At 41.3% G+C, this 71,477-nt stretch overlaps 4 protein-coding genes, 2 long non-coding RNA genes and 1 other non-coding gene across 10 annotated transcripts; 4 read left to right on the top strand and 3 right to left on the bottom strand.

Annotated features, from left to right (window-relative positions):
• Positions 1 to 439: 439 nt before the first annotated feature.
• Positions 440 to 7,074, top strand: LOC107275633 (uncharacterized). The gene is made up of 2 exons (XM_015779739.3): positions 440 to 2,456; positions 6,818 to 7,074. The coding sequence occupies exons 1-2, from the start codon at positions 440 to 442 to the stop codon at positions 7,072 to 7,074; spliced, it is 2,274 nt and encodes a 757-aa protein (XP_015635225.2).
• Positions 7,075 to 7,551: 477 nt separating this feature from the next.
• Positions 7,552 to 13,779, top strand: LOC4335026 (plant cysteine oxidase 4). 3 transcript variants are annotated; one of them, XM_066309958.1, is made up of 9 exons: positions 7,552 to 7,687; positions 8,253 to 8,404; positions 9,112 to 9,271; positions 10,170 to 10,260; positions 10,341 to 10,403; positions 11,973 to 12,136; positions 12,280 to 12,427; positions 12,949 to 13,161; positions 13,255 to 13,779. In XM_066309958.1, the coding sequence occupies exons 3-9, from the start codon at positions 9,215 to 9,217 to the stop codon at positions 13,377 to 13,379; spliced, it is 861 nt and encodes a 286-aa protein (XP_066166055.1). In that variant the 5' UTR covers positions 7,552 to 7,687; positions 8,253 to 8,404; positions 9,112 to 9,214; the 3' UTR covers positions 13,380 to 13,779. The 3 variants fall into 3 exon arrangements, with proteins under 3 accessions (XP_066166055.1, XP_015633582.1, XP_066166056.1); XM_015778096.3 differs by lacking the exon at positions 9,112 to 9,271 and having other exon boundaries at positions 7,553 to 7,687; positions 10,170 to 10,403; XM_066309959.1 differs by lacking the exons at positions 7,552 to 7,687; positions 8,253 to 8,404 and having other exon boundaries at positions 9,226 to 9,271; positions 10,170 to 10,403.
• A 12,460-nt stretch (positions 13,780 to 26,239) lies between these two features.
• Positions 26,240 to 33,937, top strand: LOC4335025 (protein argonaute 4B-like). Its single transcript, NM_001419070.1, has 23 exons — positions 26,240 to 26,364; positions 28,380 to 28,627; positions 28,737 to 28,942; positions 29,035 to 29,259; positions 29,399 to 29,535; positions 29,680 to 29,777; positions 29,874 to 29,971; positions 30,128 to 30,293; positions 30,389 to 30,505; positions 30,609 to 30,716; positions 30,806 to 30,868; positions 30,952 to 31,065; positions 31,137 to 31,302; positions 31,374 to 31,486; positions 31,571 to 31,708; positions 31,840 to 31,967; positions 32,070 to 32,135; positions 32,264 to 32,327; positions 32,565 to 32,676; positions 32,777 to 32,850; positions 32,950 to 33,044; positions 33,128 to 33,159; positions 33,257 to 33,937. Exons 2-23 carry the CDS (start codon positions 28,388 to 28,390, stop codon positions 33,430 to 33,432), a joined length of 2,736 nt encoding a protein of 911 aa, NP_001405999.1. The 5' UTR covers positions 26,240 to 26,364; positions 28,380 to 28,387; the 3' UTR covers positions 33,433 to 33,937.
• A 7,082-nt stretch (positions 33,938 to 41,019) lies between these two features.
• Positions 41,020 to 41,781, bottom strand: LOC9268817 (uncharacterized). The gene is made up of 2 exons (XR_010740597.1): positions 41,684 to 41,781; positions 41,020 to 41,591 (listed from the first exon to the last, which is right to left on the bottom strand). It is a non-coding gene; the product is annotated as an uncharacterized protein (transcript).
• Positions 41,782 to 44,465: 2,684 nt separating this feature from the next.
• On the bottom strand, positions 44,466 to 46,541 carry LOC136356331 (uncharacterized). Its single transcript, XR_010741063.1, has 2 exons — positions 45,119 to 46,541; positions 44,466 to 44,987 (listed from the first exon to the last, which is right to left on the bottom strand). It is a non-coding gene; the product is annotated as an uncharacterized lncRNA (long non-coding RNA).
• A 252-nt stretch (positions 46,542 to 46,793) lies between these two features.
• LOC9271234 (uncharacterized) lies at positions 46,794 to 48,897 on the bottom strand. Of its 2 annotated transcripts, XR_001545602.3 has the most exons (6): positions 48,752 to 48,897; positions 48,599 to 48,663; positions 48,255 to 48,312; positions 48,083 to 48,177; positions 47,810 to 47,975; positions 46,794 to 47,182 (listed from the first exon to the last, which is right to left on the bottom strand). It is a non-coding gene; the product is annotated as an uncharacterized lncRNA (long non-coding RNA). The 2 variants fall into 2 exon arrangements; XR_001545603.3 differs by lacking the exon at positions 48,255 to 48,312.
• Positions 48,898 to 56,917: 8,020 nt separating this feature from the next.
• On the top strand, positions 56,918 to 59,227 carry LOC107276485 (uncharacterized). The gene has a single exon (XM_026024749.2). It carries the CDS (start codon positions 56,918 to 56,920, stop codon positions 59,225 to 59,227), a length of 2,310 nt encoding a protein of 769 aa, XP_025880534.1.
• The last annotated feature ends 12,250 nt before the right edge of the window (positions 59,228 to 71,477 follow it).

Below are 71,477 nucleotides of genomic sequence, written 5' to 3'. Positions count from 1 at the left end.
GCACAAGGTATGGAACTATACTTAATTAACTACTTAATCGCCTGGTCCCAAAATTTAGAATAACCAAGATCTACCTAATGACGAGTTTGGTCAGAAAATTCATACATGTACCGTAACATGCATGACTAGTACGTCACTATCAAAACTTGTTTTGCTATACCTTCTGTTTGAAAGTGGAAATGAAGCTCCTACTCCTTGTTTGCTAGTAGTATACAGTGAACCTACTAGCTCCTTAGCTCCAACAAGTGTACTGCATGTCAGTGCTACCTAGCTTGCTCTCTATTATGCTCGAACTTTGTGACTAGTTCTCACTATTTGTTTCAAAGTATCACAGGTAATTTGCAGCTATCTTCCTTGATTTAACTCACATTGATTAGTTTACTATCGAGTTCGAGATTTGCGGTCTTGCAGGATTACGCGGGAGACTTCAAGCGCAACAATGGCACGAGGGCCCTTGGACCTGTGGAATGCATGGGCATCGCAGATTCTGGTGCTCCACAGCCTCACGCTTCAGGTCGTGCTCCTCGTCTTTGCTGGGATCCGCCGGCGTGAGGCCCCCGCCGTGCTGAAGTTTCTCCTCTGGCTGTCGTACCTGCTGGCTGACTCCACCGCGATATACGCCCTCGGCCACCTCTCCATTGGCAGTGCAGCCCGCGAGCACAAGCTGGTGGCCTTTTGGGCACCATTCCTGTTGCTTCACCTTGGTGGCCCGGACAACATCACCGCCTATGCCCTGCAGGACAATGAGCTCTGGCTGCGTCACCTACAGATTCTCGTCGTTCAGGTCCTCAGAGCTGGGTATGTCCTTTACAAGCATATCATCATCCGCAGCGAGAAGACTGTCCTCCTGCTGGCTACCATTTTGATGTTCATTGTCGGCCTTGTCAAGTACAGTGAGAGGACATGGGCGCTTAGGTGCAGCAACTTCGGTAGCATCCGGAACTCTCTTAAGGAGTTACCTGGTAATCAACTCCGTTGGTACAAAGGGTACCTACAAAGTGAGGATTATCAGAATTCCAGTGATGAATTCCTTTTGCAGCGAGCTCACTCCTTGTTCCACATATGCAAGCGTGGGATAGTAGACTCGGTGATCGATGTTGATGCAGATAAAGATGACACTGGAACTACAAAGATAATCAAGAAGCTCAGGAAAGAGCCCACACTGTGGAAGGTGATGGAGCTTGAGCTGTCCCTGATGTATGACATACTCTACACCAAGGCAGCCGTGATCCACACCTCGATTGGCTACACCATCCGAACCTTGTCGTCGATCGCCATAGCCACCTCCTTCCTGCTATTCCATTTCAGTGGCAGCAAAGACAACCATAGGGGAGTGGACATCATCGTCACTTATGTCTTGTTGGGTGGTGCCCTTGTGATGGAGACAACATCCCTTCTAAGCGCACTAGGTTCGAGCTGGGCGCTTGACTTCCTGTGTGCCATGCGATGGAGTTGGCTTCGGCATGCGGCCCTTTGCACTGGAAGGTGGCATCGACTTCGCAGGATGGTTCTATCTCTTCGCAGGCTTATCACTACCATGACGGCAGGCTACTTGAACAGATCAAGGGGGTGGTCAGGCACCATAGGGCAGCTCAACTTGCTTAGCTTCCGTGCTGCTCAGATCAATGCAACAGATCGCTGCCTTAGGAAGCTAGCCATGATGCTAGGGATCGACGAGTGGTGGGACAGCACATGTTACTCTTGGATTGAGGAAGTCCCAATGGAGGTGAAGGAGGGTGCGGTTGATATGGTCTCCAGGAATGATCTCAACACCATGGGCTTGCTCAGGCATAGGTGGGGAGAGGTGGCACTAGATAAGAAGCATCCTGGGCTGTTAGAAGAACTACAGGGATGGCGACATGGTGTCGACTTCCACGAGAGCATCATTACATGGCACATCGCAACTGACCTCATCCTCGCCGAGAGAGAGAACAAACAGCCTATGGATGTGATGGAAAGAACAGGAGGCAGCGACAGAGCCCAACGTGTACATTCGATCAGGGCACTATCCAACTACATGATGTTTCTCCTTGTCACTCGCCCTGACATGCTTCCTGGCCTTCCTCAGAACTGGTTGTACCAGCGGACTTGTGATAACCTCGATGAAATATTCAAAGAGCATCGTGGGCGCCTCATGTCTTCCAAAGGCAAGGTTAATAATAGGATCTTCACAGTGCTCAGTGCGTTGCTCCGAGGCCATAATAGAATCAGGCCATTTGGACTCAAGCAGACGAATGAATTTGCCAAAATCCTACTGATGGCACTCAAGCATATGTCCGGCAAATTTGACCCTTTGGTTCCTCGCCTCACATTTGCTCATCAGATTTCTCAAATAGTGTTAAATTGGAAGGAAGCTGACCCAGAGGATGTACTCTTTGATTTGTGGACGGATTTTCTTATCTACGCAGCCAACCGATGCAACAGGGAGTCCCATGCTAAGAAGCTCAATTCTGGCGGTGAGTTTATGACTCTCGTGTGGTTGATGGTAGAACACATACATAAAACAAAACCAAAAAAATGAGGCGTAGTCCAGCATATTTATGTATTTATCTATGTATGCAATAATAATTATGCATTTTGAGGAAATTTTCATATATGTCTTCAAAAAATTTAGTTATTGTTTAAAAAAAACACGGTACAAACATGCATGTGCTCAATGCGTGCGTCCCACCCTTATAAAGATACACATACACACCCTATCCCTATAAGCAGTTATGAAATACTAAACCGATACATCTTGAAATTGACAAGGTCACCATTGGTGTCTTGCTACCCCTATGATTGAAAGCGCTATATGTCACAGAAAAAAATAATTAGCCGTAAATAAAAGTAGTTATGTGAAGTGTAATACTTAAACCCGGATGAACGGATAAACCTTGAGCTATATTCAGTTGTTCACCTCGCACACTTCAACCTTGAAGGATTACCACATATGTCAAAATGACGCCAAGAATTTCAAACTGTGTCAACGTTTATCATTTCGAACACATGAACAAAGAACAATGTCCCGATTTCAATATGCGAACAAATTTGAAGGATGTAAAATACTCTCTTTCCACCAAAACTATAGTTTCATCCAGCTTTCTTTTTTTAGATAATGGAAATGGATTACATCTCCGGCTTCTGTCATGAGACACACAGCCATAAGTTTAATAGTAATAAAAAGGTAAGATAAAAGTAAGTCAAAATGAGAAATAAGGTGATGGGACAAATCCCCAACTCCCCTTTATTATTGACTAGCGTTAAACCACATAAAATATTTTAGCTAGCAATTCTTATGGAACTACGCCACCCATAGTGAAATAAGACACCCTTCTTGCATTAATAAACAAACAGTAAATCCTATACATATCACGAGAATGCTCCTTCTCGGTTGCGCGGGGGGAGGGGAAAAAAAATCGGTCGCTCCCCCCTCCCCCCATCACGTGCGCACCAGCAGCCCCTCTGGCCCCCACCACATGTCCCCTTTTCCCACCTATCACTTATCTACACACACAACTCCATTGCAACAAATCACCCACATATTTTGGAAACCCTCTATTAAGGAAATTTGGTTTATTTTTTGTTCCACCAAAAATGTTTCACCTAGTGTACTCACATTGTTTCACTATGTATAGATCTAATGTTGTAGTGAAATGACATATTCCATTGCAAAAAAAACCCACATATTTTGGAAACCTCCTATTAAGGGAATTCGTTTTATTTTTTGTTCCACCGAAAAATGTTTCACCTAATGTACTTATAATGTTTCACTATGTATGGATCAAATGTTGCAGTGAACTGAAACATTCTTTCGCTATTTGCTTAAACATTGTTTTTATATAAGGTGAAACAACACCCGATTTAAACGAGTGAAACATTTTCGACCTACTTAGTGAAACAATTCCGATATACCTGGTGGAACATCGTGCAACATTTAAAAATAATTCAATAATAAGCTAAAAATTTGTTTTTGTCGGAATATATGCATGTGTGGTCTTGTTTTGAAGATTTAATTGCAACGAATTTAATGGTGCAATCGGATCATGATTTGGATAAGTAATTTAAGAGAAAAATCAGTTTAAAATAATTTTGCACGTAAATCAGGCGTTGACGTCAGCGCCCGATTTTTCTCCAAACCGATCGGACGCCCAACCCATAGACTCATCCTACATATCAAATTAAATGCCGAGACCATGTATTTCTGCCAGCAGCTCAATACATCAACACAATAATTAAACAGGAAGGAGTTAGGATGCGTTCGGAACACTCCTTCCCCAACTTCTATTCTCTCGTTATTCACGCACACGCTCCCAACGGTAAGTTATTTGTATATTTTATGTATCAAAGTTGTTTTAAAAATTTCATATTAATCTATTTTTTATTTTTTTTAAGATAATTCTTAATTAATCATACTCTAATGAGTCACCCCATTTTTCGTGAGGGAAGTCTAACTCCCTCTTAAGCTACTCTGCTCGACCCATTGGGTATTAATTAAGAATAATTATTGTTGCTCTCTAATGATAGTATAATATTATAATACTACCAGTGGTATTAAGGGTAAATCAATAGTCATCTAATACAATGATTAGGGGTAACTTTGTCGTTTATGTTTTTTTCCGGCTAGATCAATATGTGATTATCCATTGTGTTGATATCGCTTATATTCCATCAAAAAAGAAAAAAAGGAAATAAATGTTTAGTCACAGCTAAATGACAATTATATCTCTCTGCGCCCTCTTTTACAATAATGCCCCTCCACATTTCTACTACCGCTAACTTGGATGGTAGTATAAATAGATCTAAACCTTTCGATCAAATAAGATCAACGGTTTAGATTGTTTTCTACTACAAATAGAGAGTACTGGAGCATCACTCATATTTTAGAGGTGGAAGTTGGGCAACTTAAACTTTTAAAGGAAGCTAGCGAGGCTAACCAATAGAGGAAAACATATAGAAAATCTAGTCTATTTGTGTCACACGGGTGGGCTGAAAAACTTAGTACTGTATATTGTATATGTCCCACATCAGAATTGTACTCCCTCCGTCCCAAATGAGTTGTCGCTTTAGAATTTCAATTTTGTTCCAAAATACTTGTCACATTAGAGTATTTTTTGTCACATCAATCATTTCCAATTTAAAACTTTCTTCATCCTACCCCAACTACCTTCTTACTCCCATTCATGCACCATTTAATAGGGGTATTATGGTCATTCTATTTAAACTTTAAATTTTGCTAAACAACCTAGCACGACAACAATTTAATAATAAGTTTTAAAAGAAGTTGCATTGTTTTAAGAAACATGTTTGTCTTGTAGATAATTTAAAAGAAGTAGCGTAAATAATTAAGCGTGACTGTTACGTGGCTTTTTATGTGAAACGTTATAATGTATCTTGTAATAGTCATGCATGCTAAAATTTAATGGGATAAATGATGCTATAAGTTAAATTTAAACTTATTTAAGGATATAGTTTAGAATTTTGCCTTGAAAACAGGCATGCGAGTCTTTTTCTCTATTTGTGTTACATAGTACAATTATAAATGATCGATGATAGGGGAGACAATAATGCAATGTATTGAGAAATCAAACTTTGCAAGGTGTTCAATGTAAATAAGTAAGAATTTATGGGTACTTTGGCCAATTCTCACTGATCATCCGAGTGCACTATCTTTCCCGAGACATCAGGAGAAACCTTGTAATTCTGGTTATTTCCAACAATCCTTCGTCCTACGGCTAAGATTCATTCTAGTGTACATTTTAGGACTGAAGTGAGTAAAAGGAAAAAGTTCTCTGTGCGTCCCTGACTATAGGTCAAGTTTAATTCACATCCCTCAACCGAAAAACTGGATATAGAGTAGTGCCCCAGCTTATAAAACCAGTGCAAGTCAACTCCCTTGATAGTATTGATGGTGGTTTCGGCCGACAATGCGACACGTGGCACATTATCCAACGTGACACCTACATGGCACTTATGTGCAATTACGGTTAGTGAAAAAAAGTAATTTGTGGAATGTATTCAACGCGGGCCAGGTCGTGTCCATGATGGCCCATCGATTCTCAGAATCATCGCCGCGGACTGGTCGGCCGATGGTTTGCAGGCGTTCCCACCCAACCCAGGTACCCAACAGGCCGCGACACATCGTCTCTTCCTGGGCCAACCGCCCACGGCCTTTCTTGCGGCTTGCCCCGTCGACGGAATAAGTTCACTTTAAGTCCTTCATCTTAACATCAGAGTTTGGATTATGTCCCTGAACCATATACCAGAAGTCTTACCCACCCCCCCCGGGTAAAACCAGGTTAAATTAGGTTCTCCGATAGTATGGATGACAGATTTTGTTGACATCGAAAGTTGACCCAACCCACTCATGCTAACTAGGCGTTTACATGGTAAAAAAAAAAGTGGGTCCATATGTCATCCTCGTTCTCTTTCTCTCTTTCTTTGTCCTGCTCTCGGCACCTTCAGAGGCTACTTCCGGCTCGACTACTCCCTGCGCCAGTCCCTGCCTCCGCCTAACAGGGCGGGAACACTGTAGGAGTCGGAGCAATGCTTGCGGAGCACACTGCGGCGGCAAGGCTGCTTCAGGCTCTGGACCAACAGCTTGGAGACGACGATGGCTGGCCCAACTTCCTTCCACCAGCTTCCCGGCTTCCTCAGTTGCGCCTTCCCAATAACACGCCACCTCTCGATCTAGCACCACAACGTCGATCTCGCACTCCTCCACCATCATGGTTCGTGCCCTACGAAATGATCTTACAACTGGTAGTCGCTCATCGATGTACTTCGAGCATCGGTGGCCCTATCCCCTACTTTACCGTTGGCCTTGCCCGTTGCCCAGGTCTATTGAGTAGGACCCTTGGCCATGACGAGACTCACCAGGGCCTGCTCGTCCCTGACCTTCTCACCGATCTAGTCATCCACATATCCCCTCTCGGGATCTGGAGGCTACCGTCATCACCGACCCATGTTGGACGCAATCTCTGCTCTGCCGTCCACACCTCCAAGTCACCGCCAACTTCTCTTCGTCACCTGAGCCGACTGTGCGACTCCGGTCCACCGGCCATCCCCATGACAACATCTCTTGTGCTCCACTAGGTCTCCCTCTACTATTCAACATCCGCAAATCGGGAAATCGGTGACACGCTGTGGAGGTGGAACAGCCTCCCGCAAGGGGGCTGCCGCCCCTCTTCGCGTTTCCGCCGCGCCTCTCCATGCCGCCCACTACCCACCGCCTTTAAAAAGATGGGAAGAGAGAGGAAGAAGTAAAAAATGGTCACTAACATGTGGGTCCCACGTGGGTCCCAAGTTGTCTCAATAAACCACTAAGCTAAAACCGAACACAATACTGTGTGGGACCTCGGGTAATCCGGTTTTATAAATTGAGAAACCCGTTATATATTACGGATGGACATAATCCGAACTCAACATCAAGATGAGGGAGAAAAAATGAACTTATCCCCCCCGTCCCAAAAGGCGGCCCAAGTCCAACACAGCAGGCGCCAGGCGGAGCCAGGACGAGAGGCGAAGCGGGGGCCTTCCTCGTTGACTGCCTCGTGTTCCCCGTGCGAGCGGAGCGGCTGCCTACCTAGTACCCCCCCCCCCCCCCCCCCCCCCCTCCTTCTCGCTGCGCCTCCTCCTCGCCGCCGGTTCCGCCCCTCTCTCGCCTCGCCTCGGCCCTCCATCCCCCCGCCTCCTCCGCGGGTCGCAGGTGAGCCACCAACCTGCCATCGTCACCATAATCATCTCCCCGTCCTCGATTTCTCGTTTTTTTTTTTTGGGGGATTAGCTTGTGTGTCAGAATTGGTGGTAGCTGCTTCGATCTGATTGTCGTGTGTGCTCGCGTTCGGGGAGGCCGTGTGATCTGTTAACTCCCTCTGCGCGTATAGATCTGGATCGATTGGGACGGAGAGGGAGGAGGCGGGTGGACAGCTTCCGTTACTTTCACTTTTTTGCTGGTGCAAAGGAGGTTTAGAGCATCACCAACAGTGCCCTTATTTCATCCCCAATTCTGGGTAGACTGTACACATTTTGTTCGTGATACTATTAGTTTCTAACTTTCTATTGGTACGGTGATTAGCTTTGGGACCGTGAAGGATCATGCACATTTTTAGAGTTATATATGTTTGCTTGTATAGAGCTCGCTCGCGTTTGTTTTGTTTTATTTAGTGCTTGTTCGTCTGGTTTCCTAATTTTATTTTTACCCTGTACCATGTGCGTGTTGTTCTTTTGCTTTTGCTTATACTGATTCTGCGTGTCTCCTCAATTTGGATCAGGGTGTCGCGCTTGGACGAAGGGCAGCTTTTCACAGCATGACTTAAAAGTGGAAATGAGTGCACATCCCAAAAACGATTGCTTGATTTGCAGTTCTTGGAGCTGTGCACTACTATTTTGTCCAATTTCACTACATCTGCCTCTTGTTTGAGAGGTATTGCTGCTTCCACTTATGCCTTTGTTATAAGTTACAACCTGTGATGTGAAAAACAGCATATACTTCAACATTTTTTTTAGATAATGGAAATGGATTACATCTCCGGCCTTTGCCAATGGGTACACAACCAAAAGGTCTTAGAAGTAAAAAGGAGAAATAAAATGAAAGAGGTGATGGGACAAATCCCAATTCCTGCCAATGAAAAGATGAATTGAAATACTGTTTCCAAAATCACATATATTCTAGGCTTCTAGCACGAAATTTTATAGGTGCTACGCCATCCAAACTTCAACATATTTGCATATACTTCAACATATATATTTGTGCAATTAAATTCAAGGATTCACTTATACAGATGCTCGTGGAGTCAATCTAAACTATTCTACTTCACCCTTGACCTTCTACTGTCATGTTAAATTTTATGAGTTACCTTTCAATATTCTCTTAGGTGGTTCTGCCAATAGTTTTCTGTATATAATTATTCATATTTACATTTTTTTAAGATAAATGGCTTTCGGCTAGCTTTTACTGAAAGCATACGAGTTTGATACAAAAGAAAGAAAAAACAAAAGCTGGGGTTGCCAGCTTTTAACATATTAAATTGTTGGCATAATCATATTTACATCACAACTAAATTGTTGTGTTGATAATCTTGTCCTCTTGTGTGCGTCCTATCCCCACACCACGACGCCGTGGACCATCAGCGGCTGCTCGCCATGCGGACGAGGCTGACGGAGAGTGAAGAGGAGTGCCCTTGGAGCCTAGAAGGGTAGTATTAGTAGAAGCCTAGGTAGGGTGAGGACTGGAATGAGGAGGAAGAAGAGGAGGCGAGGCAAATTAGGGGTTCTCCAAATCGAGTCATTAGTAAGCCTTTTCTGCCGCTCAAATTTTATTTTATTTTTTTCAATCGCATGATAGTGTACTAGGTGCTGCTGCATGTGAGCCCCACTGTGCTGGCGCAGCCAAGTGCCATGGTACGGGTCAACACAACGCTCTTCTCATCACACGCGGGCCCCTCGGGAGGAGGCTCCCATTCTCTCCTTGTGCTCGGTGCACGCGACGCTACTGAACTTATGAGGGGGGTGCGCCCAATTCACCTGCCCTGGGCGACCGCGGCCTCATCGTTTGTCTGTCCTCGGTCTCATTTCGTGGTGCGTATGTGAGGCGCTGGGTGTGTGGGTGGATCTGGGTCCAGTTTTAGCTGTCTCATTGCTCCGATGCCAGTGGGGTGTTTGATGAAATGCCGATCGCGTCGCGGCGACCCCTGAGCGGGAGTTCTCGTCGGGGATGGGGATGGATTTGCCTGTTTGTGTTTAGTCGGTATGCAGTCGCAGCGAGCGCGGTTTTCCGTGAATCTGCGCGGCCATGAATTTTAGGGCGTGATTGGGTAGTCTGCTAGTTCATAGGTTTAAGAGGACCTTACTGGCTTTACCCTATGCAGACATCCCTTTAAACTGTGAATGCGGACCTTTTTTGAGATGGCTCGAAATTTAGTCATTCCGTTGGATCTTGATGTCTAACTGATTACACATCAATGTGGTATACTCATTATCGTCATCCGAATTTAATACGAGTTCAGCATTTGCTATACTACATTTTTCTAGATATGATGATTTTTCTTCACCGCATATCGATTAAGCGATCTAAATCTTGTAAAATATGTTTTGTTACCCCAAGTTCTCCTATACTTTTCACACAATTCTTTTTGTTTTTAGGGGTCTATTCATGTCTAATGTCATAAGATACTTTGTTGCCTGTGTAGGTGCTAAAATTGACAGCCTGTGCTTTATCGCCACAACTGTGGGGATCCGTTGAGCAATTATCACGTTCCAAATTCACTCAGTCTTTTGAAGGTTTGACAATTCCGATATTCTCAATAGCACATCGAAGTGCAAGATGCCAAAAATAAAGAGCCTGTCTAATGCTTGTAAAGTATCATTTTCTCCGGATGGGCCCATATCCGATGAAGCACTTGAGAGAGTTCGTGCATTGTTAGGTCAGTCAAACTTATATAATTTATAATCTTTGGTAGTAATCTCACCTTTCCAAGCATATTTTTCATCCTGAACTCAATATTGGAATAGTTTATGCACTCTTGCTAAAATGTTTGTTTTGGAAGAAAGATCTCTGTTGCTTGAATGTTTGTTATGGAAGACGACCATCTTGCTATGAATTTAAAGATTTGTCATTTCGTGCTGCAATGGCATGTTTTTTGCTGCTAAAATGGCATGAATTTAAACTTGCTTAAATGGTGATTAGCAAGTTTTGAAATAACTCTATAGGTTCCGGATTTATCGGTGATGGCAAATCTTGTCCTCTTGTGTGCAGTTCGCTTGATCTTTTAAGCATTTTTTTAGTTGCAGAGTGGTTTAGCTGGGCCTGATATTCAGCCAAAATCAAAAAGGTTGAGCACACAATAATATTGTCGTAAAGAATTCTGTTGAAATGTTGGTATCACTGTAGAGCTAGGCTTGTAAGCACTTTTGGCATGTAGCCAAGTACTCTGAAGTTCAACTTCAGAAGAATACACAGCAATGTCCTTGACCCACTATGACTATTGTGGCGGTCCTTCTTGGTTATTCTGTAAACCGAGTTATATTGAATTCTTCAGCTTATTTATAGATTCTTGTGTTCCTTGCAAGTAGTATTCCTACTTTTTATTTTTATTAGTAGAATCTTGTATATAATTTTTGGTTCATGTGGCTCAAATTGGGTTTCATCTCTTGTTTACCTCAACATGCTTGGGACTAAAAGCTCTTGTTGAATCCTTCGCTAGTCATAGGTGCTCACAGCAGTGGTGCCCTTTGTGCTTGCATTATTGATTCTTTGCTGCTGTGCATGCATGATTCTTGATTTACTTCATGTCTTGTACAATTTTGTATTGGTGAACAAGCCATCTGCAACTAGTTTTCTTATTTCTTGTTATGAGCAACATTTTTTCCATCACAATTATGATGGCTGGATGAGTAATTTAAATTGTTGGATGTTGGTGATTTCATAGTTAACTGTAGATCATCCTCTGTCATATCTCTATTTTACTTTTACCATTTTGGGCTGCTATTTTGCACGGTAGATTCTATTGTTTGAAACAAGTCTCCGACTTGCTTTTCCTAGTTACTAGTTCTTTTAAACAATAGCAAATGTTCAAGCATTGCCAAGATATAAACCAGTAACTTTTGAGATGTAGATTTTCTCATAGTCTTAATGGTTATTATTACCAATTAAGAAGTATGTCCAACCATGTAACTAGGACGATTTATCTCTGCCTGTAGTATGAGTTGATTAATTTGATTTATTTAATGCTGATGCCTGACAGTATACCTTACTGCTAGTTCCATGCATTTTATCTCTGCCAGATTGTTAATATCATGATTCAAGAGCAAGATGTTACTGTTTGCTTAGATATCTCATTAATCTGCATATTCTATTAGAGCTTGCAATGTAAGATTTCTCTGAGATAGTTCAATGCAAATGTAGGATAAAAATAAAACTTACTGTTGATCTGATTCAGTGTAATCCAATGCTTCAGCAGACTTAAATTTTTAAGTTTGTTTAATTTTCCCAGATGAGATAAGACCTATAGATGTTGGCCTAGACAATGAAGCACAGATTGCTCGTAATTGGAATAATTCAACGCGTCAACCAAATGGAAGAAGAGGACGTAATGGGGCTAACCAGTTCACATCTCCAATCAAATATTTACACATTCATGAAAGTGAAAGTTTCTCTGTAAGATATCATCATCATTTTTTTAAGATCGTGATGTTTTTTATTTGAACTGTTCTGTAAGTACTTTGAGGCTTTAAAATTAGTAGATAGAACACTCCTGTGTTTCAGCATCTGATGAACACTAAATTTTTCAATATATGTAGATGGGTATATTTTGTATGCCGCCGTCATCAGTTATTCCACTTCACAATCACCCAGGAATGACAGTTCTGAGCAAGCTTCTCTATGGCACACTGCATGCTGAATCTTATGATTGGATTGATGTAACTGATCCAACCGATCAATTACAGGGTGAGCTTTGATGTTTGAATTCATGTTGTTCACTTATTCTGCCACATAACAGTAGTTGTCCATATTTACCATCTATTTGTTTAATCCTTTCAATGGATGACCAATAGTCCAATTACTGGCTACTTCAAATCAGTTGTTTTTGCACAACTCAGTTGAGCTTGTTTCTATGTTGATATGTAAAGGTGTGCAGAGCGCAAATAGATATCATATGTTTCAGTATATCATATCTAGCAAACATGTTTGCAATTAAGCATGAGCCTTTAATCTTGCCATTGAAGTATTAAAACCCCCGTTTTCTATATACACTTTGTTTTTTATCCAAAATTTAGCTTGGTTTCTTAAATACCTCATCTTAATTACCTGTCTGTTTGACTAAACAAAATCTAATTGTTCTTTCAAAGTACTTCCCAAAATGTCATTTTCAGCAACTACTCATTTATGCTCTACTGTCATCTGCTTCTACTTACACGGCACCTTCTATCGGTGACTGATAACATGGTATTTTTATTCATACCCTGCAGAACTTTCAGTGAGACCAGCAAGGCTTGTCAGAGACCGTGAAATGTCTGCTCCAGAGACCACCATTCTTTATCCCAATAGAGGTGGTAACATCCACACTTTCAGAGCGATCACACCTTGTGCTCTCTTTGATGTCCTTTCTCCTCCTTATTCTGCTGAGAAGGGGAGGGACTGTTCATACTTCCGGAAGTCTTCAGTAAGGGAAACACCACCTGGTATGTAGAGATCTTATAACTTGAACTTGTTATTACACCACTGCTGAGCGCTGTTCTAACTCCCGCCCCCCACCCCGTCCGATATTCCTCCAGTTGTTTTGCCTGGTGAAATAAATAGCGCAGAAGTAATTTGGTTGGAGGAATTGGAGGACCATCAACCTCCAGAGGGCTTTGTTGTCGCGAGAGGTTTGTATAAAGGCCCTGTAATAAGGAGATAGTTAGGTTCGAAGCACGTCTGTCCACGAATCACGAACCAGTTGACGATGCAGCTAGGTTCCTAGCTAGTATCTGTGTCATGTGGGTTAGTATAGAGCAATGCATCGTTGAGTCACTCATCTGCAACCTGCGATTTACTCTGTACATGTCAATGCAAAGTGATCTGGTGAAGATTTAACTGCCAGGTTACAAAACAAGAACGAAAAACTTTTATGGTTGACAGCCAGATGTTGTTCTATAACATAGTTGAGTGGCCCCCCCTATCAGCTGGAGGTTGTTACTTTTTTTTGTGTCGACTTGCAGAGCGCCTTGTCATGCTGTATTAGGTAACCTCAACGGCAGAACCTTTTCACCTATTGATGATTTCAGAAATTGAGTTGGTGTGTGATATTTGTCTTATCACATGATGTGACTTTTGTACGCACCGTTTATTACTGGACGTGGTATCAGTTTATGAAAAAAAAAAAGAAAGCATGCCGGGACCTTGAAATTCAAATTATTTCGATGATTTTACCAACTACTACACCTGTCTGGGCCTGCAAACTGAAGTTCAGAATGGTTCAATCAAATTGTAGGCTTGCTAATGGACCATGATTTTCCCAAACTGCCAAAGGCTGGTAACCCAATCTGAATCTCCAAGCCCAAGTCCACCAATAATGTACAGTACTACCTAGTAGACCAGCACCACTTGTCCTGATTTGTAGTGGATGTGTCACGTCACGTCTCCATGTTATTTATGGGATGGATGGAGTAAGTAGCATATTCAGTTGACTAACTAAAGGTGGCATCTACAGCAAATACTCCCTTCGCCCCATATAAAAAACCAATCTAGTATTGAATGTTTGAATTCGTTGTACTAGGATGTGCTACACCCGATCTTAGGTTGATTTTTTATGGGATGGAGGGGGTATATTGCTACTTATGATGGGATCCAATGAATATGGACAGAACCGTAAGTAACAATATTTTATGACGGATGAAACCAGACGGCTAGAGATTCACAGATAAATTTTACATCTTATGATAAAAAAGAATCAACATGAACAACTTGATTTGATAGATGTACGTTTAAATTTTTTGACAAAATTGTATCTACCTGTTTCAAAACAATGTTTACTTTTTTTTAACAATTATTGCATTAGAGTGCATAAAAGCAGGGAACAAATGTATTGAAAGTGGATGAAGTGGGGGATAATTCCATTGCGATTTAAATAGTGAAGGGTATTTTATTTTTTTTATTTTTGTGTTGATATGTGTAGAATAAGTGAAAAATAAATTATTTTGATAAAGTGAGGAATATTTGTTTAACAAGGGTGTGCTGTAATTTGGCCCTGTTTTTTCTTATTAAGATACAAATTATATCTCGGTTTTCGTTAGTATGCTTCTTATAGTGTTAAACGGTTTATTTTACAAACAAACTTTTCTATTGCTTTAAAATATTAAATATTTTTTTCAAGTTTATAATATATGCTAATGTTCGGCTCCGTTAGAAACAAACATGGCCATAGGCTTGTTTTTGGTTGGCAACTAAATTTGTCATACCAAACTTTAGACAAGCAAGGGTTTTAGTAGAAAGTGTTTTGTTTCTGTCCTAACTCTACTTTACTTAACTCTCAGCTACCTAACCCACATTTTATACACTTTATTTACTTACCTAACTTTATCTAATCTATGTCAATTTATTTGTCATAAAAACATGACAATACTAAACTTAACCACCATGATCTATCTATAACTCTATAACCATGCTAATTCGGCATTTTCTACGAGCTCTCATGTTAATTAGAAAAATCTAACCATCGACTAGAATAGTCATAAAATTTGAATCATAGATCCATTATAATTTAATGCATTGAGATAATCTTCCTTTGTAATTTTGTGGGCTCATCAATCCGTAGAGACGCAGTTGTTCATGACTTCCTGTTGATCTCATCTTATCGCTACCTCAGTTGCCGATATGATCACCAAATCGATAACACAAGCAGAATTTACATGGCAAGTCCCAACGTGAATGAACACGAGCGCATGGGACTTCGGCTGTAATGGGATCGAGATGCTCTAGTCGACCTTGATTTGGACTACCGCTGCTACTTCGCGTTTGCTTAGTGAGTATTATTGTGTTCAAGTTAAAAAATATTAACAACTATATTTAGCCGTAGTTCAAATTTTCCATCCAAAGCACGATTCCTGAGTAGCTATATCAAAAACAACTGTAGAGAAAAACATTTTCTACTTATTTAGTTTGATTTATATATCAAAATTCTTTCGGTTTACCATTAGAAGCACTACCTTCTAATTCAGTAATTTATTCCCTTGCCGTACTTTGCATACTCTAGAGATATGCACGATTAAGGCCATTAACCAGCTTATGCAAGATTTTTCAATTACCTCTCAATATCATTTAAATTTTCATTTGTATATTTTTATAACACAGTTAATAGTAAGTGCTATAGTAGAAATTAATTATTTTTTTTGAAAAACGTATGAACACAGACGCTCAAAACGCGCGTGCACTCACACGGGTGGATTGGTTCCACCACAAAGAATCTAACCAGTTAAGCTATGCTTACTTCACCAGTTGAAATTAACTATATATGTACGGATTCACCGGTCATTACTTTTAGTCTCTCAAAGATTCATAATTCCAAAATTCATAATCAATAAATATGAAGCTGTATCCATCTTATGCTCTTAATATATTATTTGATTAGTTCAATCCAAAATTTAAAATTAATAGTAATTAGCAAGTTATATGGGCTCTATCAAAACCGCTATTTTTGTTTCTTTAAAAAAAAACTAATGTGAACATATTCACTCACAACAACTGGGCTCTTTATGTCAGGATATATTAACCGTCCATCAATTAGATCGAATATATTATGATAATATATCTTACTGGGAGTTTGTATCAAACAAAACATACAAGTATAAATTAATATCTCCAATCAATTTATTATTCTTTAATTTAATTCTAAAATTTGAAATTAATAATTGCATGTTCTAATTGAGGCATGGGCTCTTTGTTTAATCTAAACAGTTTTACCTAAGAAAATATCCATTGCATTTAACATGCGGTTAAAATTCAGTATTTATAATAATAAATTTATAATAATAATAGCTCGTACAACGTACATGCTGACGGCTAGTAAGGGCCTGTTTAGATCCCCTAGCAAAATTTTACACCCTGTCACATCGAATGTTTGGACTCATGCATGAAATATTAAATATAAAAAAAATAACTAATTACACAGATTACGTGTAAATTTGAGAGACGAATCTTTTAAGCCTAATTGTTTCATGATTTGACAATGCGGTGCTACAGTAAACATTTGCTAATGATAGATTAATTAAGCTTAATAAATTTGTCTCGTAGTTTACAGGAGGAATCTATAATTTGTTTTGTTATTAGACTACGTTTAATATTTTAAATATATGTCCTTATATTTGATGCGACACATCAAAACTTTACACCCATAAATTTAAGCACCTCCTAACAATATAGACCCTTAAACCCGAGCCAGCAGCGAACGATCAAATCGAAGAGCGATGCGAACCAGAACCAGAGGGGAACCATAGGTGAGATTGAGATGGCACCCAAATCTTATGCGAACCTGTTAACCACCATGAGCGGCATGCGGCGGCGTGCGCTGTGTCAGGAGTCAGGAGTGGCTTCTGTCAGGAGCTTGGAGTCTCCCTCCATGCAAGTAGCCAAAACAATAACAGAACCGAGATGTCCCCCGATCCGCACACGTAGCAATTCTTCAAAGCTGCAGTAATGAGTGTACAACGCTATGATAACAGTTCTAAAAAAAAAACACTATGATAACTCTATTATAAGTGACATTGCTATTTTATATACTCACCATTGCTATTTTTCCCTCTTAAATATGACAGTAGGAGAAGAGGAAGATTCTGTAGCATGCTGACATTCTTAGCAGATGAATGGAGAACCGATCGAACTATGTCACGACCCTAATCAACTGTTTGTGATATGTTACTTGGGACTACTATACTATAATGGTTTTCGTTGTTATTTAACTGATAGGACAAGACCCTAATCCTTGTAAAGTATTAAACTCTCATTTAACCTAAATTCATACCGATATATGTTTTATACTGGATATGAATATGTGTACCAATCACCAATCCAAGAATTGGTACACAAAAACATATGAAATTTCCAGTTGTCAAAACTGGGGGCTGACAGAATGTCTTCTTGTTCAAATAGAACTCGGAAAACAAAGTATGGATATAATCCAAATATACTTGGTAAGATAAAAAAGGACTTTATGTTTTTTTTCTTATCTAGGATTCATTCCTTACCTACTTAAGATTATTGCTATATGAACGAGGTTTAATTTCGTACATGATTTGGTATACGGTGGATTGATGGTCCTGTCGAGTTGAGTAAATAAGTACAAGGGTATTCCATATCTAGTACACTAAGAGTCGGTTATGTTTTCTTAAAAAAGTCAGACACATAAAACAATAAATTATACCTTATGTTCCTAAAATTTATCTCTTATGCAATATTTTTTTCAAAAAAAATGCTATAGAACAATATGACTTTACGGATTTAGCTGTAAGATATTGCAACAATAAATCTTTGGGGAAACACATAGTTGAAATGTGGATATTTATTGGGAAACACCATCCACACTATTTTATTCTTTATGGGAATATCCTCGTATTTTCACTTATGCTTGTATTTATCAGGCAACTTGAATTTTTAACTTTATATTTGGTGTTAATTTTAGGGTTTTTTTCATCATGGATTATTTTTCAATATCTGATATGAGACCTAGTGGGCATGATTTGGTAGTAGAAAGGAATCATGCAAATTGGCTATGTCGGCGGGCACACGCCCGCGCGCGCTTATTAGCGGTCAGGACGATGACGAGCTAGAGGAGACCGGCGAGCTGCCGCCCATATGACGTCACAGTAGAGCTCGATCGTACTCTCTCAGCCTAAAAAGATAAATCTAGATGTGAATAATCCGAATATACAACAAATCTAAATTGAGATATTTTCAAAAATATTGTACTATAACATATTATATTCAGTATTAAATTGATTTTTTACGAGACGGATGAAGTATTTGGCAGGTGTAGTACGATGACATTCCACTTCGGTGCCAGGGTTGACCCGGCACCCTCATATAACATATAATCTTACGTGATTAGCTGCATAATAAATCAGCTAGCTAACCGCCCAATAGTTCTTACTTAGATTATTTGATTATATAATTAACTAATTTATGTGGTACAAACCTTTAGTTAAAATTTAAAAGGATGAATAGTGGTAGTCAATTAAACTGGTGTAGTTTAGTGGCACTTATTTTAAAATATAATTTACTCTTCATACATACACATATACATATAAACATAGAATGTGTTGAAATACGCCTAAAATCACATCAAGAAATATTTTATACAAACAAAACGTTATCATATAATCCTTATAGTTATATAAAGGTTCATTGGGCATATTAAATTTATGCACAATTACATATATTAGCGCTAGCGGGGAGACTTGGTGAGTCCAAGCTGCCTCTCTATAGTAGCCGAGCTATGAAGGCGCTTAAGCGAATCGTAACAGGTAGATCTTTGTTCTTTATTTGGTTGCTAACAACCATGACACGTGTCCACACCACTTTTTTACTAACAAACTTTCTTTGATAAATGTTGCTTTAAAATATCAAATAAATATGTTTTTCAACTTTATAATAATTAAAATTTAATTAATTATACGTAATGTTAGTCTCCGTTAGAAACAAATGGGCATTAGAGCTTGTTTGATAGGCAACTAAATTTGTCGCACCTAGCTTAGATGGTGTGTGGTTTCTGTTATGACTCTACTTAACTCTTAACCATCTTACTCACATATCGTATATCGTATGCTCTATTTTCTTATCTTAACTTTATCTAAACTAAATTTGTCATTTTATTTGTTACAAAAATATGATAATACTAAGGGCCCTTTTGAATTGAAGAAAAAATATGGGAATTTAGGAGGATTTCAATCCTATAGGAAAATTTCCTATGAAGCCCTTTGAAACGAATCATTGAATCCTATCCAATCCTTTGAAATTCCTATGGAATGGATAATTCTATAGAGATTTTGGAGAAAATTTAGCAAGAGCTTCAACCTCTTAGTAACTTTCCTCTGAGTCTATCTCTCTCATCTAATTCATGCGGTTCAATCAAACGGTTATTCCTGTGTTTTTCCTGCGTTTTGCAATCCTTTATTTTACAATTATATTCCTATCAAAATCCCATGTTTTTCCTATTCCTACGTTTTCTCAATCATGTAATTTAAAGATGTCCTAAACTTAGCAACCTTAGTAAAAAATACTCCCTCCATCTAAAAAAATTAACTTCGTACTACGATACGAGTTTAATTTTTTTTAGGTGCAGAGAGTATGTGACAATATTACCACAACCAAATAATCCCTTTGACCGGAGCCAGCACCGAGCACCGAGCAGTGAGCGGTCAAATCTAAGAGCGATGCGAATCAGAGGGAACCATAGTTGAGATTGAGGCCCGGTTTAATTCACATCAAACTTCTCCTAAATTCCTAACTTTCCATCACATCATATCACATCTAAAACTTTTCTACTCAGACTGTATTTAGTTCCTAAAATTAGGGAGAAGTTTGGAGAAAGTTGGTAGTTTAGAAAAAAAATTGAGAGTTTATGTGTGTAGGAAAGTTTTAGATATGGTATGATGTGATAGAAAGTTGAAGGTTTGAAGAAAGTTTAATGTGAACTAAACAGGACCTCACATAAACTTTTAATATTTTTTCCAAACTACCCACTTTCATTTCATTTAAGGAACTATAACACAGCCTGAGATGGCACCCAAATCCGATGCGAACCGGTTGCCACCATGCGGCAGCGTGAGTTGTGTCAGGAAGGCTAATGGCATCGGAGCTTTGTCCCTCCATTGACTGAACCACCCTGTCTGTGTCCGTGCATGGAAAGCAGAAGCGCAGCTCGGTTATTTATGGAGTGGAGAATACTTGCAAGTAGCCAAAAAAATGACAGAACCGAGATGTCCCCTGATCCGCACACGTAGCAAGTCTTCAAAGCTGTACTCCAGTAATGAGTGTAGGTGTACCGTGTACTACAGAGATTGAGATAATCCACCGTTAAATACACGATTCCTATGTAGGGTAAGAATTCATGGGACCCATATATTAGTTATAAAGTCACCTAACTTTCACTGCAGGAGATCTTGATCGGGTGGTAACTCCACCATCAATAAAATCAAACTCTATCTAGGTTGTGTTTACTTCACGTTAAAATTAAAAGTTTAGTTGAAATTAAAATGATGTGACGGAAAAGTTTAAAATTTATATGTGTATAAAAGTTTTGATGTGATAAAAAAGTTAGAAGTTTAAAAAAATATTTTAGAACTAAACACTATGCTAAAGTACTCTACCCAACTACTTGTACTCAATTCTTCATTCATGTCTCATAATACTTGTCGTATAATGCTGTATTAAATCAGCGGTTGCAAGCACCTGCCGTGGATGGAACCTAGTGTATTAAATAGTGTATTGTCCATGTTATTACTGAGTATGTTACGATAATTTTCAGAATATACCACCACCAAATATGCACTGTTTTTAAGGTTTGCCACCCAATTCACGCTATTTTCAGAATACGTCATTGGAGTGCAAATTTTTTTTTATCCATGCCACTCCGTCCCCTAGCATCAGTCGGGCTTTCGTCCTCCGTCCTCTCAGCGCCGCCATCGTCAGTCCGCCACCACTCGCGCCGTCAGCCGCGCCGTCGCCACCATCGTTGTCCTCCTCTGTGAAGCATCTAGGCCCCCGTTGTTAATTTTGGTAATTAATGACAAGCACTAATTATGGACTAACCGTTGTCTTTGAGCTATATATTTTAAGTTAGGTCCACGTCATATGTGCGCATGGATGATTATCGATGGATTAAAATTGACGGCGCAAAGCAAAGGGAAAGAAGACGGTAAAACTAGTGCTTTAATTTAGAATTGATCGAGGTGTAGGGCAATCAAATTTGCTAGTTTATTTTTAGTTTCGCCGTACTATTAAGAGGGGTAATGACCTAGCAATGAGATGATTTTAATTGCCACATTAGGTCATTATGCATTTAGACTTGTGCTCACATTTCATCACACACACAAAATCACTTTGTATCTCACTGGGTTCGGCCTGACCAGGGGCGGTCAGACCGGCCACATAGTGGCGGTCTGACCGGCGTGCCCTGGCCGGTCTGACCGGCCGCAAGACGGTGGTCTGACCGGCGCATAAGGCCGGTCTGACCGGTGGCACATGCGCGGTCAGACCGGCCCCCTGTAGGCCGGGATGGTGCTACTCGGGGTGGCCGATACAGAGCCGACGGAGCCGTATTCGGTCAGACCGAGTCGATGGCAGTCTGACCGAGCCGAGGCCGGTCTGACCGGCCACTCAACGTCGGTCTGACCGGCCAGGCCGATGGGGCCCTCTAATAGCGCTACAACGGCTAGTTTTCTAGCCGTTGCAGAGTAGCACGGTCTGACCGGCCACATACCTCCGGTCAGACCGACAGAGCACAGAGTTGGGGGATTTCGCCCCTAATAGCTAGTTTTGGTTGGTGGGAGTATAAATACTCCCCCTCCAGCAGCAAGGGGGCTCTCTTGGTACCCAATTCAATTGCATACACCCCTTGCACCTCTCTCACACCCACTTGAGCTTTGTGTTCATTCATCTAGTGTGTTAGAGGGTTGATTAGCCAAGAGTCAAGTGCATTTGCTTCCATTGTAGAGCTAGTGTGGCATTTGATTGATCATCTCCACGCCGGGTCATTGCTTGTTACTCTTGGAGGTTGCCGCCTCCTAGACAACTTGTAGAGGAGTTGCCCGGTGACCTCTCCGAGAAGATTGTGGAGGAGGCCCGGTGCTGGTTTGTGAGTGGTTTGGAGTTCACCACCTTCGGAGTGAAGGAAGAACTACACTAGTGATCGAGGCTTGGGTAGTCCTCTCCATGGGCCGGCTCCCGCCTTACCCACCCCTTGACGAAGGGGGCGTGCGGAGGCTTCGTGGTTGAGCGGTGGAGTTGGGCTTGCCTCAAAGGGGAGTAGGAAACCGGCGAGTTTCCGAATCTCGGTGAAAAATCTCTTGTCTCCTTGTCTCATTTGATTGTCGCATTTACATTTGTGCAATTTACATTCCTAGAGACATACTTGAGATCATATCACCGTAGGATTGCTAAACATTGACATAGGAGTGTGATTTACTTTCCTAGAGATATAATTGAGCCAATATCACCCTAGGTTTGCAAAACATAACTTAGTTGCTTAGTTAGAGTTGACCCTCACCAAACCTACCAACTTAGGTTAGTTTTGATTAGGTGTCATTTAGTTTTAAATCGCCTATTCACCCCCCCTCTAGTCAACATCACGATCCTACACTCCGCCATGTCTTCTGGGCAGGTCCGCCTCAGCCTTGTGGCAACGCTGGTGGTGAGGACGGCAATGGGGCGGTTGATGGAAGACAACGACGGCAGCGGTGGGCGACAACGACGGCACGGTTGATGGAAGACAACGACAGCGGTGGTGGACGGACGACGGCACGGCGCACGCGGTGGAGGGCCAGAGGAGAGGGGAGCAGCGGTGGAGGGCAGAAGGCGTCGAGCTCCGGCAGCTGAGCTCTATACGAGCTCTAGGGGCGGTGGAGGCAGCCCGGTGTGGCGGCAGCTGAGCTCGGGGACGACACTAGTGAGCTCGCCGGAGGTCGCCCTCGTGCTGCTACTTCACGCTGTCCGCACACATTTGGCTGGGAGACAACAAGGGGATGACGAGCGGTGGCGAACGACACAGAGCAAGAAGCAACAGCACATCAAGGGGCATGGGACAACAAGCAGCGGCGGCTTGTAGCCACATGGATCTTGCCACCAAGGTCCTCCCACGCATGTGTTGTCGAGCACTGCTAATCACCGTCGACGAGCCGCTCCCCGCACGCGCATCCAGGAAGCCAAAGGAAGACATTGTGCAAGAGGAAGAGCTGATGGCATGGGGAAGGAAGAGCTCGCCGTCATTCGCAAAAAAAAGCTTGCCGGCATGGGGAAGGAGCTTGCCGACGTGGGGAAGGACGAGCTCGCGGGCGTTGGGGAGGATGAGATCGCCGACGACTGCCAGATGCGTGCGAGCAAACGGAGCGAGGGGGATGAACTGACGACGCGCGGCTTCGGGGAGACGGAGTGGCATGGAATGAAGCAATTCGCATCCTCGGTGGCATATTCTGAAAGTAGTGCGAATTGGATGGCAAACCCTGAAAGCAATGCGTATTCGGTGGCATATTCTAAAAATTCTCGTTACTCTTCTAAAATATAATGCATAAATAAATATATTTTTTTACATATTTCATAATATAAGGATGTATGCATTATTTAATTGATTAGCATCTTCCCCTATCTTAAATTCATATTTTAATTATCCGTTTCCAATACCTCTAATCCTATTAGATGCAAGTAGGGGTGAAAGCACATCAAATTCAAACGGAGAATGGTAATACCATATCCTAAACCATATTTTTCTTATGTGGATTCGGAGCTAATGCGGATGCAGATTGGAACGGATTATTTCAGATGTTGAAATTGGTGCGGAGTTAGGTGCGGACCTGGTTCGAAAACGGATTAAAATCGTCGGATGTGTCGTGTATATGTATCAACACAATATCAACTTAGAAATGCAACAAACAACAACAAAATAATCAATGGTTGATCTAGTCATAATAATTATAGGCTTAAGTGCTAAACAACATGAATACATGATGTCTATTATAGGCTTAAGTGTAAAACTGAGGATTGGAAAATACATGAATAACCGTTTGATTGGACCACAGGAAAACACAAGAATCGGATGAGAGAGATGAATCTAAACATATATGTGTCTAGATTCATTAAGATTTATATGAATATGGACAATGCTATAAAGTCTTACATTATAAAACAGAGGGATTATATAAGAATATGGAAGAAAGCTCGTCCTTTTGACCTTACATACAAATATTGCCAATACATACAAATATTGTTATTTGCTAAAATCCTTGCATCTACAAATTTCCTATACTGGATTCGTTGCGGCTGATTGTGTCAGTGAAGTAGGAACCTGGATCCCCACTGCCGGTTATTTGGGGCGCCCACCGCCAAGACATCAACTAGACGGCTCACGTAGCTGCCGCCACTCCAGGTGCCCACCGCCACGCCATCCATGCTCATTATAACAAATCCAATCATCTTCATATCCCTATCCTAGTCTATTTGTATTCTCTTTAGGATAAATGTTTCAACGGTCCTCACAATCATCTCTCTATTACTGATAATATTTTTTAGCTCATTTGCATACTTACTTTCTTGCCAAATTGAGCGAGGTGAACTCGCTTAATATCCTCCGCCAACGCCTAATGCATATAGCCTAGTTCCCACCCATATGTAACTCCCATCCCCATCATTCCCACCCTCTAAATGATGTACTGCCTAACCTTATTCTATTCTCTTCTTATGCCGTGGCCCCCAAGTCAATTATCATATCCTCGTATTTTCAATCACACTATGACACTCACTTCTACTCCCTCCCCGTGTGATGCCTTCTCTTCTTTACAATGTCTTGGATAGATCTATACAAACATGATGGATATAATAAATCTATCTAAATGATTAGAGAAATATCGACTCGTCATAATATCAGACCTAATCGAGAAAGTCCTAACTAAGCTGATATGACTCTAAATAGGGATGAAGTTAAAAATAAAACCAATATATCAAATAGACAACGCTTGCGCCAACCTGAATAGAATATCAGACTTAACCGAAAAAGTTCTAGTCACGCTGATACAAGCAAAGTTGACAGAACTTACTTCCTTGCCGGAGATCAAAACCGATGCAGCCCAACTCGAAATTAAGAACTCGCCAGAATAAAAGGTGATGGTGCACCGAAAGTAATTGTATTGATATGTAAAGATGTCTTACATAGTCTCTAGGTGTACATATTTATACCTTTGTATTGATACAAGTCGTGATTGGAGACCACACATGTTTCCTAAAGATAAAAGAAAAGATACGAGTCATCCGATACTAGAAGAAACTTTCTAATCTAAAGATAAAATATAAAATTACTAAATCATGTCTAATTAATAAATAAAATTAAACCGTTATGTCGTGGTCTTCATGATTTCTTTTTGAACTTGGTCTATTCTAAATAAGCTTCGATCTACCAATTGAGTTCTTTGCTTAACCGAATCAATTAGAGAATCGTACTAAATTTTGACATGGGCTGTGTTTAGTTCCTTGGCCAAATATTTTTGAAGTATACGGACACACATTTGAAGTATTAAACGTTGTCTAATAACAAAACAAATTAAAGATTCCACCTGTAAATTGCGAGACGAAATCATTAAGCCTAATTAATCCATCATTAGCAAATGTTTACTTCACCATCACATTGTCAAATCATGGCGTAATTATGCTCAAAAGATTCATCTCGCAATTTACATACAAATTGTGCAATTATTTTTTTCGTCCACATTTAATGCTTCATGCGTGTGTCCAAATATTAGGTGTGACGTTTTTGGAAAAAAAAAAGTTGAATCTAAACATGGCCCATGGACATAGGCCGTGTTTAGTTCCATTTCAATTTTTTTAAGTATACGGACACACATTTAAAATATTAAACGTAAACTAATAAAAAACAAATTATTCCGATGAATCTACTCATCCTAATTAACCCGTCTTTAGCCTAATTAATTCCCAACGGAGCCTTTGTTGTATTTTTATTCCTGAGTAACGCTGACACGTGGGTCACAGTCATTAGAAAACTTTTGAGATAAAAGGCGGAGTAGTAGTCAGTAGTACTCGAGTATCTCCCCATTCCTCCTCGCGTAAAAGAAAATCTCCCGTCTCGTCGTCTCCGTTCCTTGCGCCATCTCGCGGCTGAACAGGGGTCGCGAGCAGAGCAGGGGATCCTGGTGAGCATCCGCATCCTCTTTCTGATTCATCTCTCTCTCTCCCACCGGGACTACTTTTTTCTGGAATTTGCTTGCGTTCGTCAATCCTAGCTTCTCTTCTAAATCTTGGAAGAAGCTCTTCTCTTCTTTTCAGCGCCATAACCTTAATACAAGTAACAATCTGTTTGTTCCCCAAAAAGTTTGAGGGTTTAACTGAACCCCTATGTCTCAAGTTGGATCCGCTCCTGTAACGTTTCCCCCTTAAAAATTTTTTTTGGGGGTTCAACTAAACCCTAGGTTTATTGGTATCTGGTGAGTAGTATGTACTTGCATGATATAGATCTATATATGTATTGGTTTCTTGCAACCAGTTTGTGAATACGCTCTTGTATCCGCTTCTTGCAATATCCCATCTCTTCCCGTAACAATGGTGCATTCGCCTTCTTGCTCAAATATGGGGTTTTGTTTCTTTTGTTTTTTTTTATCCCCAAATGTAGTTGGTTGTCGATGCTTCTTGTGGGGGGCATGCCTTTTAATCTGTTTGGTTTGATTTAAAATTTCTCCCTGAAGGGTCAATGTGCTGTGCTTAAGTTTCTTGGTTCAAAAGGTCATGGGGGGCATGCCTTTTAGTCTGTTTGGTTTGATTTAAAATTTCTCCCTGGAGGGTCAATATGCTGTGCTTAAGTTTCTTGGTTCAAAAGGTCATGTTTTTAACTCCACTGTTGTGTACAAGTTCTTCAGTTTGCTACTCGATGGAGAGTTAATGTGCTGAGCTTAGGTTTCTTGGTTTATAAGTTCGTCTTTTTAATTCACCTATTGTATACAATACAAGACCTTCAGGTTGCTACTCCCTGGGGGGTTTGAACCAAGAAATGCCGTACGGCACATTGACTTTTCAAGGAGTAGAAAGCCGAAGGGTTTTCATACAATAGTTGAATTAAAAAGATGAACTTTTGAAACAAGAAACCTAAGGACAACACAAGTTCTTCAGTTTCTTGGTTCAAAATAGTTCCATCCTTTTAATTCAACTATATTGTATACATGCCCTTCAGGTTGCTATTAGTACTCCCTGAAGGGTCAATGTGCTGTTCTTATAGGTTTCTTGGTTCAAAAGTTCGACTTTTTAATTCAACTATTGTATAAAAGCCCTTCAGCTTGCTACTCTCTGAGAAGTCAATGTGCTGTACTGCATTTCTTGGATAAAAAAAAATCGATAGTTTGTCTTTTTAACTCAAATGTTGTATACAAGCTCTTCAGTTTGCTATGTCCTGGAGGGCCAATTTGCCGTGCTTAAGGCTCTTGGTTCAAAAGTTTGTCTTTTAACTCAAATGTTGTATACAAGCGCTTCAAGTTGGTCTGATTTGAAATTTCTTTTTGAAAAGAAGTGTGATTTAGACCATAGGCTCCCCCTTCTCAGCTGATAGGCATGAAAACAACAATGAAAAGAATTCTTGTGGAGGCCTGCTTTTATTCCGATTGCTGTGATTCAAATTTATCCCTAGAGGGTTAAATGGTTAATGCGCTTGCTTAGTTTGTTTGGTTCAAAAGTCCTTTCTTTTTAACTCAAGTGCTGTATACAAGCTTTTATTCTGGTACGATTTAAAATTTCTTTTCAGTAAGTGTGATTTAGACCGAAGGCTACCCCTTTTCAGCTGATACATGCATTAAAACAACAAAAGATTAACTTCTCAAGGCAGTAATCACTACAATACATGCAACTAATAACAATAGGGTGGATTCGGTTGGAGAATGAGCCAAACTTTCTTAAAAAGGAATTGCCGTAATACAGGTTTTGCGCTTAAAAGCTTTTAATCTGCTGCTGCAAGCAATTATATCTGGCTGGTTTGTTAATGATTACAATTGTTTTGTTACCTCCCTTTTTTATTTATTCAGCAACAAAACTTTCCGTATTGATGCAACTGTCATTGCATTATTGAATTCAACATGTTGAATATAATGTGTTTATCACATTGATGTCAATTCCTCAAAGGGGTAATCTCCCCTATTGTAACATTGATTAATCCCCCTATTTGCAGCTCATAGAATGGACGCTCATGATGGTGAGGCCGATGAGTTGCCGCCGCCTCCTCCCGTACCTGCAAATGTGGTGCCTATTAAAGCTGATGACGTTGAGAGCGAGGTGCCAGCAAACAAACCAGCAAAACCTAAGCGGTTTCCAATGGCCAGGCCTGGTTTAGGGAGAAAAGGACAGCCAATCCAGCTCTTGGCGAATCATTACAAAGTTTCTGTGAAGAGTAGTGAAGAATATTTCTTCCACTACAATGTAGGTTTCTATTCTAATTTATTATCTTATATTCAATTTATGGGAATTCATAACCATAATCAACATATGTACCTGGCTGATTTCTAGTTCTGTGGTACTTTATTAATAGGTTATTCTGAAGTATGAGGATGATCGACCGGTTGATGGGAAAGGGGTAGGTCGAAAGGTGATTGATAAACTGCAGCAAACCTACCGTTCTGAGCTTTCAAGCAAGGACTTTGCCTATGATGGTGAAAAGAGCCTGTTTACAATTGGTGCTCTTCCACAAGTAACTAATGAGTTCACAGTGGTGTTGGAGGATGTTTCAACTGGAAAGTTAGTTTATCCTTGATTTGTTTTTTTGCTGTTTGTGCTTTCCTAATATTATGTTTGGTATTATGTCTTGTTTAACTATTTCTTGTTTATAGGACTGCTGCCAATGGAAGCCCTGGAGGTAATGACAGCCCTGGAGGTAGTGACAGGAAGAGAGTTAGGAGACCATACCAGACCAAGACTTTCAAAGTGGAGCTGTGCTTTGCAGCAAAGATCCCTATGAATGCAATTGCTCAGGCCATAAAAGGTCAAGAATCAGAGAACTCCCAAGAAGCTCTCAGAGTTCTTGATATAATATTAAGGCAGCACTCTGCTAAACAGTATGTTTCTCCACAAGTGCATTATCCCTGTGATTTAAAAGTGCTCTGCTGTATTTGGGTTTTTGTATGCTCTATACCACCGTGTCAACCACAAGTGTATCACCTCATGACTGCATTAATTTTTTTTCACTATCTACAGGGGCTGCCTTTTAGTACGCCAGTCATTTTTCCACAACAATCCTAATAACTTTGTTGACCTGGGTGGTGGTGTGATGGGCTGTCGAGGATTCCATTCAAGTTTCCGTGGCACACAGAGTGGACTTTCTCTGAATATCGGTTTGTATTTTGTCCTGACATATCGTTGTGCAATTGCATTGTTTATCGGTTTGTATTTTGTCCTGACATATCGTTGTGCAATTGCATTGTTTATTTGTGGTCCTTACATAATCCTATATTTAAGTAATCTTCCTGAATTTTCAGATGTTTCGACAACTATGATTGTTAAACCTGGTCCTGTTATCGATTTTCTTCTTGCCAACCAGAAAGTTGATCACCCTGACAGAATTGATTGGCAAAAGGTGAGCTTTTTATTTAATATCATTGATGTTTATGTGTTAGTAATCATCCAACCATATTGGTACATTCTTACTTGGATGTTTTCTTGCTCAATACAGGCCAAGCGTGCTCTCAAGAACTTGAGGATAAGAACCACCCCTGTGAATTCAGAATTCAAGATCATTGGTTTGAGTGACAGAAATTGCAACGAACAGATGTGAGAGCATATTCTTCCTTGCTATTTTATTCATCTAAAGCAATTCTTAAATTAATATTTTGGAAAAGGCACCCAATTGTTTTGAGCTTGTATTGCAGTTTTTTTCCTAATCATTCTGCTATTATCGATTGCTTTCTGATTGGCATGCTTGACTAGGTTTTCGTTGAGGCAGAGGAATGGGAACAATGGGGATGTTGATGAAGTTGAAGTTACAGTCTATGATTACTTTGTGAAAAACAAAGGCATAGAGCTGCGCTATTCTGGCAATCTTCCTTGCATAAATGTGGGGAAACCAAAGCGTCCAACTTATTTTCCAATAGAGGTCTGTTTAATTTTTGCTATTCTACATGTTTAAAAAAGTTTACTAGAATTATTTATTATTTCAAACTCCTGTTGTGAATATTCTTGTATTACCAGCTATGCTCTCTTATTCCACTACAAAGATACACCAAAGCTTTGTCAACACTGCAAAGGTCCTCCCTTGTTGAGAAATCCAGACAGAAGCCCCAGGAAAGAATGTCAGTCCTTAATGATGTGAGTTACTATTCTTGATTCTAACCTGCTACAATCATATAGAAATGGTTGGAATTGTCAACATGACTGGTAAGTGACGATTCATGTTTACCCTAAATGCAAGGCACTTCGACATAGTAATTATGATTCTGATCCCATGTTGAGGGCATCTGGCATTTCAATTGCCCAAAATTTTACTCAAGTTGAAGGAAGGGTCCTGCAACCCCCAAAGGTTGGTGAGGATTCTCTGAATTCGTATGTTTTCACATGCTCCATGTTCTATTCAACGTACCGCGTCTAAGTATATATTGTATCATGTAGCTGAAAGCTGGCAATGGTGAAGATATATTCCCACGCAATGGTCGGTGGAACTTCAACAATAAGGTCAGAATGATTTTCTTTATCATATCTTTATTCTTGGTATGGAGGAGGTCGAGGAACATTCTGATTTCTTTCCCTTTTTTCAGAAACTGATTCAGACCTGTTCTGTCGATAAGTGGGCAGTAGTTAATTTCTCTGCACGCTGTGATGTGCGAAATCTTATCCGGGACCTCATAAGAAATGCATCTGCGAAGGGGATTGTATGTTTTAGCTTTTTATCACATATTTTACGCCTGATATTTCTTTGCACTGAACTTTGTTAACTTTGCAGCAAATGGCCGAACCTTTTGATGTGTTTGAAGAGAGCCCCTCATTGAGGCGAGCACCTGTATCAAGAAGAGTAGATGATATGTTTGAACAGATAAAATCGAAACTTCCTGGAGCTCCGAAATTCCTCTTGTGCCTTCTTCCTGAGAGGAAAAATTGTGAAGTTTATGGTTCGTCATTGTTTCCACTCCCTAAAGTCATTCACTCCCTTGCAAAATTTACATTGTTTTGTTTCAACCAGGTCCTTGGAAGAGGAAGTGTCTTGCTGAATTCGGTATTGTCACACAATGCCTTGCTCCACAAAGAGTCAATGATCAGTACCTACTCAATTTGCTATTGAAGATAAATGCCAAGGTATTTAACGTAACCTTGTCTTTTCTTACTGCATTATCCATTTATGTAAGCTTATGGACTTGCTCTTCCCCTGTTACTAACCAGCTTGGTGGAATAAACTCATTGCTGCAAATTGAAGCATCCCCTTCAATACCTCTTGTATCGAAGACACCTACCATCATCTTAGGTATGGATGTGTCACACGGTCAACCAGGACAATCTGATAGACCTTCCATTGCTGCGGTAAGAGGGATATACTTTTACTCTCATAACTCCACACACTGAACTGTTGTAGCTCATGTCATATGCATGGATTTCTCAATTTCTAAGTTGGGGTGCTTAATTGGTTATTGTATACCTTTGGAGTTGTTTAGGTGGTTAGCTCTCGCCAATGGCCTCTCATCTCTAAATACAGAGCATCGGTGCACACTCAGTCACCTAAGCTAGAAATGATGTCTTCCTTGTTTAAGCCACGAGGAACTGAAGATGATGGCCTCATTCGGTAAGAGATATTATTTGATAAACCATTGTTGCCAATGTATACTATGATTGCTCACAAGTATCCTTTCTATAGATGCTTATCTTTGCATTTGGGATTTTTCAGGGAATCGCTGATTGACTTCTACACTAGTTCTGGAAAACGGAAACCGGATCATGTTATCGTTTTCAGGTTTCGAGTTCAAAAATTGTTGTCTGTGAATCTCTCTGAATTCTGTAGTAATATCTTAGATGTTCATTTACTCAAATTGTTAACTGAAGCTGTCCCAGCAACTGATGTAAATACTTTCTATTTTTTAGGGATGGAGTTAGTGAAAGCCAGTTTACTCAGGTCATTAACATTGAGCTTGATCAGATCATTGAGGTGTGTGTTTATTTCATTAGCCCTCCCATACCTGCTACTGCACGTCCAACTTCTGTACTCACCAAGTAGTAGCTATGCCCTATTGCTCATTTTTCTTTAAATGTAACCTATTGCCCATCGCTTTCATTGTTTTGCTTTTAATTGATGCAGCTCATCAAGTAGTAATTATGCCTAGGACTCATCTGAAAAATATCACATATTGTGCATCACTGTTTCTTTGGCTTTTAATCAATGCAGGCATGCAAATTTCTCGATGAGAAGTGGTCACCAAAGTTCACAGTGATTGTTGCTCAGAAGAATCATCATACCAAATTTTTTCAGTCTGGATCTCCAGATAATGTTCCGCCAGGTAACTCTTTAGGCAGTTTTCTCTGATACCTATGTTATATCATTTTACTGTGATGAAATCATGGCGAGGCTAAAGATAAATGGTAAACGGCCTTCTGTAGGTACTGTTGTGGACAAACAAGTGTGCCATCCAAGGAATTATGACTTCTACATGTGTGCTCATGCTGGAATGATTGTAAGCTATCTCTGGTTTCCACCTGCAGTGCACTTATTGTGAGCTCATTGCTTTGTATGCTCTCCGTTGCTTGTGTTTATAAGATGTTTGTTGTTTCAGGGAACGACGAGGCCAACACATTATCATGTTCTGCACGATGAGATAGGTTTCTCCCCTGATGATCTGCAGGAGCTAGTGCACTCACTCTCTTATGTGTATGTTGAAAACTGCACTGGCATTTCATCCCTGCGATCTGTTAGCTAGTTCTGTTCTGATTTGCTGCCTGTGTCCATTTCAGGTATCAGAGAAGCACAACAGCCATATCAGTTGGTATGTAGCTTGTAAATTGTAATGCCATTTCTAGTTCTCTTCGGGTAAGATCACTGTACTGTCCTGTTGGTGCCTGACCTTGCGCATTTGTGTGCAGTTGCTCCGATTTGCTATGCCCATCTTGCTGCTGCTCAGGTGGGCACATTCCTCAAGTTCGAAGATATGTCGGACGCGTCGTCCAGCCAAGGAGGTCATACGTCTGTCGGAAGTGTACCGGTGCCTGAGCTGCCTCGCCTCCATGAGAAAGTGAGGAGCTCCATGTTTTTCTGCTGATCGTGCCGCCTCTCGATCAAATGCTCGCCGACGTTGAGAAATCCGGTGATCGGCCTGGGGGAACTACTAGTACTTTTGCTTCTCATAATTAGGAACATGTATGGAACCTATGTACCTGCCCTTGGCATGCTGCCTGTGTCATGGATTATCTGCTGGTAGGAGTATCCTTTAACCAAACCCTTTTAGCTTTTAAGTTAGGTTTAATGGACTGCTGTTTAGTATGTGGTGTGGTGTTAGTAAGTTTCCAGACTTCGACATTGTGCAGCTATGCCTATTGCTGGTTATGGTCCCTTCCCTTCTATGTAGCATGTGCCGTTTCCCTTTGTCTGAGTTGATTTTAGAAATAGTATCTGATCTGTTCGAGGTTGGGGATGAATGACCAAGGAAATCTTTCCTTGTGGTTATCATGACATCATTGATATCCTCAGGATTACTCATCATCAGTTTACTGACGGGTAAAATATAACTGGCATGGATGAAATTATGACGATTTTCTTCCCACAACAACAGCGGTTGTACAGTGAATTGCTGCTTGCCAGTATATGCTACGCCAAGCCAAATTGTTGTATCACTACCGCTGAAGATAGCAGAGTAGTAACTGCGGATAATAATTAGCATTCTATGCTAAGTTTGGGCTTAAGCAACTTAGTGGTTCGTCATTAGATCATGCCTAGTTATGAATTTTTTTTTAATGAAATACACATTAGCACTTTGGAAAGCGTGCGCATGATTAGCGGAAAAATTTAAGCCAAAATGCTCCTTCAAACTCAACCTTGGCGATTACTAGTGCGAGTTCAGCATTCGTAAGTCATGAGAATAGATAGAGAAAAGTAACGGTACAATGGTAGTCCGACTCCGACCTGTCCATCCACAATTCCACATCCACCAGAATCAGAAGGTGTTCAAAACAACATAAAAGTAGGATGATGGGTGGTGCAGCAAAGCAGCATGCAGGTTCGTTGTGGTTTACCATCTCAGCCCTTTTTCTCTTTACAGCTGAAGGTCACCAGCTGAAGGTCAAAAGATAAGGGCCTTTTTAACCAAAGGATTTTTTGTAGAAATTTTATAGGATTTTTTTTCATATGTGACCATTTAATTCAAAGGATTGAAGGTTTCCAAATCCTATAAAATTCCTATGGAATGACTCATTGCATATATTTTTTGGAGGAAACTTAGCAATTCAAGAGCTTCAATCTCTTGGAAAATTTTCTTTGAGTATATCTTTCTCATCTGATTCCTGTGTTTTTCTTGTGGTCCAATCAAACGGCAATTCCTGTGTTTTTCTTGTGTTTTGTAATCCTCTGTTTTACACTTGTATCCCTGTCAGAATCCTATGTGTCATCCATTTTTTCAATCCTGCGACTCAAATGGTAAATTTCCTCCAAAACTTGAATCCTACGTAGCCCTTTGAATCCTACCTCATGTTAAATTTTCTCCAAAACTTACATTTAAAGGGCTATATAGGAAAAATTCTAAAATCCAATAAAATTTCTATGAACTTCCTTTGAATGAGACATTAATTTTTATAGGTTTTGGCAAAGGTGGATGCCGCGGGGGCCAGGGGTTGGGGGTTGAGAAGCTAGGAGATAGCGGCGCAAGAGTAATTGTTGAAACTGATGCGGTCTACCTGAACGAGCAATTACATTGCAAGCTATGGATGCCTGGATTGAGCTCTATTTAAGGAGAGTACTATAAATTTAAGACAGTTCTATTGTTTAGATAAATAGTACTAGGATATGTCTTATCTTATATTAGATTGGCTATATTTTGGAACGGAGGGAATATCTCCGTTGAACAATTTGTTGCTTCTGTTTGCTCTAACACTTGTAACAAAGGTGATCGACTGTCTTGGACTCGTTTGGTGCTGACGTGCTTTTACCGTGCTTCTGGGCTTCTAGCTCACCATGTTATTGGAGCCAAGCCGGGAAGTCTCTGGCGGTTTGCTTGTAGTTGTGTTTTAATTGTGTCTTTATTACAAAAAAGAGCATTCCGGCCGTTGGAAGATATTGCTATCACATCACATTTTTAGCCTTCTTTCTGACCTTGTTCTATCTCGCTCGTTCTCAGGGTGTCGAATTTAGTGCTTATGATGACAAAGGGTATGTTCACTTTGATGCCAAAAAAAACTATTGCCAAAATTAGTTACCAAAATTTTAGCAGGATTTCTTATATAGTTATCAAAAATTGACAGCAAACTAAATGTAGCCACTTTTTTAACAACTTTACCCAAATTTGGTAAGGTTGAAACATGCCCAAAAATTACAGGGTATGTAACATTTTCTTTCACAAGAGACTGTTCGTGTGTTCCACAGAGATGCAAATATTTTACAGCTGTCTCTACCAGTAGGATTTTACCACTACTTATTATCATCAGTAGAAGTGATTTAATTCATTGATTCATATATTCTATTACTAGCATTACTAGAGAATTAAATTTTTATCCAATGCCTAAACACACAAATATCTCGGATGGATTAAGGACTGGTACTTATGTATTTTTAGTACCGGTTCTAAAAGCCCTAATCCCTAGAAACATCTTTAGTCTCGGTTGTTGATATCAACCGCTATTAAAAACACATTTTTTTTACCGGTGGTAGCACCAACAGAAACTAATGTTAGTGGATCTTCAGTCCTGATTGATGATACCAACTGGTACTTATGTGTTTTTAGTACCGGTTGGCAACATCAACCGAGACTAAAGATATTTTTAGAATCGCTCGGTGTTATCAACCGGAACTAAAGATGCCTCCAGAGTTAGTTTAAAAAGAAAACTTCTCTATTCAACTAATATGTTTAGAGTAGGTGGGATGATAACGTGTGTGAGGGCCAAAGTGATAGATCTTTAGTTCGAATCCTACATCCACATATTTTTTTTAACTTGGTATACATCTTTACTACCGGGTCTTTCAACCGGTACTAAATATCGATATCTTTAGTCTCGATTTGCTGATCACGGTTGCTATAACTGAGATTAATGAGGTTTTCAACCGGTATTAAAGATGAGTTCTCGATTTACTGATCACGGTTGCTATAACCGGGATTAATGGAGGTTTTTAACCGGTATTAAAAATGAGTTCTTTGGTAGTTTAGTAAAAAAAATCTATTAACTTTAGTTAATGTGATAGTATAAATAAGTATAGTAATTCAACTTATTAATAAAGACCACAGCAAAAAATGGTCATGGGAAAATTAAGTGGTGAAAAATGATACATGGTAAATACACATACCAAAGTCCGATCTCTACCCAGCCACCAGCAGGTGTGCAAATCATAGGTATAGCAGAGTGATTTTGGTCCTTAAGGCACTGAAACATAGCAAAATTTATATTTAAGTGGTACCTCTCAAGTGTGGGAAATTTCTCCAGGTTTTGCATGTGTTTGCAATCCTATTTTCCCAACACCTATCCCTCGTTTTCCACGCGCACGCTTTTCAAACTACTAAACGGTACATTTTTTTGCAAAAAGTTTCTATACGAAAGTTGTTTAAAAAAATCATATTGATCCATTTTTGAAAAAAAATTAGCAAATACTTAATTAATCACATGCTAATGGATCACTCCATTTTTCATGCGGGGAGTTTAGTTCCCAACTTCCCATATCCGAACACAGCCGGGTCGTTGTGGTCTACCACCGCATATATATTGATTTAAGGGTTCCTTATAGTAGTCAATTATGTGCAACTATCATTCAATCCTTTCTTTGTACACGTCAAGGTCAAGCTAATCAAATCCATTTTTTTCTTTTAGTTTACCTTTACAACCCACCAAAATACTTTTGATGATGTCTCAGGTAATGTAATCGTGTCCATGTCAGCAATTAGATTAAGCAAAATTTCATTCTTATAAGCCATATGTTTGTCTTGCGTTAACCTTCTTTCTAAAAAAATGTGTTCATTTTGCTTCTCATCTACATTGGGCAATCTCTTTAAACGCTTACATCTATGACACACGCATTATATCACGAAACAACAACACTTGTAACCAAACTCAATCCCTTTGCAATAATAACATGACATAACAGCACGTGTTTACTAGCACTTGTGCAAACTTATTTTTGGCGGGGAAACATAAACACGATTAAATAATTAATCATAGTATGACACAACAGCACTCTAGCTGTTTGATCTTCTCCTTGAGTTCTCGTATCTCCCTCTCCAGATTTTCCTTCTCTTTCTTGAAATCGACCTGCTGATCTTCCTTCTCTTTCTTGAGCTTGGCCAGATCTTCTTAAGCTTGGCCTGATCTTCGTTTCGCTTCTTAGTCAGGCTCTCATACCTCCTGGTCAGTTCTTCGTGCTTTTGCCGAAGAACAGGTAGCTCCATCAGCTCTCTGCTCTGCTCCATCAGCACTTTGTTTTGCTTCGACAATGCTTTATTCTGCATCTTAAGTTCTCTGTTCTCCATCTCGTATATAGCTCAGCTCCAAGGATTTGTTTGCTGATGCCTTCCATTATTTTTTCAGCAGCACTGTTTGTTCCTGACGAAGAAGAACTAATAACCTGCAACACAAATTAAGTGTATTAACTATTTCAACCCGGATTCAGACAGAATACAGGAGCAACACGACAGTAAACAAATTTCTTCATGTCTACGACGACTACCTCCGATTTCTTCATTGTGGAATCTAGTGTGCTCCTGATCAGCTTTGCTTGGTAATTCATGCCCTCAATGAATTCGTCTATGGTGCATAGGGTCTGCTTAAATAGATGTTGGGATTTGGGAAAAGCGTGTGCTTATCCAAACTGAAGGATTATTTCTCTGTCATAAGTTAATTGCTGTCCTAAAGGCATTACTATTAAAAATAAGTAGTTATAGTGGGTTGGTGCTGCCCATAGGTGAATTGAAGCCATCAAAGCTAAATTAGTAACAAATTGAAATCTCCCCTAAATATAAACTAGGAAGGTGACCCCACGATGCGTGGGTATCCGTACTTTAATATCTCGCTGCTAGATCATAGGTCTGTTGGGTTTGTTTTATGTTAATACGGGTGTTGACTCAGTTGACTATTGAATCCTAGCTCAGAAATTTCGCATCTCATCAGGCGATTGGCATCGTCGTGACGAGGCGACGGATGACAGCCGAAATGCTCACATCTCGTCTAAAAATTTCGGTTTTTTTATAATTTTTTATGAATTTGGTCAAATTTTATTCAAATTTATTTAAAATCAGTTAAAATTTCAAAAAATTTCGTAGAAAAAAATCTTTCAGAAATTTTGGTTCTTTCGCCCACCTGCGGCAGAAATCTTAGCTTTGAAATTTCAAACCCTGATGACAGCGCTGCCGCACGAGAGCCGGGAGGCATCTGCATCTGGCATTTCCTCTGCTAGTTGCTGCGGCAGCCGGCAAGGGGCAGGCATCAGTAGAAGGCAGTGCAGGCGTGCAGCAGCAACTGCAAGCTTCTGGCACTAAAATGCTTTTACATTCCATTCCACTTGTTTTTCTCCATCTTATCCCCACCTCAAAGATATATAGTCTATTAATCAATCTTAATTCTTTGTTTTGCAGATTTTGTATATATATAGCTATCCTCCTTACACATGTGATATATTGCCGACACTTTATTACTTGAGGTATTTTAATTTTCTGCGTCTCCTCTTCTACTATTTAAGATTGTTTGGAAATGGACAATGTATAATGGATTGTGATCAATAGTTGTTGCCATACTGAATAAATATAGAATTGTGGAGATAAATTGTTTTTTATTTTTTTTATATTGACTCTCGCGGTTGTCCATGGGCCATACTTTTTTTCTGTCCTCCGCCACTGACCGGATGGATGGGTGGGCAGCAAAGCAGCATATGCAGGTTCATTGTGGTGAAATGGGAGAAATAACTGGGAAGAAATGGGAGAAAGAAGGAAGATGACAAAAAAGGGATGGATGGAAAATGTGACGGCAGTAACACGGTCCTAATTTTGTAAAATTCCAATGGCACGGTGGCATGGATCAAATTTACCCTATCATTTAAGTAGCCCCTCTCGATTGCAGGAAATTTTTCCTAGGTTGCATGTAGGTTCGTTGTGGTCTTGCACCACATATATATTGACTACCTTAGGGGTTCCTTGGTTTTACAGGTCAAGTAATTGTTGGAATTAATGAATACTCCATCCGTCCCAAAAAAAGACAAACCCTGGTTTCCGTGCCCAACGTTTGACCGTTCGTCTTATTTAAAAAAATTATGAAAAAAAATAAAAAGACAAGTCACGCATAAAATATTAATCATGTTTTATCATCTAACAACAATGAAAATACGAATTATAAAAAAAATTCATATAAGACGGACAGTCAAAGTTGGACACGCAAACCCAGGGTTTGCCTTTTTTTGGGACAGAGGGAGTAGGCCTTAGCTTACTCGAAGATTAATTCTTTGGAAAATCACAAAAACCCACCTCATGGGATGACATGTATGTGGAGTTTAGTACCACCTTTCTTATTCTAGGAGAGGGGGACCTCCTTAAAAGGGAGGATGACCTCCTAGCCACTTGAAGCATGTGTGGTGGAGAGAAGAGGGGGAACACACGCGCGCGCTCGCTCGCTCGCCTCGCCGGGCCGGCGGCGCGCGTGCACGACGTACGCGTCGAATGATCCGCCAAAATTGGTTCCTCACCTTGAGCAGACGCAGCCTCCTTTTGCAGTTTTGTTTTGCTGCAAATTCGGATTCGTTTTTGTTTTGGAAATATTCCGAAAAATCCGGTGCGTGCAAACGGCGTGGAGTCCGGATAAGTTACGCGCGACATATCCGGTTCGGTTACGCGCAGTGGAGATCGTGCGGGCGTCCTGATCAAGCGACCCTTCTCTATATAAACCGACCCGCCGTCTTCACGCAACATACACGAAATCAATCTAGGGTTTGCCTCCTCCTCTGTGCTACACCGTCGCTCGTAGACTACTCCATCCCGCTCGCTGGCGTGCACCTAGATCGGGAGAGCAGGTCTCCGGATCCTCTGCCTTCGACGTCCTGCACCGGGAGAAGGCGGCAATAAGGTTTTTGGGAATCGCTTTGCGCGACTGCTCCCTGTTCGTCCGCGACGGCTCGTCTTCCTCTTCGCTCGCGTGCTGCGTGCCTTCGTAGACGCCTGCGAAAAGTTTCGACCGAGCAGCCGGTCTTTCCGCCACCTCGGTACGTGTTCAATATGTTGCGCATATTTGATCTGTTCATGTTATACTGTGTAGTTTACATGTGTAGATCTAATGATGCGTTCATGCTAGTTTTCATCTGTAATGTCATGATTTATTTATGGAATAGATTAAATCATTATATGCCTATAATGTCAACAGTAATCAATTATTTGCGACTATCATTCGATCCTTTCTTTTTTACAGGTCAAGGGTCAAGCTAATCAAATCCATTTTTTCTTTTTAATTTACCTTTACAACCCACCAAAATACTTTTGATTCTGTCACAGGTAATGTAGTTGTCCATATCAGCAGTTAGATTGAGCAAAAGTTCATTCTTAAGCCATAAGTTTGTCTTGCGTTAACCTTCTTTTGAAAAAAAAAATGTGTTTATTTTGCTTCTCATCTTACATTGGGCAATCTCTTTGAACGCTTACATCCATGACAACATCATAAAAGTAACTACAAAAACTCTGTTTGAAAACATCTATCACACATGCATTATATCATGAAACAACAACAGTTTTAACCAAATTCAATCCCTTGCAATAATAACATGACATAACAGCACGAATTTACTAACACAGTAACACTGGGCAGTGTGCAAACTTATTTTTGGCTGGGAAATTAACACACACAATTAAATAATTAATCATAGTATGACACAACAACACTCTAGCTGTTTGATCTCCTCCTTAAGTTGTCGTATCTCCCTCTCCAGATCTTCTTTCTCTTTCTTGAAATCGACCTGCTGATCTTCCTTCTCCTTCCTGAGCTTGGCCAGATCTTCGTTTCGCTTCTTAGTCAGGCTCTCATACCTCTTGGTCAGTTCTTCGTGCTTTTTTCGAAGAGCAGGCAGCTCCATCAGCTCTTTGCTCTGCTCCATCAGCTCCTTGTTTTGCTTCGACAGCTCTTTGTTTTGCCTCTTAAGATCTCTATTCTCCATCTTGTACTGCTCAGCTCCAAGGATTTGTTTGTTGATGCCTTCCATTATGTTTTCAGCAGCATTGTTTGTTAACGATTTTCCTGACGAAGAAGAACTAATTACCTGCAACACAAATTAAGTGTGTCAATTAATTGAACCTGAATTCAGACAAAGAGTACAGGAGCAGGAAACAGATTTCTTTTCATGTCTACCACCTCCGATTTCTTCATTTATGGAATCTAGTGTGCTCCTGATAAGCTTTGCTAGCTTGCTAATTCATGCTCTCAATTCGTCTATGGTGCCTAGTCTCTACTTAAATAGATGTTGGATTTGGTCATTACGTGCTTATCCAAACTGAAGTATTCTTTCTTCGCCATAAGTCGGTTGCTTTCCTAAATAAATTACTATTAAAAATAAAGTAGTTATAGTGGGTTGATGCTGCCCATAGGTGAATTAATTGAAGCCATCAAGCTAAAGTCATAATAAATTGAGAACTCCCCTTGATACGAATACATAAAGCTTATCCTATTTTCGGCTTTATCCTTCACCTTTTTTACAAGAAGTTACTCACGAAGTCGAACTCAATTTTCTTTCAAATTTATATCCGCTAGGAACGTTTTGTTTGACACTCCGTCTTACATGTGACATGTGGTACCCTATAAAGTATGAACGGTCATGATATCAGAGCTGGTATCTGGTACTTACAGATATCAGTTCTAGTATTTGGTTTTTAGATTTGGCACTCACATGTACCATATCTTATACATACATATATAAAAATGGTTTGCTGCATGGTACCGGATTGATGGGTGGGTGGGCAACAAAAGCAGCATATATGCAGGTTCGTTGTGGTTTACAACCATTGTGGAGAAGAATCGGGATGGATGGAGATAGATTGGATTATATAGATGGAGGACTCCTTAATCTAATCCTAACAAAGCTTATCTAATTCTAACAAACCCTAATCTTATCCAATGGGCCTAAGACACCCGGCCCAAAGCCCATGACACATTGACTAACGTGATCTTTCGCTCACTTGTTTTACAGGTGAAGTCAATTATGTGTGACTATAATCGATACTACGTACTGTCTCTTTTTGTTTACAGGTCATGGTCAAGCTAATCAAATCTAGATTTCGCCTTTCAATTTATCTTTACAGTAAGTGATAATACTTTTGAGGGCCAAAAACGCGTACTTGATCAGGTGATGTAATAATATTCCCCACGTCAGCAATTCGACGTGTCTTTGCATCAAGTCATTATTTAATTCAAAGCAGCAGTCTATTGTTGATAGGTACATATTCTCAGTTGGCTTTGGACTATCTCACTTGTACATGCAGGTTCCAAATAAATCATGAACAACTTTAAAAATACAAAATTGTTATTATAAAAGAAAATCTAATTATAAGCTAACCATTAGACCCCTGCACCCACATGCATCTGCAACTGCATATAATACAATCCTCATTTAAAAATGTTTAAATAACACACTACTAGAAAAATGATTTTAGCAATGTTGGCCTTTTATTTTTCCAGGCAGGTATGATTATTGGAGCCAAATGGCCGCCTACAAAAATGCAAACCCGGTTGAAACTCGCTGTTCGCCTGCGAAAATCTATTTTCGCAGGCGGACACTTAAGCTGAATGCCTGCAAAAATACCCTTCATTTTTGCAGGCGGACCTCTTATATGGTCCGCCTGCGAAAATTGGCGTGGAATATAAATACAAAGGCATCATCGGTGATTTTTTCTAAGTCCCCTCCACCTCCCCTCTCCCCGGCCGCTGGCCGGAGGCGACGCACCCTAGCGTGGGCAACGGAAGGTGGCGCGGGCAGCGGAAGGCGGTGTGGACACGGGGCGCACGGAAGGCGGTGCGGACGCGTGGTGGCCTACAGCGCGGGGCGGCCGGCGGCGGCCCCCCTCCCTCCCAGATCTGGCCAGAGGGGGGAGGGGGAGGCCGGTGGTCGGCGGCCGGCGGAGCGGGGCGGCTCCCCTCCCTCCCCTCTGTCCCAGATCTAGCCGGAGGGGGGAGGGGGAGGCCGGTGGCCAGTGGCCGGCGGTGCGGGGCGGCTCCCCTCCCTCCGTCCCTCTCAGATTTGGCTGGATGGGGAGGGGGAGGCCAGTGGCCAGCGGTTTGGGGCGGACCGGCAGCGGCGACGGCGAGGAGAGTGGAGTCGGCGGCGTCTCCCCTCCCTCCTCCCAGATCCGGTGGTGCGGAGGGCGGTTGCGGCGGCAGCTACCGCCAGTGACGGTAAGGGTGGAGGCGGCGCGTTTGTTTTGATTTTTGAAATGATTTTGAAAATTATTGTGATGCGTTTGATTTGATTTGTGAATTTGATTGTGATGCTACTATGATGGTTTTGTGAATTTGTGAACTACTGGATTGGATGGGGGAATGGGAGGAGAATGGGAAGCCGGCGCCGGCGGCGTCGCCAGCAGGTAGCGCTGGATTTTTTTGTTGTTCTCTATTTTCGCAGGCGGGCCGCGGACCCGCCTGTAAAAATCGCCTATTTTCTCAGTCGATAGGATAGCGGCGGAACTCTCCCCCGCCTACGAAAACGGTTTTTGGCCGCCTGTAAAAACTATTTTTCTAGTAGTGACGTATGATTGAGAACTACTCAGGTTTCATGATGATAATTGGATTAATCAAAAGTTCATTCTTAAGCCATAAGTTTGGCTTGCCTTATTCTTCTTTGCAAAAATGCGTTATTTTTCTTCTCATATTACATGGGCAATCTCTTTCAACGGTGACATGTATGACATCATCAGAAATGTTTCATCACAAAGTAATTACAAAATTCAGTACTATAACTAGGGTTTAATGTATCAGTTTTACTAATCGCGAGGGGGGGGGGCATGCAACCGAAAATTACAAAAAAATTTCGAAACTTTGAAAAAATTCGGTCAAATTTCACAACTACAAAATATTAAATAGGGGACAATATTTTAAGTGCCAGAACGTCTAGGATCGGCTGCCTGATAAGACAAACGCACCAACAGAAAACAAAGTGCATGCATTACATCAGGAAACAGCGCAACACTTCTCAACCAAACTCAAACCTAGCATGCAATAATCTGACATAACAGCTCGCGTTTACTAACACTAGGCCGTGCGTAAACTCGTTCATGGCTAGGAAAATACACACAATTAATCATAGAATTACACAACTGTCACAACAGACCTGTTCCTCTAGCTCTTTGATCCTCTCCCGAAGCCCTCGTATCTCCTTCTCCATATCTTCCTTCTCCTTCTTGAGCTTGGCCAGATCTTCGTTCCGTTTTTTGGTCAGATTTTCATACTTCTTGGTCAGATCTTCATACTTTTTTCAAAGAGAAGGCAGCTCTTGGTACTGATCCATCAGCTCCTTGTTCTGCTTCGACAGCTCCTTATTCTGCCTCTTGAGATCATTGATCTCCGTCTTGTGTTGCTGGAAACCGATGATTTGTTTGCTGACGCCATCGATAAAATTATCAGTAGCATTGTTTGTGACCGATCTTCCCGACGATGAAGAAACAGTGACCTGCAACAAAAAGTATTATTGAATTGCACCTTTAGATCCCAATAAAAAGAAATGAAAATTAACAAGCACGACAAATTTAGACAAACATATCTAACACGATAGCAATCAAATTTCTTCATGTCCATGACTACCTCAGACTTCTTCATTGTGGAAACTAGTGTGCTCTTGATCAGCTTTGCTAATTCATGCTCTGAATTTGTAGAATGAAGCCTGGTATGCACTTAAATAGGCGTTGGGATTTGGCATTGGGCAATGCGTGCTTATCCAAACTGAGTGGCTCTTTCAGTCTTTCTCCGTCATTACTCAGTTGTTGTCCTAAAGAAATTATTATTTAAGATAAAGTAGTTATATATAATGGGTTAGTGCTTGACACACACACAGATATATATATGTGTGTGTGTGTCAACTGAACCTACCAAGCTGAAGTCATAATTAATTAAATTGAGAAACCCCCTCGATATAAATACATAAAGTTTCCTTTATATTCTTCATGGTCCTTAGCCTTTTCGTGGGTTTCTGTCCTTATAAAAGCTCTGTGAATATGTTCTCTCTGCTCTATCATTATATATACGAGTTAAAACTTTTGCCTTTTTTTTAAAAAAAAAACCTTATCGTGCATATCTTTATGGTGCTGTCTATTAATTAATTAGTAGTATTTGTTCATCAACAGGTTATATTTACCTATTTTCCACTCTTTGCCAGATATATTTAATCCCTCTTACAAAGTGCCATAAGGTCAATTGTTCCACTGTCAGTAATATCACCAGGTAAATGATCTAACCCATTGATTGTGTTCTAATTTCAATATAAACAATTAATTTTTTTTAACTACTAGTACTACTAGTTAAGGTGTACTAAAAGTAGAAATAGATATAGTTTATTGGGTAAGAAAAAGAGTCCCAATAATTTCTACTATCTGTAGAAAACACTATCAAGGGTTCACTAGCTATCTCTTTGTGCTCACCGGCCCGTTCCCTTTTATTAGGACCGAAACGGTCATTTTTAATTCCTTTGCTGACGTAGAATGGTCTCTTGTCATCATTGTGACATACTCCCTAAATTTCTAAATGATCTTCATATTTCACCTAAGCAGCAAGACCAAGGAGCAGTTACTATCCCATCTATCCGTGCATGTCGCTTCATCAATTTTGCATGCCGCGTGCACCAGCCAATCAGCTATAATGCATTAATTCCACGCATGCAGCAGCTCCCAACTTAACTCTCACAGAGCCAATGCATGCATGTAGTGCTGCTTAATACGAAGCGCCATTATCGTCTACCCATGATTTCTGCTGCTTCCTAATGAAATACGAAGATCAAATTGAAACTTTTTACTTTTGGTAATGCGAAGATCATTTAGAAATGGAGGGAGTAGTACACATTTATATACTAGTTATCGTGCACGTGCAAGGCACGTTTTGGCATTATATATATATCCGATTATTTGTGAAGAACGTGGAACTAGACAGCAAATTTATGTCCACAAGGGTGCCAAATGAGTAGCAGTATACTGAAGCACCAATTGTATGAATTGATTGAACCAAAATGGAAGCAAAAGGAAACATACTCAATGAATGCCTCGATATCTATGAACTCACCGAGAATCAGAATCAACTTGCTACAAGCGAAAGGCTCGAAGAAATAATACAAAACCTGTCTCGAGGGTGGAGGTAGGAAAAAACACATTTGGTGGGTCTGAACTTACACTATCCTCTCCATCGTATGAACATGCCGGTAAAACTGCAAAGAAATCCAGGTTGCACAATCAATATCAGTGTAAAAAAATATGAACATGAAGTCACTTACTGTTGTATCAAAAATAAGATAAGACTATTGCTGAATATCTTAGTTGAATAACCAAAGAAGCTGGACATAGACCTATCAACCTTTCTTCTTCCATCCCTGCAGCAGCATCGTCCTGGATAGGAAATTGTCTTGCATGTATATATACAGGGTTTCATAATTTGAGATTAAAAAAAGTGGGATCCAAATATTTCAGAAATAGGTTATCACTATTTATCATGGGATTAGATGGAGATGTACCAAATTTTAATTCAGATGGTACATGAGCAACATATTATTACCTCACAATAATATCTCAATAATATCTCAAGAAGCTTCTGAAACTTGAAAATTATATATTGGTAAAGTGGTAAACAAGAAACGCTGAGAAATGGAAATGCTTTGCAGAGCTCCTGCCAGGAAAAAATTAAAATTGTGCCATCAGTATTCAGTAACTTATAAAACAAATAGCTTTATTTGATGAGAGGCATACATGGATATTGCAAAGTTTTATTCACTCCAAATCTGAAGATGTACACATTGGCCTAAATATATATAAATCTCCAGACATAAACAGGTGACCTTATAATATGTATAAACCTCAAGATATACACAAGTGACCAGAAGATTGACACAATAATTGATTTACTTTTCCACTTGAACTGAAAAGGTTGTGTATGGTCCAAACAGAATGAAAACCAGTCACATAAATTGTTTCAGTAGAGAGATGGGTACCATTCCCTGGTCTCCCAAGCAGACTACCATTCCAAAGATCATATAAAGTGCTGACGACATCAATCCAAAGTGGCAAGCAGAATGATCTATACATGGATGTGTTAAACTTAACTCGACCTTGTCAAGTCATCAACTCTGATTCGATGAACATTCATTCCTTTTTATATATATCCTCGATTAAAATTTCTGATAACATCAACCATAAACCATGGCCACGGGGAATTCCTTTTTCTCTGGCTATCTCATAATGCATATAGAAACCAAGAATTTAAGACAAATAAATTAGAGATGTAAAGTAATTGTACCTTTAATGCAACCAGATTCAAAGGTCGGATGCTTTGTATATAAAGATTTACAGGATTATAGAGGACTTCGATGAGATATGGATCAACAATGCCAATGAAGATGGCATGCCATCATGGGATTAAACCTAAATAATCTGATGATCAGTCTGAAGACCACATATATCACCTTAGCAAAGACAATAAAAGAACATCAATACCTCCAAACAGAAGCATTATGGTGATTGACAAATGGTGGGTGCAAGAGATGCATATAATAGGTTAAGAACTGCGTACCAGATTGGGGTTAGCCGATGGATTCACAGGAGGGACAGAGTCGTTGCCATACTTGTTGCCGTACCTTGCCATAGTGTTCATTGTAGCGATCATTGCTGAGTCAGCAAACATTTAAATGATCTATCAGAAATGAAATAGATATATGCTGCATGAGAAATAAGCTAATCATTACTTCTTTCTAAATAGAATTCTTTCTGCCACCATATATGCGTCCTCCATTGGTGGATGCTCTGTAGAAGATGTATAGAGGACAATATGCTATGAGCAACAAAAACACGCACACACAGAGTGAAAAGCAATAATAAAGCAATCATTTGTTCTTTTACTTGAACAGGTCAATCATTTGCTCGCATGTAAGGAACTATAATATTTAAATAATTATCATTAGATTGGGTTGGTCCTAACAACAATCAACCAAGGAATTTGAAAGCATGAACAAAATACCAAAAACTGAAGCATGTTAATGTCAGTAGATCAACCCTACATATCATGTGGCTCATGATTTTTTTTCCAGACCTTGGAATATTTGTCATAGTATGCGAATCCATCTGCGAGCGAGCTCAGCCTAGCCATCACCAATCCTGTGAGTCATGAACAGAAGATTGGGGGGAATACACAGAAAATCAACCAACGTTGATTATAATTAATTGGAGGAAAGGGGTGAAATACCTATGTGATATAGGAAGTGAGGGCTCCAGTACCCAAGGAGATCAAGATGGCATCACTCTTGCTAAAAACATCCAGCAATGTCTGCTGCCATGGAACGGGATAGAGAGAAACCTGCCTAACATGCATAATCCAGTGCTTAGGTGGGGAGAGGAGATCTCAAGGGAACCCGATCATGTGGGAGGAGGTCTTGACACAGCTAGGTTAGTAAAGATAGCCATGGCTGCATACATATAGAAACAAGCAAAAAAGTGGTAGCCATTACTTCATTTCGACCTGTAAATGTAAAATCTGATGGCAGAAAATAAAACCAATAAGCTGCAGAAATATTGCATATCTGAAATTTCAGGATTCAGATATTCTTCTATTTTCGTCAGAACTATTGCATATCCTTCTGCAACTAAAACTTGATTGAGAGCTGGCAGTTAGGTTAATCAGAGACATTCAACTGCATTGCCTGGAGATAATTCAACCACTGGAGAAATTTTGTGATGCATTTTCAGTTTTTCAGTACAGTATGGCAGTAACCTGTGACAGCGGTGGAGTTCGGCGGCTCTCGCCAGCGGTGGAGTGCACGGCAGCGGCGACGGCTGGGGACAACCTCGGCTCCATCGGCGGCGGCTGATGGGGAGGACGTCGGCTCGCCAGCGGTGGAGTGCACAGCGGCAACGGTGGCTGGGGACGACCTCGGCTCCATCGGCGGCGGCGGATGGGGAGGACGTCGGCTCGCCAGCGGTGAGTGCACGATGGCGATGGTGGTGGCGGCGGCGGCGGCGGCGGCGGAAGGGGCCGCCCTTGGCGCTGGCCGCGGCGGATGGGGCCGGCCATGGCAGATGGTAGGATCCGGCGGCGGCAGGAGAAGAGGTCGGCGTGGGCAGCGGCGGCGGTGCCGGAAGGGGACCTCGGCTCCGGCGGCGGACGGAGAAGAAGGCGGCTCCGGCGAGGATGCGGCGGCGCGGCGGCAGTACAGAGGAGCGAAGTCTTTGCGCGTGGATGGGCGAAGTCTTCGCGCGTGGATGGGGAGTAGTTTTCGCGGCGGTACTCAATCGTGCGGCGGTGAAATCGTGCGCGCGGATGGACGGTAGGGATTGATCTGGATGATTTCACCTGTAGGATTGCAAGGAGACAACTCCTCCTTTTTATATTAGTATAGAAAGCAGGGAACATTCATCAATCGCCGTTGTTTATTTAATTAGTATAACCGCAACCGGTTTATGAATTTTCTCGTACTGGCTGAACGTTTGCATGATCCTAGCCGCCAACTTAGGCAGCGTTCGTTTGGAGGATATTGAGGGAGAAAGCACGTCGTTTTCCGCACGCACGCTTCCTAAACTACTAAACGGTGTATTTTTTACAAAAATTTTCTATAGGAAAGTTGCTTTAAAAAATCATATTAATCCATTTTTAAAATTTAAAATAATTAATACTCAATTAATCATAAACTAATGGCTCATCTCGTTTTGCGTATCTTCTCAATCTCCTCAATCCCCTTCTTCTCAAATACACCCTTAGACTCTGAGCATATAGTATCTTTTTCGCTTACTTGTGTGTTCCAGTTTACTAAGTCTTGATTTTGTTCCATGTTCCATTATATTAAGTGGGGGTGCAATAAATAAGGTTTCTTCGGGCTCAAGGGTTCACACCATCAGCTCTATAGGCTGTGTCCACGCTAAAATTGGAAGTTAAAAGAAATTGGAACAATGTGACGGAAAATTTGAAAATTTGTGTGTGTAGAAAAGTTCGATGTGACGAAAAAATTGAAAGTTTGAAGAAAAAAAAGTTAAAATCTAAACAGGGCCATAGTCGAGATGAGAAATAACACAATCTAGGGGAGAGGATTCTAATATCTCGTGATGTTGACATCTGTATATACCTTTTGCCACTCTCTTCGTCTTCGAAATTTTCAAAATCTCACATCTGAGATAATTTTCGTTGCTTCGACCACTCGAAAAAAAAGAGAAAACCAAGTAAAACACTAATAATAAAAATACTATTACTAATAATTAAGACAGACATTGGATAGGCCTTAATTTTTGGAAAATTTGGAGACTTGACGGGATGGATCGGAGTTACGGATTAGGAGATGTGATTTTTGGAAGATAAAATAATTTTCTAGATAATTAAAATCATTGAAAGGACGAGAAGCTAGCAGGTGAGGTCGGGAAAAAGGGAAACTAATTAGACATTTTCTTTTTGTTGAGAGTGTAGTTGGGCTTGGGTCTGTTGGGCCGGAGGTGAGGAGGAAGGTAAAAACATGACATATATTTTATTGGAACAAGTTCACTGTAGCTCTCTCATTTTTATGCTGAATTTAAATCACGTGCTCAATCGTAGTACTAAATATAACGCATGTCTCAACTTATAAAACCGGTGTACCTAGAGATTTTAGACAGTATAGTGCCTAGTTTAGTTGATGTGACGAGTGAGACCAACGTGAACCCCATGTATATATATATATCCTCCAACCCCCTTTCTCCATCTTTGATACTTTTCTCTCCATCTCCGACACTACCCACACTCCTCCTCATCTGTGCCGCCTGCCGCAACCGTGGCCTTGCCGCAGGAAGGGAGTCCCTTCCTCCGCCTCCCCACGTTGCCACCTAGCAGCTCCCTAGCTCTGCCTCCGACGGCCTCATCCGCTCCTTCAACCTCCACCCGCGTGACGCCTCGCCCTCGCCCTGCCATGGTTGCGGCGATAATGACGTTCTGATCGGGACCATTGTCGAGAGGCCCATCCACACTCTTCTTGCGCCGTCCTCTTTCTCGCGTGAGACTTGGCCAAGGCGAGGCGAGGGGCATGGGTCCACAGCGTGGTTGTAACTGGTTGCTGTGTTGGACGTTCATGGCGAGACAGCTGCGCGGAGTGCGCACGCGGGGGATGCGGTGATGCCACGTGGTCAGCTGTTGGACGTTCACGACAGCAACGATGCTATGACATCAGCGCTTAGTAAATACTCCCTCCCTCGGTTGCATGTTATAAGATGTTGGTTAAAGTCAAGTTGCTTTAAGTTTGACTAAATTTATAGACAAATATAGTAATATTGATATTACCAAATTAGTTTTATTAAATTAATAATTAAATATAATTTTATAATAAATTTATCTTGGGTCGAAAATTACTATTTTTTTCTATAAACTTGGTTAAACTGGAGCAGTTTGACTTTGACCAAAGTCAAAACATCTTAGAACCTAAAACGGAGGAAGTATGTTCTTGCACGGCGCGCCTGGAGCCGATATGCAATGGATTCCTTCCATGGCCACGCCACACGGTTGGTGGTAGTACACTCGTACTGCATCTGCATGACTGGGTGAGCGAAGGCCGGCGAGGCAGAGCATGGCGAGAAGAAGCGGCGGCCAGTGATGGTGGGAAGATGATCTTGTTGGTAGGTGTAAACCTTGGAGCTCGGGATTGGCTTGGAAGATGGTGGTTGGTTGTGGTCACCTTGCATGCTTCTGCTGCAGCGGTAATTAAGGAGGAGGAGATCTCATCAGTGCACGACGATGTCGAATGCGTGTTTGCAGCTTTAGGAGCTTGCCGCCGAGTGGTATGGCAAGTAGATGCTTGCTGGCAGAGGAGCTCGCACGGTGGCCGTTGTCGGCGGAGTAGCTCGGACGGTGGCCGCGGCGACATTGCCGACGACTTCGCTTGCAATGGGGTTAGTTGCTGCCATTGCTTCATGGTAAGTGTAACTTGTTTTTATTTTGTTATTCTTTTTGGGAATAGCCCGGACCATATGGGTCCCACTCGCCCCGTTAGTCAAAACCGAACACTAGTGCCTGAGACATTAGGTACACCAATTTTACAAGTTGAAGGCAGCATTATATCTGGTATTGGGTTCGAGGATGTAATTTAAACTCGCGTCAAGATGAGGGATCTATAGTGGACTTATTTCTATTTAATTTGGGTGAAAGGGTTATTGGGCTTTTTGATTCTGGAAGGAGGCCGAGACCGATTTGGCCTGGTAGCGTCATGGGACGGCCCAGAGCGGAGGCCTGCATCACAAGCAATGTGATGTAAGATTCTATCTTTTTCTTTCAATAATCAAAATGTGAGGTTTGTTTGAAAACTTTTCAGCCATGACAATAGATCTAAAATCGTCAAACATCAAATCGAATAACGTGGCTCTGATACCACTTGCATGATTAAACAAGACCAAACAAACCTACGAGAGAGGGGGTGAATGGTAGGGAAAACCAAAAACCCTAAAATCTTTTGCGTAATAAAGATTTACCTCGAATGGAGTAGATGGCGAAGCCCTTCACCGCCCGGTCAAGCCGCACCAAATACGCCAGTCAGACCGTTGTTGTCTGACCGATCAGACCACGCGCACACCTGTGGTTAGATCACTGCTCTCCCACCGGTCAGACCATCGCCTTGCCTTCGGTCAGACTGTCGGGACCCAAAAAACACCGGTAGATGACAAACTCGAAGATGTAGATTGAATATCTCGACTTTATTGCATCAACTTGTGTTTACAAAGTGCACCAAACTAATCTCCAAAACCTAACTTTTCTTTTAACGCAACTCTCTCTAAATCGATACCGGGTGGCCACACCCTCCCTGTCTATTTATACACGAGGTAGGCTATGCAAAATCCACGAATCTAACATGACTTAGGACTCCTAACCACGTGGGAAACCCTCTCTTGCAAGTATCCAACTTATCTCTTTCCTTATCTCTATCAATCTTCCCGAATTCGGACTCCCTTCCAAATTCAACTACTTGTTCCATACGTACACAATTCATCTTGTATACCATATAGATTCTTCATCACCACGTGCATTGTTCTCCATCCTTTTAGTATCCCGCATGACCTTTTGATCCCTGGACGTCTACTTCTCCTAAGTCGACTCTGATCTATCATCGGCAACACTCTCTCGAGGCCTCAAGCAACACCTGCATATGCAACAACCAAGATACCATATGCTGAGCACAAGTTCGTCCCAACTTAACTAACATTAGCATAACAATAGTATCCATACGTATAAAAACCATCTAAAAGTCAAATCCACAAAGAAACTATTCAAAACCAAGAAGATAACCGAAACCGACATCGAACAGGAACCTGCCGGTTAGATCGTCAGGCTGGCCGGTCTGACCGCCGCATGACATGCGGTCTGATCGGCAGCACTAGGCCGGTCTAACCGCTCGGGTCAACCGAACTCGCTCCGTCCACAAAATCAACCGCCTATCGAACACCAAAATGTCATCATGAAATGTCACAAACCACCAATGTTTTCGTCATACAGAATCTAAATCAACTTCTTGATTTTACACATCGTACGAAGGTGGGAAAACGGTTAATATGTGTCGGGTTTAAATGAATTGGTACCTATAAGCCGGTTCCTCTATATTAGGGCACTACTACAAAAACCCTCATAGGGACCGGCTCATAGGTGCCGGTCCATTTAAAACTGGCACTTATAGAGCTTTTCCCACCTCCTATCAATGAAAAAGTATAGAACCGGCACCTTTAACCATGCTAGAACCGGCACCTATAAAAACCCGGCACCTATAATATATTATAGGTATCGGTTAATTATAGGACCGACACCTATAATATATTATAGGTGCCATTTTCTAAAAAAACCGGCACCTATAGCTTTTGAGCCGATCGATCGAGCCGAGCCGAGCCGAGCCGAGCCGAGACAAATGTGCACCGCACCCGGCCGGCCACGATATATCTATCGTCCTTATCTACTCCCTCCCCTGGCTTCTCGATTTCTCCCTCTCTCTCTCGAGTCTCTCGATCTCCCTCCCCTCTCTGTCGCAGCGCTTGGTGGAGGCAGGGTGGCGGCGGCGGGATCTCGCAGCCAGTGAGCAGCGGCGGCGGGCTCCTTCCCTTCCCCCTCTACCCCCCTCCTGAAGGGCGGCGTCCCCACGGGCGGCGCGTGGTGAGGCGGCGGATCCGGTGGGTCTTTGGCCGGATCTGGCCTCCCCTCCACCAGATCCGGCGGCCCGGCGTGCGGCGGCGGGAGGGGAGGCAGCAGCGACGTGCGGCGGCGGCGGGAAGGGAGGTGGAGGCGGCAGCGGCGTGCGGGGGCGGCGGGAGAAGAGGCGGAGGCGGCCGCGATCTCCCCTCTGCCAGATCCGGCTGCCCGCCGTGCGGCGGTGGGAGGGGAGGCAGCGGCCGGCGTGCGGCGACGGCGGGAGGGGAGGCGGCAACGGCGGCCACGACCTCTGCCAGATCTGGCCGCCCGGCATGCAGCGACGGGACAGGAGGCTGTAGCGGCGTGCGGCGACGGCGTGTTCATGTTTGTGTTTAAATAAATTTGTGGTTGTGGTTGTAGTTATGATGATGCTCATGTTCTTGAGTTCTTGATGCTCATATTTTTGGGTGAAATCGGGAGCTTCTCTATGCATTGTTGTTGTTATTGATGTGTGATTAGGCTTTTGATTTTGGATGTGAGGATGTGAGGATGTGAGGATGTGGAGGGTTCTGGATTCGGCTCGATTCGAGCCGGGTTTTTTTTGGCTCGTGCAGACATAAAGGTGCCGGTTGATAACTGGCAATAGGTGCCGGCACTAATAGGGTTTTCTGTAGTAGTGGGGGTTTGTAGTAGTGTGTCGATTGGGCTAGTGAGCTATATATGAGCTCAATTGCTACAAATAAATTCTGTCGGGTGAACAAAACAAGGGAACCATAGTGTAAGCTTCACTGCGCCCACCACGTGGTAAACAAATATTGCATGGCACGCCGCATGTGGAGTCGAAGCTGTTGGTAATTAATTAAGGAGGTCGATGCTTGCTTACCAAATTCGATTACCACCAAACCAGTTAATTATCAGCAGGCAATGCAGGACGCAATGTTATCTGCAACAATAGAAGAAAGGGAGCACATGTAGCTGTTCTGAGTCGCAGCTTTTTCAAAATGCATGGATATACTGCTTGGACTTTCATGCGGCCCACACTCTGTTTGTTTCCATTCTAATTGTAGTTCCTTAGGTCGATCAGATTTTAAATTCTGGAGTGAAATTTTAGTTTTCTGTCGTCCCACCTGGCAGAATATTCTTTGCAGCATTTTTTTCAGTTCAGAAAAAAATGTTTATATTCTTACAAAATATGCTCGAAACTTCAGTTCTATTTCCGCCGTTACGCGCGCAGGAAATGTTTTTAATTTTTGCAATAATATTGAAACTCAGTGGTGTAAATTAAGATGATGTAATTTGAAATGTTGTAAGATAAAACATGAAATGAAGAACAAACATTCCTTATGATTATGATAAGAGAGTACTATCCTTCAAGGAAACTAGTTAACTACTAACTAGATTCACTTGGAGGTTTGGAAGAAGAGTTTTAGGAAATACAGCTGTGGCAGAAGCAACTGGGATCCCACATATATATTCCACTGCATGGTAGTGAACTAGTGATGCTCATGTGATCCCATATATATAAGATATAGTTGTACAAACAACTGATATTTGTAGATCAGTGCGTTACCTTTAGTCCCTTTAGTTTGTTTGTATTACGTGGCTAGCAAAAGCACAGTTGTATACCTAGTACATCCTTGCTTAGAACAGCGCAGGTGAATAAAAAATGGTTTGATCATCATGCTAGCATGCAATGTATTACCTCCATATTTTAATGTATGACGCCGTTGACTTTTTGTCTAACGTTTATCCATTTGTCTTATTGAAAAAAATATGTAATTATCATTTATTTTATTATGACTTGATTCATCATTAACTGTTCTTTAAGCATGACATAAATATTTTCATATTTGCACAAAAATTTTGAATAAAACGAATGGTCAAACGTTGGTCGAAAAGTTAATGGCATCATACATTAAAATACGGAGAGAAGAGAGTAGCATATTAGCACACTTTTGACTAATGAAATGTAAAGCGCATGCATGCAATAACAGAGATACTAGTGAAATGCCCAGATCCCTATAAATCCTGGATGGCTACAAGCATTCTTAAACACCAAGGTACCAGTGTACATCTTGTTTGCTGTTGTTCTAGCACTTGTAGATTCTAATCAGCTTGATATATAGTGATATATATCAGTCAGGTATACTCCATCAGTGGCAAATTAACTGTAACGCCATCAGCTTCAACAAGCGCATGGCCGGTACGTACGTCTCGTACTCTCGCGGTTGATTGTTCATAAATTACGTCCTGCTCGACTAGTAATTAACCAGATTCAGGCATTAATTAGCAGGGGCGATGCCTGGATGGATGAGCACCCTGATGTCCATCAGAAACTTCATGTTTTCGATCCGGGGAGTGGTAGCCCTCAGCTTCATCGCTCACGTCGTCCTCGTGTTGCTCGCCGGAGTCCGCCGCCGTCAGGCCACCGGCGGTGCGACATTGCTGCTGTGGTTGGCGAACCAGATCGCCCGTTGGGCGCCGACCGCCGCGCTGGGCATAATAACCAACTACAGCACGGTGGCCCATGGGAGGCTGCAGGCGACGCTCTGGGCGGCGTTCATGCTGCTGCACGCCGCCATGCCGGACAACATCACCGCCTACGCCCTGGAGGACAGCGTCCTGTCGCTGCGGCAGAGGGTAGACGTGATTGTTCAGGTGTTTGGACCCGTGTCGCCTGCCTACATCCTGTACCTGAACACGGTCGCCATGCCTGGCGACTCCATGCTCTGGGTCTCCTCCTTCGTCTGCCTCATGGCTATCGCCAAGTACATGGAGGGCGCGTACTACGCGCTGCAGCGAGGGAACCTGGAGAACATGAGAAGCTCAAGAAAAAAGGAGGAGAAGAAGAAGGTGATGATCAGTAGGAGCCTCCAAAATGCTAGCCGGGGTGGCAGGAAGCCGGATGATGAGCAGATCCTGCTCATTGCTCATGATATGCTCTATATCACCAAGAATGCCTTCATGGATTTTTTGGACAAAAAGAGTGATGATGATGACGAGCAAGAGGCACTCTCTGGTACATGGGATGAGACACTGTACAAGGTTGTCAGCATGGAGCTCTCCCTCATGTACGACATCCTCTACACCAAGAAGGTCATGGTACAGACTTGGGGTGGCTACGCCATCCGTTTTGCCTCTCCATTCCTCGGAGCAACTGCATTCCTGCTGTTTTGGTTCCACAGCAAGCAAGGCCAGGCGACGGCGGACGTTGTTATCACCTACGTCTTGCTAGGTGGCGCCGTCATCTTGGATATCAAATGGCTTCTCCGAGCAGTGGTGTCCACATGGACCTATTCTTACCTGAATGATAGGCCACGATCGTGGCTTCATCATGCACTTCTGTGCTCAGGGAAGTGGCGCATGCTCCGTCGATTCATCCTCTCTCTGAATCTGTTTCGGTTCCTTGTCAATAGTAATAATCCAACTAGGTACAGGATGTGGTCAGGAACCATTGGGCAGTACAACCTGTTGAGGCAGTGCACTCGCCAGGAGGACGAGAAGACCAGCAATTTCTGGAGCTCGCAGTGGAAGAAGAATGCACCTGAAGACACATGGATGGAGTACGAATACCACAACTCGAGAGGCATTCAAATTTCAAGAGATTTCAGGAACAAGCTGTTTGACCGTGTTTGGAAAAACATGGAGCTAGCATTTCCAGAACGGATACCTGTGGAGTATCCGTTGCCACCACATCCTTATCCGATGGCGCCGATGGAATTTGATCTTTCTTTGCCGGCTCCTCCTCCAAAACCTATTACTGGTTTCGATCAGGAACTAAACGATGCCCTGGATTTCACTCCTGATTTACAAGAGACCATTCTTGTCCTGCACATCGCCACGGACATCTTCCTCTCTCACACGGAATCCGGTCCAAATCAAGATCAGTCGGAGTGGGGGAAGTCGATCAAGGCGTTGTCGGATTACATGATGTTCCTCGTCGCGGTGCGACCCACCATGCTCCCGGGCCTCGCACTCAGCAGCCGGTACGAAGCTCTCCTTGATGCTTTGGGTGAACAATGGAACGAGATCAAAAGTTCTTCCTCCTTCAACAACTCCATGACGAGAGAGAAGTGTCTTGCCAAAAGTCTGCTTGACAAGGAGATGAAGAAGAATGGAAGGACACCCATGAGAACATTCAAGTGGTATCAAGGTAACAAAACTGAGATACTGTCACCAGGAGCCTATCTAAGTGTTCTTTACGACTCGAGTTATATTCTATCTGATGGAGCTAGACTAGCCGATCTTCTGCTAAAATGGAAACCTGGTTCTAAAATCGAGATTGGAGATAAAGTACTTGAAGACAAACTTAAGCGGCAGTTTCCGGATTTGATGAAATCCGGTGAGGTGACTGAGACTGAATTAGAGTATCAAATGCCCAAGGAAGTGACAGACATCATCTTCAGAGAGTGGGTGCGTCTCCTAATTAACGTGTCCATCAGATGTACTAGGAATTCCCATGCCAAGCAGCTTGCTCGTGGTGGTGAGCTCACCACCGTTGTGTGGATCCTCGTTGAACACGCTCGCATTCTTCGTGTGAAAAAGACGACAAAGAGGAAACCAGCAGATAGCTACGATGGACTAGGCATTCATGTGTCTCGCTACTGACAGATATCTATAGCGTCTCTGATTGATGTGTTCATTTGATCTCCTTTAGTTAGGACGTTTTTCATTTCTCCTGTGTGTGTACCTGTGTAACTCGATCGACGATCTGTAGCTAGTAATTAACTAATTTGCAGGGTTCTCAATTATTCTCTACACTCAATTTACCTGTGGACCGGCGATTTAACCAATTCCTTTATCTCTATCTCTATCTCTACTATTATAAAAGTTTAAGGTGTTTTTGCTTTAAATTTTTGTATGTTACGGTCATCGTATCGGTTTTGTATATTCTACATACTTGCTGAGGCAGACACGTGCACTGCGCGAGAGAACCTGGCAGCCCTCCCTGCCTTGCTGGGCTAGATGAGCCTTCGGCCCATTGCCCCCACAGTCTCACTTGGCTAGCCGGCAATTACCCACCTGGAGCGGATAAAGCTGACCGAACTGCTCATATCATCTGCCGCATGCGTGACGCGATGGAAAGTTCAACATGAACAGTAGAAGGAGCATTACAAATTTTCTTGTGAACTGAAGAATGGATTTTCTTCTTTTCTATATCCATTTTTTAAATATTTTCTTGTCATTTCGGTACTAATATATATCAACTTATGAAAATATCACATCAGTGCCCATTTGCCATGTGTTTGACTCTTTTCTTAGCATGATCCTTAGTCAACATAAGCACAAACACACCACGACATTAAAGAAAAACCGAGGCCAAATTTCTTTATTTAGTAGTATGAAACATGGGGACTAAAATAACAGAGTTTCTAGGCCTTCTAGTTGGCAATCCTATAGGCTAATTAAATAATCTTTATGTTAGGACAAATCATATAATACATTTTTCATTGTAAAAAAGTATGGAATAACTTTCGGCGTTTAATTAGTTCGACTCTAAAGAAATGCAACAGGGACATTAATGTGTGGATATCATTAGCATATCAGTGGCACACTTGTTGCCAAATCATCATTATCCTTAATTTGTCATCGTTAAAGGAGTCAGCTCATTGGACAGATTTGTGGGATGTCGGAATCTTTGTAAAGTTGACAGGCACTGTGCACTGTGAGCAGTCTAGGGCCCTGTTTGGAAGATTAGCTCAGGGCTAATTTTGAGAGCTAATGTTTAGTCATGAATTGGTAGGCTAAACATTAGTCTAGGGTAGCATGTTTGGATCCATGGGCTAATTGAAGGCTAAAAGGTGGAGAGAGAGTAGAAAGAGAGGAGAGAGAAGGAGAGAGAGAACTGCTTTTTGATGGTTCCCACACAAAATTAGCCCCATTAGCATCCCTTGGAAGGGGTTAATGTTTTGAGGGGGGGGGGGGTTAATTCACTTTAGCGAAAAATTAGCCCACCTGTTTGGATCCTTGAGGGCTAATTCAGGGCTAAAAGGTGGAGGGCTACTATTTAGCACATGGAACCAAACATGGTATCTTGGGGATCATAAGTAGCCACATGGAGTAGGTTGCAAGGTAGGTATAGTATTTCTGACAGCCGCCGAAGACTTGGCTTGTGTAGAATGTGTAATTTTGGAAGAAATTTGTCAGCCAATATAGGCATCATTCTATATCGAAATGAAAGAAAATATATGTAGAGATTAATTTTTGGATCGTTGAGAAGATACATTACTTAAAAAATTATTTTCATGGAGTCACCATTTTTATTTATGGCGAAGAAAATAAGAAAGCTTGTCAAGATGCATTTGGAGGTCCCTAGGTAATAACCGCTTGCAAAAATATATTTTTACGAATGGTCTTTTCAAGAGTGCGCTTATAAAAATAGATTTTCGCAAGCGGTTCTCTTAACTGGCCACTATAAAAAAATAAACTACTGGCCCTATAAAAAACAGCCACCTAACTCTCCCTTATCTACATTTCCTTTCTCTCTAGATCTCTCCTCCCTCCTCTTCTCCCTCACACCCTCTGATCTCCATCGCTCTCAAGCTTGGGGTGACGACACATCTAGGTGGCGGTGCTCGGGCACACGGATCCGAGGTGGGGCTCGGCGGCGCACGGGCTTGGCGGTGTGGATCTAAGCCAGGGCTCAACGGCGGATCTAGGCAGGGCTCAGCAAGGCTCAGCGACGACGACAAGCTAGAAGGCGAAGGCGGGGGCTCGTTCTGACGCCGGATCAATGCGACGGTGGCTCGTTTCCATGATAGATAGCAGGTATTATGGGTCTTAAATTGTCGATTTGATATAAATGAATCGATAGATTAAAAATCAGATGTGTAGCTTAAAAAATATGCTCATTTTGATATATAAAATTATGGATTGCTTTCTCTCTCGATTTTATATGTAAAAAAATAGTGAGGGAAAGAGGAGGGGGGGGGGGGGAGGGGGGAACCAGAGTTATAAAGGGGAGACTGAGATAAATAATGGATCCTACAGTTTTCTTTTTTTCTTAGAAATTTTAGGATTTTTTAAAAATAATTTATTAACTGTGACAAGTGATGGCTTAGGAGCTCCGGTGTATAGAGGAGGTTTAACTGATGACATGATATATGCTATCAATTTTTATATAAATCTTTAATTTCTATTAGTTCTTAGACATGGGTTTATGTGTAAATAAAGTATTTCTTATATATTGGAACATGGTCAATATTTATCTAATTTAAATGTCAATATTTATCAAATTTAAATCGAATAGGTTAAAACTATAGACATTTAACTATCTAATTATTGATAGTTTATATATTAAATAGTTAGCTAAAAAATAGAGAGAGTGTGAGGAAAGTGGAGACTTATTGGCTGTGACCCATCATAGATCATATGTAGCATGTTACAATTATATCATATTAGCATGCCACAATTATGCTCGCTACAAAGAATCTCATATAATTGACAGCTTATCCCCGTAGTTATATCTCACAATGTTAATTTTTTTTACCCCAAAAATATGAGACCCGTAAAAATAATTGTTTATTTAGGCAACATCAAAGACCCACTCCTATATATAAACCCCTCCTATATATAAACCACTAGTGCTTTCATGTTTACTCATGGCTCAAGGCTCTATTACATAACAGATCTAATCATTTTTATTTATGGTAACAATTATGACGTGCATACATGTTTTGACTATTTTGCCTCTACCTTATTCTTCATGGAAAAGATGAATTTCATGAATTTCTAACCCTTATATCATTGCTTGATTTTTTTAATCTTTTTCTACTATCACTATATCCTATTCTGTTTTTTATTGGAGAGATGTATGTCTAATAGCAACCTTCTCAGATATATATTTACATAGTATCCTAGTTAGCCCCAATCAATAAGATTAGCCATGCAGTGTCCTTTTCGCCTTCCTCCGCACGCACCAGACAAGTTCATGCACCAAAACGAGCATTTTACAAGTTTGTGCACTAGATTGCACCCACCTAATAAGTTCTTGTATAGGTGATGCAATTTACTCTAGAAATAAAATAGAGAATGGGGGAGGAACTCGTGCACATGGAGGCAAACGTATGCGTTATGTAAGTAGGCACGTGTGGGGCCAGCGATTTAAGAGAAAATCAACGGTGAGATTAGGTATTGCCACGTGGTGGTCTAAGAGCGTTTGTAAAAGTGCCACGCGGTGGCTTGAGAGTGTTTGTAGGAAGGTAACCCGCGCGATGCGTGGGCATATATATTAGTTTGTTAAAAACTTGTCTGCCAAATTAATTTCAAATTAGAAGTAAGATTTTTTTTCATTCGCTTTTTTCTTTTAGTGAGCCGAGTCAAATGATTTGTTTTTTTTTTCAATTTGAGTAAGAATCACGTGCTCTCTCTCGTGAACGGAATATATACGTGGAGTACGTGCTACTGACTCATGGATAGCATCATCAAGTAATGGAGGATGGAATCATCTTGAAGTTTTTAAGTAGGTTAAGATTAAGATTAGATCTAATGATTGAAAATATTGAAAAATCAATGGTTAGATTATTTTAAATATGATTCCTATGATTTTTTTATAATTTATTAGAGGGTCACATGTCGTTTAGGAGCGTTGGTATGATTGTCACGTGGCGATTTAGGAGCGTTTATAGGATCTAAATTTAATATTTGTTTAATATGGTGCGTAAACAATTGCTCTTAAACATTTATATTAGAAGTTTGAGCTATGTATATGGATCTCGAATTATGTTTTTAATTTTAAATAGCGCAATAATTCAAAAAAATTGAGAAAAAAATTAACTTGCGATTTACGATCATTTAGAAATCTGATTATTAATTTTGATAGATTGAGTGTTAGCTAAAAAATAGAAGTTAGCTTAAGAAATAGGAAAGGAGGGGAGAGTTAGGAGGGTTATGTGCTCACGTATGGAGAGGGTGGAGATACCAGATTTTCTTTTTCGATGAAGATCGAATGGTTAAAATTAATGGGTCCATCATTTTTTTTAAAAAACATTGTTTAGAATTTTTATGATTTTGTTAGCTAGAAAATTAAAATAAGGAAGGAAGGAAAGAGGGAGGGACGTACGTACCGTGAGTAGAGAAGAGGCCCACGAGGAAGGGGCAGTGGAGATGGTTTGGGGATTTTTCTAATAGTGTAAAATATTGGGTCTACCGTATTAAGTGAAAATCGAGGGCTAGATTTTTTTTTAATTTCTTCGATTTATCTAATTTTATTAGAGTGTCGTGTGGAAGCTTAGAAGCGATTGTTGAAAGTTTAATGGACTTTAGCTAAATAATAGGAAGGGGGAAGAGGAGAGGAGAGCCATGAGCTTTTCGGAGCGGGAAGGGTCCATCGATTTAAATAAAACCGATGGTCATATGCTTTTTTTTTTCTCAAAAATTTTAAGATTTTTCTATAATTTATAAGATGTGAAATGTGTAGATATAGAGGTGTTGTAATGGACATCTAATACATGATGATATGATATAGGTTATCAATTTTTATATAACGTTACATTGCTGTTTAGTTGTCACATAAAGGATATGGATTTAGGCCTAATAATATATTTATCAGATATCAAGAAAGGCCTACATGGATCAAAGTAAAAACTGAATATATTAAAAATATATATAATCATTTAGACTATGTGACGATCGGTCACCAACTATGCATGTAATAGAGGAACTCACATCCTACAGTTATATCTCAAACGGCCTATTTTTTTAACCCATTAGATACAAGATCATTGCAGATGACACATCAAATGCCTATTTCTATATCGAAAAACATAGTGAATATAGGACTTAGCTCGTTGATTAATTTAATTAAAAATACAATTGTTCAAGCGTATCATAAAATCAATGTACAGATCATCCATAAAAATCGTTGCACAGCCAGCTCATTGCTCCATGCAAGAAAATATATAACCATTTACAATAATACATTATGGAGTGTATCTCGTAATAACTACCTTAATTAGAAAAAAGAAAAAAAAAGAGAAAATGAGGGGAGGATAGGCGCAGTGGTGTAGCCCGGAATTTTTTCTTGGGTAGTCCTACTTCATAAGTTGACATCACACATGAAAATTTTTCAAACACCGCAAACACCATATATAAGTACAAATTTGGTCAAAAGACGATGCAAATATAGCAATAATATCTTATGACATCAATAATCGACTAATTTAACAAACAAGTCCAAAATGTGCACAAGCAAGTTCAGAAAGTGCAAATATTACATTATGCCAATACCAATCCCCATTCCTCTTCATATTTCACCCAATAAAACAATACCAATCTAACAGAAGCGATTTATTCACATTCAATCATTCACAAATCACAAATCCGCATCCTAAGCTATGAGCTAATTAACTAGCCATCAATATGATCAATGAGGCAAACTAATCAATAATCAATAATCACAAATTGCATATTTACATGTTCACTAATCACACATTGACAATATAACATTATGATAGCACTCTAGTAACAATCACATATTGCATTACGAAGCTATGAGCAAGAGGATTAGAACTGTAAAGCCTAGAAGTAGAGGAACCTCATCAGCAAAAGAAGGTTAGAAGGCGGCAATGCGACGCCGGCACGGACGCACGGCAGGGAAACAGAGCCAACGAGCCAGCCAACCACGGGTCTTGGTATCTCCATCTCGGGCTCTCAGCTGGCATCTCCGGTTCCCGCGCCGACGGCCGGTGGCGGCATCATGACAGCGAGCGGGAGCGGATTTGTGCAGCGTGAGCCATGGGCTAGGACGGCAGGTGGCGGCGACCAGCGATCCAGCGATGAGAGGTGGAGCGGTGGACAGCCAGACAAGCAGAGAGGAGCCGCCCGACGATCTGGCATTGCTGGCTCTATGGCTCGCCGTTGACCACCGAGGCGATGAAGGAACGGCGTCCCACGTTCGCTCGGCACGGTGCGGACTCACGGGTGCCAGGCGTTGGCGGTGCACAGGTGAATGCCGAAGGGAGTTGCGGCTCCTCCCCAATCCCTCAACCCTAGCGCCTGCTGCCTACTCACGCCGGAGTTTTGGGCTTTTCTTGTTGGGCCTGATTTTTTAGGGGGGTTTGGTCTCTGGGCCAAAATTGGGGGTAGTCCCGAGCCCACTGGGACTACCCCCTAGCTACGCCTCTGGATAGGCGTACGTACAGATGTTGGGAAGTGCACGTGTGGGGCCCAGGAGAGAAGGGTGAGGAGGGATTTTATTTTGATATGATGGTTAAAATCACTAGGTCCACCGTTTTAAATTAAAATCTATGGTCATATATTTTTGTTTTTTCTTATAATTTCTATAATTTATTGGAGTGCCACTTGGCGGCTTAAGAGCATTTGTAGGAAGTTTAATAGACTTTTAGTATATAATAGATAGATAGATAATAGATAAGTTCACTTTAGGTCTCTCATCTTTGATGTTGAGTTTGAATTACGTGCTCAAACCATAGTACCAGATATAACGCATGTCTCAACTTGCAAAACCAGTGTACCCAAGATTCAAGATAGTATAGTGTCCAATTTAGCTGATGTGGCAAGTGAGACCAATGTAAGCCCCATATATCAGGGCTATTTCTTCTTCCTCCAACCTCCTCTCTCCATCACCGACTCTACTCACGCTCCTCCTCATCTGTGCCGCAGCAGCTGCAACCATGGCCTTGCCGGAGTAAGGGAGTCTTCCTCCATCTCCCCACCTCGGGCCACCCCGTCACCACCTAGCAGCTTCCTAGCTCTGGCACCGACGGCCTCATCCCATCCCTAGCACGGTTATAGTTGGATTAGATTAATCTTACCGCATACAACGGCCCCACCTCTCCCGTAGGTCTGTACATATGAAGTACATACTTACGTACGAAGCCGCTCACCCGATCAAGTTCGTTTTTCTCTCCTTTCCCTTTTATAGTTTCTAACGATAATTGAGATAACATTCATTATTAGAAATAAAAAATTATAACTTTGTGTAGACTGCATCATCCTATACGTCCATAATGTTTGAAGAAAGTTTCACTGGTGGAGAAACCCTTTGTAGTCCCGGTTTGTAACCCCCCTTTAGTCCCGGTTTCCAAACCGGGAGTACCAATCCGGGACTAAAGATTGCTATCTTTAGTCTCGGGTGAAATAACCGGGACTAAAGACACCCGGGACTAAAGATCGAGCTGACCTTTTTTTTTGCATGGCCCTGTAGCTGCATGGTTTATATATATATATATATATAAACCATGCATATATATGTTTCAATACATATATATGCATACATATATATATTATACATATATATATATATTATATTATATTATATTATATGTATATATGGTTCAGTACATATGTACATGCATAATATATATGTATTTATACATATATATGTTATGCAAATGCATATGTGTGTGTGTCTATATATATATATATATATATATATATATATATATATAGATATATATATATAGATATATATATATATGCAAATGCATATGTGTGTGTGTGTCTATATATATATATATATATATATATATATATATATATATATATATATATATATATATATATATATATAGATATATATATAGATATATAGATATATAGATATATAGATATATATATATATATATATATATATATATATATATATATATATATATATATATATATATATATATATATATATATATATATATATATATATATATATATATATATATATATATATATATATATATATATATATATATATATATATGACCAAAATATATTTACGTTATAGAAAATGTGTACACATGCATATAGAAACATATGTAGTCATGTATTAATTACAATCCATTATATGTCCTAGCTAGCTACGATTTCGACGTAGTAGTACTCGCTGCTAGCTCAGAAGCTAAGGACCGGTGAATTGTGTTTCCGTCGTAGTAGAATTCACCCTTGGGATCAAGGATTTCTTCGTTGATGAATCCCATGAGTTGTTCTTGAACCGCCGCGATAAATTCCTTGTGTGTGGTCAGGTTATCCCTCATGCGAATAAACTATATGAATGTATGAAATTGATTAGTAATTAAACAAGAAATCGTTACGTAATGAAATTTTGAATTTATTTGTACGTACATCAAGCTCTCTTGTGGTGATGATTTGGTCTGCAAGGCAGTGGCAATACTCGCACACGTAGTAGCCGCACAAGTTAGTTCCCTGCTTTTGCTTTGCGTACTACAAATAAATGACAAATTAACGGCGTGAGATCTAATTAATATACACTTGTATGTATTAATTTGAATCGGAGAAATATAAATGTAGAGCATGTGTACTCACAGGAAATTTGAACCTCCGCCTAAGTCTTTCTCTCCAGTTGCCGCGGACCAAATGACGGAACCGATACCAAGCCCTACATGGAGTTTAAAGATATGATTCGTAGTAGAAATAATTAACATAACAAGAATTTCTTAATTAACAGAGGAACTTATACCAGTACCTGTCTATAAGTTCGAAAACCTTGTCAAACGTAGACTCTATTTTATCCATTGAGTCATATACATTGACGGTGCAGGCCGACAGGTCAAAGAGTAAAAGCACCCAGTGGAATCTGCAATGTGCGTGGGATGCATTACATATGAAACACTTAGCAAGTTCGTACGGGAATGAAATTTGGTATGTGGGAAGACAGTAAAATTAAACTAACTCTGTGTTGTACGGCAACAGTATGAACATCTTGTAATGCTGCGCCTTCAGGAGATGGACGAGATTGTCCTCTGTTTCTTGTGGATATTGGTCGAGCATTGCGACGTTTACTCTCCGAGGGTCGATGAATCCAGTATCGAAAACCCTCCGCCTTCGGGCCCTTTGAATCTCTATTCTATAACGATAAAAGGGAGTATTTTATTTTATATAGTTTACTTATATAGAAGAACCTAATTAATTAAAGGAGACGTAGTAATTAAGAAATATAACTGAACGATATACTTACAAAATCCAGCAACTCATAATAGAGACGTCGAGGGCGTCCAGCTGGTATACTTCGTAGATTCCCTTGAAATTGATCCAGAGAATATCATCTCCTTGCAAGAAGTCCGGGTGCCTGATCCTCGCTCCGATCATCTCTCTACCGGTGGCGCTCATCTCTATGTACAGCTGATGGAACTTGTACATTTGTGTGGGTAAGGACTGCACCAGCTCGGGCTTGACAAGCGGTTTACTGAGTTCGTACATGTATTTCAATTCCGCCTTTACTATTGGTTCAACTCCTAGCAATTGATCTGTAGTTAGACCGGTGTCAATAATAAATTCTTCTATCGTCATGTCTTCCCCGGTCACCAATGGCTCGATCTCCTAGTTTGGTTTCTCTCCAAGCTGAGGGACTGGTTTGGACTTTCTAGAAGATTCTTTCTTCAGCGTTCGCTCATAGTCCGATAGCTTGATGGCCTCCTTGACAGGTGCAGACATACCCCTGAAGAAGTTCCTGACACTGGGGTCTATAGGAATCTTCTTTTCTAGACTTCGAGGTTTGAATTGTCTCTTGACTTCTGATGCAACGTAAGTGTCAAGCTCCTCTTGCGTGCAATCGTACCCCGGGTCCTTGTTCTTGGCGGCGTCAACTTTCGCCTTCTTCGTTGCCCTTGTGTGGGCAGGCGGTGGAGCTGGGGGGGCCCTTGACTTTGAAGGTGCCGGAAGAGGAGCTTGCGGAGGAGTAGGTGTAGGAGCCCGAGGAGGAGTCGGTGCAGGATCCTGAGGAGGAGTCGGTGCTGGAGCCTGAGGTGGAGACGGTGCTGGCGGAGCATGAGGAGGATACGGTGCAGGATCCTGAGGAGGAGATGGCGGAGCCGGAGGAGATGGTGCACGAGACGTCGCTTGTCGCCCAGGGAGGATGATGTACCGCCTGCGCCATAGAATAATGGCATGGCTTGTGTCTCGTAGATGCGTCTCACTATCTCCTCCAGGGTAATCCAGCTCGAGGTCCTCGTATGCGCCTTCGACCAACTCAACTTCGACCTTCGAGTATCCTGCTGGAATCGGCCTGCAGTGGTAAGTACCTGAAGGGTCCGTTGGGATGGCCATGCCCGACACCACCTTCATGTTGTGAGAGATTATTTATTAGTAATCAACATATATAAGCAGCAACTAGCGGAATGGCTAAATCTAAAATATATAAACTACGAGCTTACCTTTATTGATAAGTTCTTGTAAGGAATATGCAGCTCACATGGTGTTTGCTGAGTGATGTCATCAACGGGACAGGTCGATTCGTCCTGTGTTTGCATGGCGTCCATGCTCTGTGTCCTACCTACCCCGTTGTGGCGCAGTTGCTACGGTTTCCTGACGGGCTCACCATTGCAGGAGGAATGGTCGGCTGGGGATCATGGGACCGATGTGCGGCCATGTGTTCATCAACCTTCCTTGCCACCTCCTCTTGCATTCTGAGTTCGTGGCTCGATACCCGGAACTCTAGATCTGCAATCTTCGTCTCGGTATCTCTCTTGCTCCTCATCCGACTCCTGTACGTGTGGATGTCCTCCTTGAAACCAATCTTCCAAGGAATCACCCCTTTCCCTCGTGTTCGTCCTGGATGCTCTGGAGTCTGCAGGGCGAGTGTCAGCTCGTCCCTATCTTTGTCCGGTCGGAACGTGCCCTGAGAGGAGGCTTCCACTGCATCTGTTAGTCGTCGCGCAGCCTCTCGTATCTGATCGCCGAAGACCAGTGAGCCATCAGCTGGGTTGAGCGTTCCACCGTGAGCATAGTACCAGAACTTCGATCGTTCCGACCAATTGGTGGTTGCCGGTTCGATACCCCTCTCAATCAAGCTAGCCTCCATCTCCTCCCACTTTGGCATCGCGACGCTATAGCCTCCTGACCCCAAGTGGTGATGGTACTTCTTCTTGGCGGCATTTTCTTTGTTTATTTCCATCATCGCTTGCCCTTGTTCACCTGTCTTATATGCAATGAACTCGTCCCAGTGATCCCTTAGCTTTGGGAATGTGTCAAAGTTCGGTGTCTGCCCCTTTAGGATATACTTCTGGTACAGATCTCCCTTGAAGCTCTGAAACTGTTCTGCCATTTTCTTCAGAGTCCACCTTTTCACTTTGTCCTCTGTACCCGTAGGAAGGGTGAATGTCTCGAGCATTGTGGTCCACAGCATCTCTTTCTCTGAATCTGGGACAAAGCTCTCATGATCTCCGCGTGCCCTTGTTCTTCGCCAGTACACCGTACTGACAGGCACGTTATCCCGCACAACCCAACCGCTGTGACATACATAGTTCTTGGCGGCTTCGGCCGGGGCACTAGGATGTCCATCTTCTTCCACTTCCGTTATGATGTGCCGACCCTTAAGCTTCTTCGCTGCACCTTGTTGCCCGCGTGCCCTCTTCTGTCCAACGGAGGGTTGACTACCACTAGCCTCCTCCTCCTGGTTCCCCTCCACATCCCTTTCCACGTGCCCCTGCTGGTTCCCCTCCGCATCCCTCTCCATGTTCCCTTCCTCGTTCAAGTACTGGTTTAGATCCTCGTTCCCCTCTTTTTCATTCCAGTACTGGCTGATTCCCTCCGCGATTGTATCGTACAATATCTGTTCCACATCGCGGTCAGCCATCTGTTGATACAAGAAACATTTGCTAAGTCACGAGACATTTATGTTTTAACAATCTAAGTCATGTATGCTAAGTGTAAATGTCGTACATTAGAACCCTACACAACCTTACGTGCTAAGTCTAATTACAAATCGTGATATAAGCTAAGTCTAGGTGACGTATATTATACAACCCTAGCTAGTAAATAATTATATACTAAGTCTAATTACAAATAAAATAATCTTATATTAAAACTCAAATAATATTACATGCTAAGACTAAAATAGTCATGTATATGCTAAGTGTTTCGTGCGTATATGCTAAGTCTAATTAAG

This window comes from Oryza sativa, chromosome 4 (genome assembly GCF_034140825.1).
Source record: "Oryza sativa Japonica Group chromosome 4, ASM3414082v1".
Taxonomy (NCBI): domain Eukaryota; kingdom Viridiplantae; phylum Streptophyta; class Magnoliopsida; order Poales; family Poaceae; genus Oryza; species Oryza sativa.
This window is presented reverse-complemented; position numbering and strand designations above follow the sequence as displayed.

Coding starts and splice junctions, on each gene's coding strand:
- LOC107275633 (XM_015779739.3), top strand. CDS start 440: ATGGCACGAGGGCCCTTGGACCTGTGGAATGCATGGGCATCGCAGATT. Junction 2,457..6,817: donor TAAGAAGCTCAATTCTGGCG/GTGAGTTTATGA, acceptor CCCGTTGCCCAG/GTCTATTGAGTAGGACCCTT.
- LOC4335026 (XM_066309958.1), top strand. CDS start 9,215: ATGAGGAGGAAGAAGAGGAGGCGAGGCAAATTAGGGGTTCTCCAAATC. Junction 9,272..10,169: donor TTCTCCAAATCGAGTCATTA/GTAAGCCTTTTC, acceptor TTGCCTGTGTAG/GTGCTAAAATTGACAGCCTG. Junction 10,261..10,340: donor ATTCACTCAGTCTTTTGAAG/GTTTGACAATTC, acceptor ATGCTTGTAAAG/TATCATTTTCTCCGGATGGG.
- LOC4335025 (NM_001419070.1), top strand. CDS start 28,388: ATGGACGCTCATGATGGTGAGGCCGATGAGTTGCCGCCGCCTCCTCCC. Junction 29,536..29,679: donor TGGACTTTCTCTGAATATCG/GTTTGTATTTTG, acceptor CTGAATTTTCAG/ATGTTTCGACAACTATGATT. Junction 33,045..33,127: donor GTGCACTCACTCTCTTATGT/GTATGTTGAAAA, acceptor TGTCCATTTCAG/GTATCAGAGAAGCACAACAG.
- LOC107276485 (XM_026024749.2), top strand. CDS start 56,918: ATGCCTGGATGGATGAGCACCCTGATGTCCATCAGAAACTTCATGTTT.